The sequence below is a fragment of the Lolium perenne genome, chromosome 5 (assembly GCF_019359855.2).
Source record: "Lolium perenne isolate Kyuss_39 chromosome 5, Kyuss_2.0, whole genome shotgun sequence".
Taxonomy (NCBI): Eukaryota; Viridiplantae; Streptophyta; class Magnoliopsida; order Poales; family Poaceae; genus Lolium; species Lolium perenne.
In genome coordinates this window covers 182,574,478-182,646,257 of record NC_067248.2, presented here as the reverse complement: position 1 = coordinate 182,646,257, position 71,780 = coordinate 182,574,478, and the positions used below count along the sequence as shown (strand labels likewise).

The window sequence follows — 71,780 nt, the reverse complement described above, 5'->3', positions numbered from 1 at the left end:
TTTCCCATATCATGAAGTTGAGCTTTTTCGAAAGATAGTGTTTGCGTGGCAATTTTTCATGTGTTGGCTATAAATTGGTTCAACTCTTCCTATGTCATTGCGGCTCTGAAGTGATTTTTTACTCTGGACCATGTACAGGTCGAACATGCCGTTTGGGTGTGAGCGCTTCAGGTTTTATGCAGTGAGGAGTTGGACATTGAAATTTCAATTTTGATTCTGTGATGACCTGATGACCCTAGAGAGTCAAGTTTACTCCGATGACAAATACAAGGGTAAAGGTATCTTGAGGTAAATCAACTCAGAAGCTTTGATTCCTCTACATGTGTTCGAGCTACATGAACTAATACATGATATTTAAGATCTTCCAGTATTATATTACTAATTACTCTGTTCTTTTCATTCTAACGCTATTTCTTAATCCAAGTTCATTTTCTCTTTTAAAGCTTTGGCATTCGGCATCCAAATGATTTTTTAGTTTGATGACTGGTCCACTGGAAGAGATATGGTGCAAATTGATGCAGTAATTCGTGTGATGTTTTGCGGGTTTGTAGCTCTGTCTGTAGCATGAGTATGACTCAGGTTGTAGAAAATGAATTCTTCAGAAAAGTGGCAGGTGCATAGCCAATTATAGCTTTACATCGAACTCTATGGAAACCAAGATATATTAGCCCATATTTAGGTTTTGGTTTATCATATTTCAAATTTCCAATACATGCCTAGATAGTGGCTTAGAACTAGATGCAATAGATACAGTGTATATGTGAAAACTTTTACTTCTCTTCTGCTATTTGACATGGACTATGTTATGGTTGATCGATTGTGTAGGTTCACGCTTTATGGTCGCATAATTTATGTTGTACATAATTTCTAGGCTTCATTCTTTAGATTCAGGCTTCGCGCTTATACTTTATTTGTCAGGAACCTACGACACTAATTAACAGAACCAGAGTTGCAAAATTATCTTTGGTCACTGGCTGTTTGGATTCCTGGCTGTGAGAGCTTCATCCAACCTGTTTGTTTTTCCAAGTCCTATTTATCTATGCCTACAGGATATTCGGCATAAATCCAAGCAGGTTGTTCTCATATGTAGGTGACACTTCTAACTTCTCATTTGCAAAAATATCTTGCTCTTTATTTGGATGGATGGCCTTTTTATTATGTAATAAAAGTGTTTAGTCTATGGTTTCTTCACGCTAGAAATTTTATTATGTACAGAGTGCACATATCAATGTTATGAACTAATGGACAATTATTTTTAGAGTGATGCCATTTCAATTTCTTACCAATTAACTCGCATAATTAAGACACAGACCCTAAAAAAGACGCACACCCATAAAGAGGAGTGTTTATAATAAATCAGTAGAGGAAAACGTACCGACCTGAAGGAGGCCGTGGCCGCCATGCCACCGGTCAAGATGGCCACAACTGTCACCTCGATGGCCACCGCCGGCGGAGCGTGGGAGCCCGGTCGACGATGCTGCAGAAATGCCGCACCATCTGCTTAGCGGTTAAGAACTCTGCTGCTTGCAGGTCCGCCCTGGAGATGAACATGCGTGTTCTGCGGGCACCAACGCGGACCGTCTTCGGCATCCACCACGCGCATATGCTGCAGCGGAACAAGCAACACCGTCCAGCTTGATGGATCTTTTTTCCTCTATGTGTTGCTGATCCACATGAAGTAATACACTAATACTCTGCCGAGGCAGTGAGACAGGCATGCGTGCGTGCTTAGCGGGGCAGAGCGGCGAGGGGATCAGGTGGTCAACGGTGCCATGGACAGATGCTGGCGATGGCCACGACTCTCTTCCAACATGGCATGGAGATGGAGCTGCGGGAATAGTAGCACGGGAAATCTTGGAACATCGAGCTCACCCACACAGTATTCTCTCGGGAGAGAGAAAGGAGGGGAGAGGGGAGGTAGGCGACTAGAGAAAATGGAGAGAGAGGAATCTTGTGCATAAGCCACTCCGGCTTGAGCTGTCCAGAGAAACAGTTGTGAACAGTTCTTTATAGCTTCCACTGTCCTAGCTTATTGTCTAAGTTGTATGATGAAAAGTCTATAGTACGCTCGAAATGAATTTCTATGCTCACAAACTGTTTTAGAGTTCTTTTGTACTGTTTAATTTTGCATATATGGTCATAACGCAATTTTGTATAATGTATTTTCCTAGCGAAAGGCACAAATAATGTGGTCTCCTATTACAGTATAGGAGGAGATCGTTGTTAGCTGAATGAAAGCTAAAAGTGTCGAGTCAGTTGCGTCTCGTTCCCTGCAAGTCCCAGGATCAAGCCGTACATAATTTGCTACTGATCTCATCAATGCTTGCTAGGATAGAATCGGAGATAGGCAGCTTGCCTCGTCGCAGCAAGAGAGGCGGGAGATGCAGGTCAGTCGGATACAGGAGCGCTGGCGAACGGCTACAGCAGATCGAGCCCCGGCCGGCAAGCTCAGCTCAGCTCGAACCGGGAGGACGAGCTAGGGGCAGGCCGCGCCGCCACGGGCTACCCCTCCGCCGCCATGGAATAGAACCGGGGTCAGGCGGGGATACTTTTGGCGGCGTCGGGTGACAGATGGCTGCGGCGGAGGTGTACTAGCAGGAGCCAGGAGGACGAGGAACACTAGATCGGGATTAGAACCAGATAAATGAGCTGGACGCTTCGGTAAAAGTACTTGCACGCGGTGGCATTTACATGTAAATCGCGACGAAAAATGGGGCATAGACATATACCGTTTCGGACAGAGCTCAAGAAGCTGCCCAAAGCTGGGGTACCCCAGCTTCCTCCAATCGTGAAGAAATCAGATACCTGTTTGGGCAGCTGGAGCTGGATGGCTTGTCAAATGTAAAACTATTGTTTGGCAAACTATTCAGCTGGAGCTGGATGGCTGGTCAAATGTAAAATTGTTGTTTGGCGAACTGCATCCAGGACGGCTGGTAGACTGGTCAAATATAAAATAGAAAATAATAACAAAAATATTATTTTCCTTATTATTTAATAATAAAAAAATATTATCTTCCTTATTATTTTCTATTTAAAATATTTTACTATAAAATATGAATTAACTAAGAATCTGAATTTTTCTCAAGATGCAAAAATATATCATTTTGCGCTAAAGGAGCGGTGGGGGATAACGCAAACTTTTGAACTGCTATTTGTAAGTGAGAAGCCACGGGGAAGCTGTGGGAAGTACCCCGGGACGTGCTTATAGGCTTCAAGTGTAAATGTGAGAAGTGCTTGTAGAAGCCCATGCCTAGAAGTTAGGTGTTTGGCTGGGCTTGTGCTTTTAAAGACCCAAAAGCAGTAAAAGCTCAAGCTCCAGTCCAAACAATCGAGTTCATTTCAGTTTGAGCTTATTTTCACCCCTAAGGTGCTGAGAAGCTCCAAAAGAAGAATTGTGCCTTAAGATGCTATGTGTGGGGTTCTTGGGAAGGCTCCTTTCCCCTCGGGTCACCTCGCGCGGGCGGCTCCAGGGCGACCAAACCCTAGGCAAGAAACCACCCAAATCCCCCCTTCCCTAGCCGCTGCCGGAGCTTGCGGTGGCGGCCATGCCCGGCCGTCGAAGGCGGCAGGTGAGAGCAGCGCGCCCCGAAGGGTCCCCTACGCGCGAAGGCGGGACGTCACCCGGGCGGCGCGGGTGGTGGGTGTGTCCGGCGGCGCGTCCTGGCAGGGCCTTGCCGGCACACGGCAATGGGCGTGGAGGTACGAAGGAGGAGGATCTCAGCGAGGTCGGCAGCAGGCTGCCGCATGGAGCGACGATGCGAGCTGGTGGTGGCGGCGCGAGTCCAAGGTGGTCGTGGCGGTGGCAAGGAGGCTCGGTCAGGAAGAGTCCAGGCGAGCAGAGGCGGGCCGCCTGACGGTGCGAGCGTGCGTCGGTTTCCCACGGTGGCGACCGGCGGGGAGGGTGGAGGAGTGGGCGCGGGCCCGATCTGGACTTCTGCGGGTCCAATCTGGGCTATCGGGCCCAGATCTGGCTGGTGGTAGGAGTTGCTGCTACTGTGGGCCGTCTGCCTGGAGTTGGCGATAGCCTCGGCGGGCGGTTCTGCCCCGTGCCGGTGGAGAGGGAGGCTATCTTTTCCTTGCAGAGTCGGAGTTGGAGGTGAAAGATGGACCATGTCCTCGGCCGTGTGGTGTGTCGGAGTCCATAGATCTACGACAACAACGGGGAGGAGCTGCGGTGACGGCGGTGTGAGGCTTCTTGGACGGCGTGGTCCAACCCTCGAAGGTGCGGGATGCGCGATGGCATGGATGAAAATCTCGCCCGATCTTGGTCGGGCCGGCGGCGATGACACCCACGGGTGTCGTTTTTCCCTCGTTGGAGGCGTCGCCGAGGGGTTTCGACATCTTATGCGCTCTCTCGTGGTGTTGGTGTTGTCTCCGAGCGAAAGTCTAGATTCAGAGTTGGATCGGCGTGATAGCGGCGTCCTCGGCGTCGTTCCTCTGTTGGGAGTATCGCGTTTGGAGACACGGTTTGGAGGTCCTAGGTTACGCTCCTCCGGTGCTCGCCGCTGCCCAAGACTATTCTTCAGGGGCGCAATGGACACCATCATCGGCGAGTCCTTGATCAGGCTTCCTGGGGTTGTCCGAGTCCCGCCGTCTATCTCTTCAGATGGTGCGTCGACAAGGAGTGTCCTTTTTGGAGGGTTTGTTCTTCGGAAGCGTTCGATGTTGGTCGTGACGCGGCTTTGTAGTTTAGCTTAGGTCAGGCTCTTCTAGGTTTTTTTGTTGTCGTGTTTGTGGTGGCTGTCTTCGGACTAGCCGGTGTGGAGTAAAGTGAGTTCGTGCTACGCTCGTTGTTTGCAGCGATTTGTAGTCTTTTTGTATTCAAATTTCTGCCTTCTATAAAGATATGGTACTCCGAACTCGCAAAAAAAAATGCTATGTGTGTCCAAGAACAGCACTTTCATATCTCATAGTGGTGTAACACGGGTTGTATACGGCCATGATTCAGCTAAATTTAATTATCGTTTTCCTGGCATTTGAGACGCTTATGGGAAAAGTAGTGCTCTTTTAAAATATTGTCTTCTTATGAGTGTCAGGTTTATTTTAAGTTTTACTCATATCTTCTCTTACTTCCGTTCAGCACTAAAGTGTTGAACATATCATGCATGCCTCCATTTTATTCTATTCATGTTACAACTTTCATCTATATTTGTTTATTCCCTGAAAAACAGGTTAATAGTTACATTTTTTTACTATACAAAATAAGGCAGGTGTGCAAATGGCCTGAGTTATATAATTGTAAACATCCTATTATTCAAATCCAAGATTTCATATCAGTATGTGCTCCTGTTATTGAAAGGCAAGATTTTTCTATAGGTTTTTAATAAGGATCAATGCTGAAGCGACTATTTTCTTGCACTTATATACTTCTGCCTCGCCCCTGATTTCCATGGCCGGTTGGCGGCCCTCGTCCAGGAGCTCAGCCTCCTTTGGAGGCCCTCATCAACCCTGCGCTGGTGCTCGCCGTCACTTATTGTAATGTCCCAGGTTTAGAGACGATCGAGGGGTAGATTTTAGAAAGGGATGTGCATTGCATCGTAAATTCCGGGGAAATTTCGCGCTTTTAAAACAAAACTGCATCAAAGAGGGACATGTTTCTCTCTCGACATCTTACAGGGTTAGGGTTTCGAGAGTGCGACAAACTTGTTCCTACTCAATTACATTAGGGTTTTGAGAAGAGAGAAGAGATATTACATCACAATCTTAAGTTGCATGATTGAATTCAAAATTAAGTTGCATGATTGAATTCAAACCAAATTTGAATTTGAATCTCAAATTCAAACATCAAATTGATATTCCATAATTCAAACTTGAGATAATTCAATAAACAATTATAAGTAAATGAATATAAATAGTACAACACTTAGATAAAGCTCATTAAGGAAAATTTGAGCTTTATTGATAAACACATATAATACATTGTCATTTACAATATCCAGATTAGAAATATGAAATATTACAACACATTACACAAAGTGGAAAGAAATAGAAAAGAAAAATAAAAGAAAAGTACAAGGTAAGATTCTATCCTAAATACTACAAAGTAATCTTCATTTGAACTTGGATTGGATGATCTTCATGTCCATTTGGATCATCAGATTGATCCCTGCATAAATCAAAGCCAAATCAAGTTATGCCAAGTGGCATAGGTTAGAAAGAAATGGAAATGGTGGATAATACCAAGCTCTGCCGAGCTGATCCACTCTCACAGCCAAGTGCAAAGTATCAGGATACACATACACACAGCCTGCTCACAAGGCTGTGTGCATGGAGCACAGCACACACACACAGCTAGTGAGTCACCAACACATGCCAGGCCCTGTTGTCGACCAGAGAAGAAGAAGAAGATCATATAAAAGCTTTTCACAGCCCAAAACCCTAGCCATTAGCTTCATCCATCGACAGGCAACAGGGTAAGTCATAAGATACCAAGAACAGCTCAAGAACACCAAGAACAGGTGAACAGCTAGAGCTGTTTCACTTATTCCCCAATCACTAGAAAATAAACCAAGATATCAAGCTTGCAAGGAGGAGCAGGGCAAGCCAAGAACTCAATCAGCAGCTGAACCTCTACACCAACACCCATTTCTAGGAGCTGGAGTGAGGTATACACATAGAATCATGAGCACACATCTGTCTTGCTCATAAATAAGCATGTGCATCAATCACACACAAGCAAAAGGGTGTGAGTACCCAGTTTATATCATCATCTGGCTACTAAGCCTTTTGGTGCAAGCAAACTAGAGAACAGTCAGAAGGAAATTACCAAGGGAACATTGGTATGACAACATGGTGACATACCAGAGAAATCCAACCTGGATTAATCCCTAACTAGCCATTCAAAATCATCTAGCACCTAAAGCCAAGCAAGCCATCAGACAGAAAGACAGATTATGTCTATTCTTGTTGTCAACAGCAAAGGTAACTGGAAAACCAACAAGGATTCTTCCAGTGAGATATTCACTAAGCCACAACAAGCCAACAAAGTTGGTGGGAGCTTCCTGAACAGCAAATTCTTGCTGTTGAGGCCACCTCAACCACAGGACTAGCCAACACTTCCAGCCCTCACATCATCACCCAAGAGGGTTCAGTATGAGCTAGGGTACCCAACCAGTGGTTGGCATCCCTCTACCTACATCAAATCCATCCATATGATCATTACTGTTAAACAGTTCACATCATTTACCCATCTAATAAAACAAGGAAATACAGATAAATAAAAGAGACAAGTAATCAAAGCACCAACATCTTGCCAGTGACCCAATGGATCACTGCAAGCATCAGATGATGCTTGAGCAAGCATCAACACACACCAGCACAGGTATGTGTGTCACACAGACACCAGGATGAGCACCAGATAGGCACAGGCAGTAAGCAAGCATGCAACCAACAAGCAAGTGATGATCATTCGATCACCAGAGCCTGCTAGAGCATGCCAAAGCATGCTAGAATCAATCACTGGCATCACACAGGAATTATATAAATTAAACAGCCACAGTTAAGCAACAATTGAATCACAGGCAAGTACATAAACCATTTTTATGATTGTATCCAGAAGCATATCATCAAGGAATTGATGTGTATGGACAACAATTAAGCAAGACCAAGCCTACCATGAGCCAGAGTCCTATAAGCATCACACAAATAGCACTGGCACTTGCAAATATGCAAGGATTCATCCCAGAAATCAAGCCAGGGGCAACTAACTAGATACACAGCATAGGTACAGTACCAGTAGCATCTCAAGACCAACCTAGCATGACAGGAGCATCATAGAATGTTCATGAGCAAGTGTTCATGAATCACAACAATATAGAAGATGAGCACAGATGCTTAGCTCAGAGAGAGGAGTATACCAGCATAAGCACAAGAACAGAACCAAGTCATGGCAGTAGAGCAATAGCAGCAGCTAGCCAGAAGAGCAGTAGTAGCACACACGCATGCATAGCAAGCACCAGCAGTAGAGCATGGCAGAGAAGGAAGAAGCAGGGGAGAAGATGGAGGCTGATACGTCTCCAACGTATCCATAATTTCTGATGTTCCATGCTTGTTTTATGACAATACTTACATGTTTTGCTTGCACTTTATGATGATTTCATGCATTTTCCGGAACTAACCTATTAACAAGATGCCACAGTGCCAGTTCCTGTTTTCTGCTGTTTTTGGTTCCAGAAAGGATGTTCGGGCAATATTCTCGGAATTGGACGAAATCAACGCCAAACATCTTATTTTTCCCGGAACCTTCCAGAAAGTCAGAGGGGGACCAGAGGGGTGCCCTGGGGGCCCCACACGTGTGGCCGGCGCGGCCCAGGAGGGGGGCGCGCCGCCCTAGTGTGAGGAGGCCCCGTGGCCCCTCCGACTCCGACTCTTCGCCTATTTAAGCCCTTTCGACCTAAAAACGCAGTACCAATTGACGAAACTCCAGAAAGACTCCAGGGGCGCCGCCGCCATCGCGAAACTTCAATTCGGGGGACAGAAGTCTCTGTTCCGGCACCCTGCCGAGACGGGGAAGTGCCCCCGGAAGCCATCTCCATCAACGCCATCGCCTCCATCATGCTCCGTGAGTAGTTCCCCCATGGACTACGGGTTCTAGCAGTAGCTAGTTGGTACTCTCTATCCCATGTACTTCAATACAATGATCTCATGAGCTGCCTTACATGATTGAGATCTATCTGATGTAATCGGTGTTGTGTTTGTTGGGATCCGATGGATGATACATTATGATTAGTCTATCTATAAAGTTTGTGAAGTTATTGTTGCTGCAATCTTGTTATGCTTAATGCTTGTCACTAGGGCCCGAGTGGCATGATCTTAGATTTGAGGTCTATACTTATTGCTTAGATTGTATCTACAAGTTGTATGCACATGTCATTGTCCGGAACCAAAGGCCCCGAAGTGACAGAAATCGGGACAACCGGAGGGGATGGCGGTGATGTGAGGATCACATGTTTTCACGGAGTGTTAATGCTTTGCTCCGGTGCTCTATTAAAAGGAGTACCTTAATATCCAGTTGATTCCCTTGAGGCCCGGCTGCCACCGGCTGGTAGGACAAAAGATGTTGTACAAGTTTCTCATTGCAGCACGTATGACTATATATGGAAAACATGCCTACATGATTAATGAATTGATGTTCTTTCTTAATGCTTTATCAATCCTATCAATTGCCCAACTGTAATTTGTTCACCCAACACTTGTCACTTGTTATTGGAGAGTTACCACTAGTGTAGATCGCTGGGAACCCCGGTCCATCTCTCACTACAAAGGAAAATATATTTTTTGACAAATCACTTTCGTCATGTATAAGCCAAAATTCGTCAACGATTACATTGGGGTGACGAATTTTGATCGTCAAGGGGTTCGTCACAGAAGCTCCGTCATAAAATATCGGGGGTGACGGTATGCTCATTTTCGTCAACGTCAAACGTTTGATTGTGACGACTTAGAAATCCGTCAACTTTTAGTGTTAATCGTTGACAGACAGATTTGTCACTAAAAATTGGGAATTTCGTCAATATCAAAATGCTAGGAAGAATCTGATTGGTCCAAAAAATCTGACATGGCCTTACATGTGGGTCCCATCATGCTGATGTGGCTGCTGACAACGTGGGTCCGACATCACTTAAGTGGATGCTGGCATGTGGGTCCAAATGGTAGTGACGTGGCATTATGTCATGTTGGAGACCCACACGGTGCGAGATTGCATTTTATTCATGACGTTATTTTGGTATTTTTGGATTTGTTTTAAAACAACTAGATGTTTTGACGCAATGAAAATCTAGAAATATATGAAGTCAAATATGCAACATATAACCGACAGATATTCACAAAAACAATTTACAAACACATAGAGTTACAGCCTGAGACTACATCAGGTCCCCAAAACTTATGAACGCTTGACATCATACTAGTATTTCAAGCATCTAAGCATCTAACAACAAAATATCAGCTTGCTTGCATGCAGCCATGATCCTCTCAACAAATTCCTCTTGACAGCAACCTTACATTCAGCTAGTACCTGCACATGTATTCATTACCAGATTAGATAATGCACAAGAATAAACAAATTATATCTCTCTTCTTTTATTTCCAGAAAGAAAGAAAATAATGAGTCTTGCTGGCATTTGCTATGTTGACAAGAATAAACTGAACATATGTGGCGGAGATACTGCAATTTAGTACCTGGTGAGATTTTGAAACGAATACCCATAGTCTTCTCCAATGTGCAGCCAATCCGGCGAAATCTTATAAACTCACCCCAATCATGATGGGCTATTCTGCAACTAAAAAATTATCGTCATTAGACTGTCACACAATTGTATTAGACCAGAGGAAATAGAAGTGTACTGTAATTAAAGGGGCTACAAAACACAAGTGGGTCGGTGGCACTTACTTTTACTTCCATGACAGACCAAGCATAGACAAAGGAAAGGGAAGTGTGAGTGTTTCCAAGTCTGCCTTTCAAACTGTTGTCGAGCTATGACAATTGGATTCAGAAGGACCTGATCAACATATGCAGAGGATCAGTTCTTTTTGCTTTTTTCATAAAATCACACAACAGATGGATTGATACAAAAATGAAAAAACAAAAGAAATAGATGTATGTTGGTAACCTCACTTCCAAATAAGCACAACCATGTAGTTTTGGGGTTTCGCAATAGTAAACCTGAAAAAAAATACGTGTAACATGAGTTCCACATATATCTCATCTTAAGACTGTAACTCATCCAACATGAGTTGCACAAACCTGTACGTGCTACTGCATTTCAGCATGTCTGGATCAACTGAGTCATAACAACAGTACATGATTAAGGGTAACAGCTAATAGTACTTACATTTTGCAATCTTCGCTAACCAGCGGATGAGTTAACTACCAAGACGCGCTTGCGGATGGCCCAAGGACCTGAAAAAAGAGGTTAAGGACGTGAGGCTGCTGCTGCCACAACTGAGTATCTCCTGATGACATAACTAAGCCCACCGTCCATGGCAGCGACCGAATCAATGGGAAATTTGTGAACACAAACCGGAGAGGGAGGAAGACAGCACGTACCAGGTCGACGGTGGTCGGGGCAGAGGAAGCCGCCGTGCTTGTGGCTGGGAACAGCGAGTTTGGGCGGCCTGCAGGATTGAGGGGACGCGGAAGGAGGCCACCCTGTGCGGCTTCCGTCCGACATGGTCGCCGACGAGGCCGGCGCTGGCTGCCCCTCGAGCTCCACACGCCTAAAAAAGTAGATCAAACGGTGAGTGGTGAGGAGGCCGCCGTACCTTGCACATCCCGCGAGAGGGGGTCGGACGAATGCACCTCGGCCGCCGCAATCCGTCGGTGGCGGCGTGGGTGACGAAGGCCTTCCATGGCGTTCGTGCCCTGGTGGCCGGCGTGCAGCGCCCTCCCAGCAGCACGGCGCCGAGGGAGAAGGGATCCGTCGACGGAGCGGCGGCTTGATCTGGATCGTGGTGGCGTGGTCTGCATAGCGCAAGGAGAGAAAGGAGGAGGGAGGTGGGTGGAGCGTGGACGGCGGCGCAGAAGGATCGTGGGTGCGGTTGGCTTTAGGGTTTAGGTGCGGCGCTGCGTCTATGTGTACGGACGGATGGGACGCGATCTTAGGCGGACGTTCAGATGGCGTATTTGGGGGGCAATCCGTGGGAGGCAAATCATTGCGTTCTGATTGGCCCGACACAATGACGCTGGATCAAGGATTTAACAAATAATTTGAAAATTCAGTTTGGCAAAATTGTTTTCCATGCCAAGACACACATATGTGTCAAATATGAGCACTTTATTACAAACTATGACACGGGAATGACCATACGTTAATCATTTGGTTTGAAACCTATAGGTGATTATAGGTGATAGTCATTTTTGTGAATGATATTTTTGAAACATTTTCAAAATTTAAGTTTATCATTTATACTAGCAACTAGTACACATAAAAGGATCACATGCCAAGGGATTTCTTTTTTGAGTTAGTTTTCACTTTATTTGATTTTTTTAAACATGGTCAAAATGGTTACGATGGCTATTCATTGAAAAGGGACGATTTTTTCAAAACTATCAATGGTTCTGTGATATAATCAATACTTATGTACCTTAAAGTGATTTTTGGAAATTTTTTAAAGCAAACCATCACACACTTGTATTTCAAATTTGAATTACTTTCATAAAATCGACATAAAGTCATTTATATAGGCGAAATTAGATAGAAAGAGAGAAAAATCCTAGGAACGATCCTGAAAATATGGACTACTTTGCTTGAAAATTGTACTGGTGCCATTTTGCACCATTTTTTGTACTTGCTTCACAAAAGAGTCATTTTTGGCACTTAGAAAATGAAAAAAAAATGAAATTTCTATAAATAATATGAAAATTCACTTTGGCAACATTGTTTCTCATGTCAAGATACACCTATGTGCCAAATATGGGCACTTTATCACAAACTATGCCACAAGAATCGCCATACCTTGGTCATTTGATTAAAACCTATAGATGTTTATACATGATATTCCTTCTTGTGAATAATATTTTTGAAAGGTTTGTCAAAACTGATGTTTATCATTTATCCTAGCTTCTACTACACATAAAGGGACCCCATGCCAAAGGATTTATTTTTTTGAGTTTGTTTTCACATTTTTTTTTTGAAAGCATGGTCAAAATGGTTAGGATAACTATTCATTGAAAAGGGTCAATTTTTACAAAACTATCAATGGTTCTGTGATATAATCACTACTTGCGTATCTTAAAATTATTTTTTCAAAAAATTAAGAGAAACCATCACACGCTTGTAGTTCAAATTTGAATTAATTTTGAAAAATTGACATAAAGTCATTTAAATAAGCGAAATTAGGTAGAAAGAGAGAAAAATCCTAATAATTCGGGATGATCCTTCAAATATGGACTAATTTCCGTGAAAATTGTACTGGTGCCATTTTGCGCCATGTTTTTCGTACTTGCTTCACAAAAAAGTCATTTTTGGCACTTAGAAAATGCAAAAAATGATTTTTCTATAAATAATATAAAAATTCACTTTGGCAACATTGTTTCTCATGTCAAGATACACCTATGTGTCAAATATGGGAACTTTATCGTAAACTATGCCAAAAGAATGGGATTTATCTATTGTTTTTTATTTATTGCCATGCTGCATAGAAATATTTTTATTGAGCCTAATACGGAAATAAATCTTGGGTTCGAGTCCCCAATTCTCTAACTTTTATTCCATTTTCTAGTAATTGTCTCGCTCCATACAAACTAGAAAATTATTCCGTATCCAACTAAATCAAATTGTGTCAATTGGTGCACTGGTTTCTTAACACCCATACTTGGTGGAGGTCTTGTGTTCGATTGCTCCTTGCTGCACTTGATTTTTAATATGCAAAATGAATGCTATCTATATGGCAGGCTGGTCCTACATGTAATTGTGGGTTTCTAATATTTTTATCGAGCCTAGTTACGGAAATAAATAATCAGTTCAGAAACATCTCAGCGGTAACAGTCCACGTCATTCAATCCAAACACATGGGTTCGATTCTTTGTAACCACGATTTTTATTGAATTAATTCTGTTCATGTCAAGTGGGTCACGCATGATATTGAAAACTTATAAAATTTAATATTTTCTGGACTAGTGGGTCCCACAAGAAATAATTAAATAAAATTATAATAAATTATTTATAACCTGACATGTGGATCCGTATTATATTCAATGACGGTTTACATACACCACGATCTTCATTTCGTCACCTATTAACAGAGACGATGGCAGCCCTTCCGGGTTTGGTAATGGGTGACGATTTTTCATTGACGAAAAAGCAAACCGTCAAGCATTAACTTAAGTGCTTGACGCCAGATGAACTCGTCACCTATTAAGACATATCCATGACGGTATGCAACTTCGTCACCAGGCTTTTCGTCAACAAATATCACATCTCTTGTAGTGTCTCATCATTATATACTTATTCTACATGTCATTGGAAGTAGTATCAACTATTCTCTGGTGCCATTGCCACTGTGTTACTATTACTGCTGCTGTGTTACTGTTACTATTGCTCTCATATCACTGCTACTTTCACATCACCCCTGTTACTAGTGCTTTTCCAGGTGCAGCTGAATTGACAACTCAGTTGTTAAGGCTTATAAGTATTCTTTACATCCCCTTGTGCTGAATCAATAAATTTGGGTTTTACTTCCCTCGAAGACTGCTGCGATCCCCTATACTTGTGGGTTATCAAGACTGTTTTCTGGCGCCGTTGCCGGGGAGGCATAGCTCTACTCATAAGTTCACCTGGGGAGTACACTCTACCTCTCTCTCTGCTTTTATTTTGTTTTATTTTGTTTTGCTTAGTTTTCTTTTGTCTAGTTTATTTGTGCTTAGTTTATTTCTGTTTAGTATTATTTTGCTTAGTTTACTTTTGCTTAGTTTCTTTTTGTCTTGTTTTATTTTTCTCATATACCCAAAAATCCATAAAAATTTGAAAAACCTAAAAATTAAAAACTGCTATTATGGGAGAACCTACAACCTACTTGGAGCTTATAGAATATTATAATAATTATAGAGAATCAAGAACTGGTAAAGTAATGAGTGCTATGATAGAAAAATTGAATACAATTGCTAAAATCTTGCTTAAACGCCATGATATAAATTGTTGCTCTAAAGAGGATACTAAACATCTGAAATTTCAATGTGGCTTTAGTGAAGAAGCTTTAATTAAGAACTATAATTGGAATAACTATATTCATTTTGGGTTTGAAGAGGTAGAACAATTTGTCTTATTTATGGGAGCCTCTGAGATAGAATCCTTCATGGTTGAGAATTATGAAACTTGTGTTGTTTGTAAGGACCTTAAAGATTATGTCTCTTCTATCCTTAATTTTTCCAATGAAAGTTACATTGATAATCCTTATATCATTGATTATAAAGAGAGACTCATTAATGCACAAGAATGCACTCACAATTTGCAGGAACCTGTGGAAGAAGAAATTGATGAACCTGAAAGCTCATTGGATGAAAAAGAGGAGGAAATTGATGAACCTGAAAGCTCATTGGATGAAAAAGAAGAGGAGAGTGACGAACAAAAGGAGGAAGAATGGATTAGCTACCCATGTCAACCTTCTAATGAGAGTAACTCTTTATCTCTTACACTATTTGATTGTCCTCCATGCTTACCAAAAGAGGTTGAATGTTATGTTCCTGTGGATTCTCTTGAAATATTTCCTATAAGTAAAACTTGTGAGAATAATTATGCTACTATTATATATGATAATCCATGCTACTTTGATAAATCTTATGATAATGCTTTGTTTGTGCCTGATGTCGAAATGCATGGTACTAAAGAATTTTGCTTAGCAAATGTTTATGATAAAGCTCTAGATGATGGTCCTATGTTACTTGATAATATTAATTGTACTACTAATGAAAATGGGATTGGAGAGTTCTTGAGTTTATCTATGAGTCCCATATCTTTTGAGAATGATCAATCATCTTGTTATATTATTGATAAAAGTTGGTTTGAAAGTTTTAATCCCACTATGTTTGAGCTTGATAAAAATTATATGTTTGTGGATCATGAAAAGCATGCTGTATGTGATAGTTATGTTGTTGAGTTTGTTCATGAAGCTACTGAAAATTATTATGAGAGAGGAAAATATGGTTGTAGAAATTTGCATGGTACTAAAACACCTCTCTATGTGCTGAAATTTTTGAAGCTACACTTGTTCTATCTTCCTATGCTTGTTACTTTGCTCTTCATGAACTTGTTTATTTACAAGATTCCTTTTCATAGGAAGCATGTTAGGATTAAATGTATTTTGAATTTGCCTTTTGATGCCCTCTTTTGCCTCAACTCTTATTTCTTGCGAGTGCATCATTAAAATTGCTGAGCCCATCTTAATGGCTATAAAGAAAGAACTTCTTGGGAGATAACCCATGTGTTTATTTTGCTACTGTTTTGTTGTGTTTTGGAAGTTGTTACTACTGTAGCAACCTCTCCTTATCTTTATTTTATTGCATTGTTGTGCCAAGTGAAGCCTCTAATAGAAGGTTGATACTAGATTTGGATTTCTGAGCAGAAACAGATTTCTATCTGTCACGAATCTGGGCTGTTTTCTCTGTAGGTAACTCAGAAAAATATGTCAATTTACGTGCGTGTTCCTCAGATATGTACGCAACTTTCATTAGTTTTGAGTTTTCTGATTTGAGCAACGGAAGTACCTCTTTAAAATTCGTCTTTACTGGCTGTTCTGTTTTGGCAGATTCTGTCTCTGTTTTTTTTGCATTGTCTCTTGTGGACTTTAAGCGAGGTTTTCTAGACGTGGAGAGCTGTAGCTAATGTTTTATTGAGTTCTTGCAATGTGTTACTACAGGACCAAGGTGGATTCAAGTTTTTTTTGAGTACTAACCCCTCTAATGAAGTTTATGAGAAGTTTGGTGTGAAGGAAGTTTTCAAGGGTCAAGAGAGGAGGATGATATATGATCAAGAAGAGTGAAAAGTCTAAGCTTGGGGATGCCCCCTTGGTTCATCCCTGCATATTTCAAGAAGACTCAAGCGTCTAAGCTTGGGGATGCCCAAGGCATCCCCTTCTTCATCAACTTATCAGGTTTCTTCTATTGAAACTATATTTTTATTCGGTCACATCTTATGTGCTTTACTTGGAGCGTCTGTGTGCTTTTATTTTTGTTTTTGTTTGAATAAGATCGGATCCTAGCAATCCTTGTTTGGGAGAGAGACACGCTCCGCTTTTTCACATGAACGCTTGTTCTTCGTTTTACTTTTAATGTTCAATGATAAAAGTTGGAAGCTACAATAATTATTTTTATTTGGTTGAAAACAGAAAATGCCTCATAATGTCTTGGATAATTTGACACTTGGCAATTGTTTTGAGCTCTCAAGTAGATCATGATTAAGTTTTTTCATGTAGTTTAAACCTATTAGTGGAGAACTACCGTAGAGCTTGTTGAAATTGGTTTGCATGATTGGTCTCTCTTAAGGTCTAGATATTTTTTGGTAAAAGTGTTTGAGCAACAAGGAAGACAGTGTAGAGTATTATAATGCTTGCAATATGTTCTTATGTAAGTTTTGCTGTACTGGTTCATACTTGTGTTTGCTTCAAACAACCTTGCTAGCCAAAGCCTTGTATTGAGAGGGAATACTTCTCGTGCATCCAAAACCTTGAGCCAAAACCTATGCCATGTGTGTCCACCATACCTACCTACTATGTGGTATTTCCTGCCATTCCAAGTAAATACTTCATGTGCTACCTTTAAACAATTCAAAATTTACTATCTCTTATTTGTGTCAATGTTTTATAGCTCATGAGGAAGTATGTGGTGTTTTATCTTTCAATCTTGTTGGGCAGCTTTCACCAATGGACTAGTGGCTTCATCCGCTTATCCAATAATTTTGCAAAAAGAGCTGGCGCGGGGTTCCCAGCCCCCAATTAATTAACTTCATTAATAATTCTCTTCACATGTTTTGCTCTGATTCATCAGTAAGCAACTTAATTTTGCAAATAGACACTCCTCCATGGTATGAGATTGTTGGAAGGCACCCGAGGATTCGGTTAGCCATGGCTTGTGTAAGCAAAGGTTGGGAGGAGTGTCAACCATAAATAAAACTAAAGTACATGTGTAAACAAAAGAGAAGAGGGATGATCTACCTTGCTGGTAGAGATAACGTCCTTCATGGGAGCCGCTCTTTGAAAGTCTGTTTATCAAGGGGGTTAGAGTGCCCACTACCATTCGTTGACAACAAGAAACACCTCTCAAAACTTTACTTTTATGCTCTCTATATGATTTCAAAAACTTAAAAAGCTCTAGCACATGATTTAATCCCTGCTTCCCTCTGCGAAGGGCCTTTCTTTTACTTTATGTTGAGTCAGTTTACCTACTTCCTTCCATCTTAGAAGCAAACACTTGTGTCAACTGTGCATTGATTCTTACATACTTGCTTATTTGCATTCATCATATTACTTTATGTTGACAATTATCCATGAGATATGCATGTTGAAAGTTGAAAGCAACCGCTGAAACTTAAATCTTCCTTTGTGTTGCTTCAATGCCTTTACTTTGAATTTATTGCTTTATGAGTTAACTCTTGTGCAAGACTTTTGATGCTTGTCTTGAAAGTACTCTTCATGAAAAGTTTTGCTATATGTTATCTATTTGTTAGCAACTATAGATTATTGCCTTGAGTCACTTCATTCATTTCATATGCTTTGTAATAGTATGATCAAGGTTATGTAAGTAGCATGTCACTACAAAAATTATTCTTTTTATCGTTTACCTGCTCGGGATGAGCATGAACTAAGCTTGGGGATGCTGATACGTCTCCAACGTATCCATAATTTCTGATGTTCCATGCTTGTTTTATGACAATACTTACATGTTTTGCTTGCACTTTATGATGATTTCATGCATTTTCCGGAACTAACCTATTAACAAGATGCCACAGTGCCAGTTCCTGTTTTCTGCTGTTTTTGGTTCCAGAAAGGATGTTCGGGCAATATTCTCGGAATTGGACGAAATCAACGCCAAACATCTTATTTTTCCCGGAACCTTCCAGAAAGTCAGAGGGGGACCAGAGGGGTGCCCTGGGGGCCCCACACGTGTGGCCGGCGCGGCCCAGGAGGGGGGCGTGCTGCCCTAGTGTGAGGAGGCCCCGTGGCCCCTCCGACTCCGACTCTTCGCCTATTTAAGCCCTTTCGACCTAAAAACGCAGTACCAATTGACGAAACTCCAGAAAGACTCCAGGGGCGCCGCCGCCATCGTGAAACTTCAATTCGGGGGACAGAAGTCTCTGTTCCGGCACCCTGCCGGGACGGGGAAGTGCCCCCGGAAGCCATCTCCATCAACGCCATCGCCTCCATCATGCTCCGTGAGTAGTTCCCCCATGGACTACGGGTTCTAGCAGTAGCTAGTTGGTACTCTCTATCCCATGTACTTCAATACAATGATCTCATGAGCTGCCTTACATGATTGAGATCTATCTGATGTAATCGATGTTGTGTTTGTTGGGATCCGATGGATGATACATTATGATTAGTCTATCTATAAAGTTTGTGAAGTTATTGTTGCTGCAATCTTGTTATGCTTAATGCTTGTCACTAGGGCTCGAGTGTGGCATGATCTTAGATTTGAGCTCTATACTTATTGCTTAGATTGTATCTACAAGTTGTATGCACATGTCATTGTCCGGAACCAAAGGCCCCGAAGTGACAGAAATCGGGACAACCGGAGGGGATGGCGGTGATGTGAGGATCACATGTTTTCACGGAGTGTTAATGCTTTGCTCCGGTGCTCTATTAAAAGGAGTACCTTAATATCCAGTAGATTCCCTTGAGGCCCGGCTGCCACCGGCTGGTAGGACAAAAGATGTTGTACAAGTTTCTCATTGCGAGCACGTATGACTATATATGGAAAACATGCCTACATGATTAATGAATTGATGTTCTTTCTTAATGCTTTATCAATCCTATCAATTGCCCAACTGTAATTTGTTCACCCAACACTTGTCACTTCTTATTGGAGAGTTACCACTAGTGTAGATCGCTGGGAACCCCGGTCCATCTCTCATCATTATATACTTGTTCTACATGTCATTGGAAGTAGTATCAACTATTCTCTGGTGCCATTGCCACTGTGTTACTATTACTGCTGCTGTGTTACTGTTACTATTGCTCTCATATCACTGCTACTTTCACATCACCCCTGTTACTAGTGCTTTTCCAGGTGCAGCTGAATTGACAACTCAGTTGTTAAGGCTTATAAGTATTCTTTACCTCCCCTTGTGTCGAATCAATAAATTTGGGTTTTACTTCCCTCGAAGACTGCTGCGATCCCCTATACTTGTGGGTTATCAGAGGCGCGCGTACCTGGAGCGGAGCACCACGGCGTGCCATGGCGGCACGGCGGCACGGGCCAACCACGGCAGCGCCAAGCCGCGGCCAGGCCTGGCGTCGCCGAGCGCGAGTGCCCCATCACCACCACGGCAGCGCCCACGGCGGCGTCACGGCGCCAGAGTCGCCGGTGAGCGACGCATCACCGCGCAACCTCATAGCCGTGCGGGCGAACGCGACGGGGACGAACGAAGAAGGAGACGGAGAACAGATCGAGCCGGAGGATTTGGTGCGCCGTCGTGAGGCGGTCCAGATCCGCCGCATCTCATTGCCGGAGTTGGCCGGAGATGGCCGGAGTATCTCGGCGAAGGCGGCGGCGACCACGGCATCGCCAGAACGTCGAGGAGGGGATTAGGGTTTCTGCGCAAGGAAGAGAGGAGAGGACGAGTGGGCCGACCAAGCCGACCGAGCCGAACTGGTGGCTCGGGTGCGACCTAACCCACTGGGCCGCACTGACATGTGGGCCCAGGGGCATTATTGTCATTCCACAAAATCATTTAAATACAGAAACTTTGAAATTACACAAGAAATGTTTAAAAGCTCTAAAAAAATAATGAAAAATATGAAAATTGATCAGCATAAAATTCTCTATCTGAATAAAATGTCAAAGGGAATTTTTTAAGATAACTAAGAATAAGTCTTAATTTGATGATTTAAATAGTCATTTAAATCACACATATTATTTTCAATAATGAAAATAAGTCCATTAATGCCTTTGGACTATAAAAACACCTTGACAACATTTCAAGGTTTTATTTTACTCTAAATAGAGTATCCCAAAAATTATTCTTAGTATTAACCTCTCACATGAAATAATAATGACATCGGAAGGGGGGAAACAAACCCTAAAAGCTGAATCATGCATAATTGCTTCTTTAACCATTGCCCTTATCAGACAATGATGCTATTTTTCAGAAACAGAGGACAAGGGTCAGTCCACACCATCCAACTGCAAAACTTTGCAGTGTTCAGGCAAGTTCATCACTTGCTCATGTCATTTGAGTATTTTTACCAAATTACTTGCAAAGTACTATAATTATCACTCTTGCATAAAAAGCAAAACCACTATTTTCATAACTATGAATATGACTATGTGGTGGGCAATGGAACCATGGATTGTGTTGATATGGTGGAGGTTCCATTGCAAGGGTTTATATCCATCTAGGATTAAACAACAAATGTCGTCCAGTGATTCTTGTGCCGTAAAACTCGTGTTAACCATAAGATCTGGAATGGGACGGACTAGTCAATCGTATTTACACCTCTTGTACATCAACGGATGCGCTTACCGTAGCAGTTGTATCTTGCGGAGCAACTTGAGGGTGGGGATCCCACTCTAATTCCTCACGGATATGTTGTGCATACCGTAGCAGTTGCGGCTTGCGGAACAACTTGAGGGTGGGGATCCCACTCTAATTCCCCACGGTAATGTGGCCTATGATGGGTTGCAGCTACCGGCGAAGGAGTTTGGTTCGATCCCAGACTGTCGTCGTGGTCGGGGTCCATCCTTAATTGGAGTAAGAGGACCGGCGAGGACCCACGGTCGGGTTTTGCAACAATGGGTGGGTGTGCGAGGTAGCGGAGGAATATGATTGGCTATGACCTTATACCGGGCCTCACACCGAAGGAAGTGTGGACGGGAAAGCTGCCCGGTTGGCACCAAGGTTAAGATCTCTTATGGGTAAAGCAACACACCTCTGCAGAGTGTAATGAATCGTGACCTGTCACTCCTTGTTCTGGGATTTGGAACTGCGAACGCTGCCAGAAAGGAACTCCATGAAGTTCTAGTAAACCGGTGAAGGCTGACGGACATAGTTCTTTGGAATAAAAGCAATCTCTTGAAGAAATGTTTATCAAAACTTGCATTGATATTAGACTTTCTGGTCTAATATCGTAGCTAGTGCATTAAACACCTCTTTTCTATAATGAACTTGTTGAGTACGCTCGTACTCATACCTAATGAGGACATCCCTACTACACCACTACCTCCGTCATTGATAAATGAAGATGAACCTGCTGTGAAGCTCAAGTCCAATGAAGTTCGGATTGGACCAATTACAAGGGCTCGTGCGAAGCTACTTAAACAACAGGTGAACTTGTTTCTAAACGATACTTTGATCGATGAGAACTTTATACTGCCTAAGTCCTATTACTTATGTATCATCAGGTATCAAGAGGAGATGAGCATCGCACGAGGAGAGAAGGAGCTGGACATGAAGACGGATGTCAAGATGGACGTGAAGCTGGACATGGAGCTGGACATGAAGATATCTCATGGACGCGCGAGGGAGGAGCGGGAGGCATGCGCTAGAGGAGAAGTCGACGTCCAGGCCGGTCCAGCGCCCGGTTAGACCGGCCTCCAGACCGGCCAGCCCGGTCCCTGGCCCGGTTGACTGGGCGGCAACCGGAACGGATTTATCGTACTGGGGCCAAACCGGGTTTTTGCGAACTTCCCGGTTTCCGCCCGGTTGACCGGATCCCACGCCGGCCTGCCCGGTCCATGGCCCGGTTGACCGGATTCCAGACCGGATCTGTCCGAGTCTGTCTCGACCAGAACTTTTCTGGGTCGGTTTTACTTGTATTTTTCGACCAGAACTCGTCCCGGACGCCTATATAAGTGCCTTGGACGACCCCCTAGCTGCTTGAGAGACCAAGTTTAAGATAAACCCTAGTTCATAGTTGTTTGCTAAGCAAAACTATTGTTCCCCAACTCTCAAATTCGTTGCGATCTGGAGTTTTATGCTACTGAAAGTTTGTGTGATCTGCTATTCCATTGGGGATTAGAAGATTGCAATCTACCGCTTCGTGGTCGGCGGCTACGTGCGCAAGTGTGTGGAGTTGCGAATATCTTGCAGGGTTGAGAGCTGTTGCATTGGCATCAGGAATCAATCGAGAGACTTCGTAGGCGTCATACAAGTTATCCTCCTCATCATCATCGATTCCATCCGCTGCTACCTTCGTGTGTTCATCACCACCCGTCGCTTACTGAGAAGATCGGGACACCCCTTATCATCTTGGTATCAGATTTCCAGTTTTCCTCGGTAAGCCATCCACAATCCACCCCATAGTTGAGTTGTGAGTGTTTTCGTATCCAGAAAAAGCCAAAAATATTAGGGTTAGGGTTTGCCATAGCCTTAGATTGCACTAATTTTGAGTTTTAGTTGCTTTTTGTAGTTGTTTTTGCGTATCTTTGTCTTCCATCTAGTTTTAGGGTTTGAGTTTCCACCATCATCTAGTGTTTACAGTATCATATCGTATCAGTTTTTGTTACTCCGAGTCCACATAGCGTACAATGTGCTTGTTCCCAACCATAGACACAGCCATTCGATATACGTGACTAGGAACTTCCCCAGAAGAGACTAGTTTTACCGCTCGACAGGCTGCTCGTTAGGTTATCGGTGCTTTGCAATTTCTGTTGGCCGTGTTATCAAGGAGTTGAGTCATAAAATCAAAAAAAAAAAGAGAAAAGAGAAAAGAAGCAAAAAGAGCTACATAGCTGCGTGTGTTATACAAAAATAAAATACAAAAAGAAAAGTGAAGTGCTAGTAGAATCAAGTGAAGGCCTAAGTTTACTTTACTGCACCCGTAGTTGAGCAATCTTGTGCCTGTCTCGTTGAGCTTTGCTAGCGTCTCTCTAGTGCATTGCAACCTTTCCTACATATAGTTGCATTGCCCCATGATATCGCCTTGTGTGAGTATCATTGGTTGTCTACGGTCAACGCTAGAGCTTGTTATTGGTGCAAATAGGTAGCCCACCTACAGCCCCACATATATCCTGCTTTGTCGTGTGATTTGTTCTTATACCCTTGATATTCGCTTCGCTACATCCGTGCACTAGTCCGTCAATCCAAGTTGGTAAGCAATACTAATTCACTTTGGAGCGGTAAGATTTACCTTTCTTATCAGTTTTGAGTGAGTTGTGAGAGTACCACCAAAGATTTTTGTTTAGTGCACTAACCTACTAATCATGTCTTCTTCCGAGAATGTTGATGTGATGCAGAAAAAGGACGCCGCTACACCAGTTACTTGGCGTGAATTTGAGGCACTTCGTGATCATATGCAACGTGAAATACGAGATGCTAGTGATGTGTTGGACAAGGATATTCAGAGTGTACACTTGAAGGTCGATGAGGCTACTACAACGGTTAATACCGTTCAAATATCGGTGACGACTCTTCAAGCATCTATACAAGCTTTGACAACCGCCGTTGGTGAGATACGTACAATGGTGCAACAACAACCACCACCTGATGAAGATGGCAGTGTGCAAGGTGACAATGCCGAAGCTGCTAATGCTCAAGGGCGTGGTGTTGGTCGTGGTCTTGGACGTGGCGTTGGAGATGTGTTCCGTGGTCGTGGTTTTGTCCCCGTCGGAGCCCAACGTGTTCCTCAACAACAAGACGATGGTTTGGGTAAGCCCAAGTTCTCAATTCCCAGATTTGAAGGAGGTACTGATGTTGAAGAATATCTTACATGGGAGCTGAAGATTGAGAGATTATGGCGTTTACATCCTGACTATACTGAAGATAGGAAGATCAAGCTTGCTTCCTCTGAATTTGATGGCTATGCATTGCGTTGGTGGGATGGACTTGTACATGCTCGAGAAGAAGATGGTGAGCTGCCCATTATCACATGGCGTGCTATGAAGGCGGCAATGACAGCTCGTTTTGTGCCTACCAATTACTTGCGTTCAGTCTTTGACAAGTTGACCCAATTGAAACAAGGTGTGTTGATAGTTGATGCTTATTACATGGAGATGGAGATGCTTATGCAGCGTGCCCATGTCCGTGAGTCTCTTGAGATGACACTACAGAGATTTCTGAATGGTCTCAGATTTAACATCAAGGGCATTGTGCGTCATCACACTTATGCTACTATGAATGAGTTGCTACATCATGCAAGAGAAGCTGAGTCACAGTTGGCTGAAGAACTGCAAATGAAGGGCCGTGCTATAGGCGCTGGGCATTACACACCCCGCGCGCCGCCCTCCATGGCGCCATCCTCGCGCCCTGCGGATGCCCCTACTTCGTCTAGCAAGCCGGTCTCCAATGTGTCTACCACAAAGAAGCCCGTTCCTGCAGCAAGTGGAACTAGTTCTAACATGTCGACAGCGCGCAACCGTGATATGCTTTGTCATACATGTGGTGGCAAGGGTCACTTCAAGCGAGATTGTCCTAACCGCAAAGTTATGATCATTAATGAGGACAATGAGTATGAAACTGGAGATGATGTTGATCCAAATGCTCCAGATGAGGATGATTATGACAGTGATGGGTTTGATGCTTTCCCTTCTGAAGCTCAAACTATTGTTGTCTCGCAGCGTGTTCTTAATGTGCAGTCAAGTGCATCTACACAGCGCTGTAATTTGTTCCAAACAAAGGCACTAGTTGGTCCTGATAAAGCTTGCAAGGTCATTATTGATGGCGGGATCGCAATCTAGCAAGCAAAGAGTTATGTGCCAAGCTGAAACTGAAGTATCTACCGCACCCGCATCCATATTATATTCAGTGGTTGAGCAATAATGGTGAGATGAAGGTGAGCCACATGGTGCGTGTTGATTTTGAGATTGGACCGTATAAGGATTCCATTGATTTTGATGTGGTTCCTATGACGGTTTGCCATCTACTCTTGGGACGGCCATGGCTCTATGACCGTTCTGTGCAACACAATGGCCGCGCCAATACATATCACTTGGAGTTCAAGGGCAAGAAAATTAACTTACAGCCTACGTCACCACAGCAAATTGTCAATGAGTCTCGTCAGAAGATTGAAGTAAACTTGGAGGATGCATCCATAGATAGGCGAGAGAATTGTAATGCCGTGAGTGATATAACGAAAAGTGAGAGAGTGAATTCCTTAGTCTCATTAGCCACCAAACAAGACATGAGAGAATTTTGTGAGGATCCTACAGCCATGCCTATTGTGCTCATGTACAAGGGTACGGTTTTGGTTTCTAACGACATGACCCCTCTTCCTCTTGGTGTTTCTAATGTTTTGCAGGAATTCAGCGACGTGTTTCCGGAAGAGGTACCCGCAGGACTTCCACCTTTGCGAGGTATTGAGCATCAAATTGACTTGATCCCCGGAGCATCGCTGCCCAATAGGGCGCCATATAGGACGAATCCCAAAGAGACGAAGGAGATACAGCAACAAGTACAAGCACTACTCGACAAAGGTTATATCCGCATAAGCCTTAGTCCTTGTGCTGTTCCTGTTATTCTTGTTCCTAAGAAAGATGGTACATGGCGTATGTGCGTAGATTGTAGAGCGATAAACAACATTACTATTCGATATCGTCATCCTATTCCCCGTTTAGAGGATATGCTAGATGAATTGAGTGGTGCTGCTGTTTTCACTAAAATTGATTTGCGTAGTGGTTACCATCAAATTAGGATGAAAGAAGGGGATGAGTGGAAAACCGCCTTTAAAAGAAAATTTGGTTTATATGAGTGGTTAGTAATGCCTTTTGGTTTGACTAATGCACCTAGCACTTTCATGAGACTGATGAACCATGTTTTGCGTGATTTTATTGGCAAGTTTGTGGTTGTGTATTTTTATGACATATTAATCTACAGCCGCAATGAATCTGATCATATTATACATATTCGACATGTTTTGCAAGTGTTGCGTGATAGTAAACTCTATGGTAATCTTGAGAAGTGCACATTTTGCAAAGATAAGGTCATATTTCTGGGTTATGTTGTCTCTAAGCATGGAGTAGAAGTAGATGTGTCTAAAATTGAAGCTATTCAAAATTGTCCTACTCCCATGAATGTGAGTCAAGTTAGAAGTTTTCATGGTCTAGCTGGGTTTTATCGCCGTTTTGTGCCCAATTTTTCTACTATTGTTGCACCTTTGAATGAATTGACTAAAAAGGGTGTTGTCTTTGAGTGGGGCGTTGCCCAAGATCATGCTTTTGATGAACTGAAACGATTGTTAACTTCTGCACCGTTGCTTGCACTTCCTGATTTCAATAAGCAATTTGAGATTGAATGTGATGCTAGTGGTATTGGAATTGGTGGTGTGTTGATGCAAGAGGGTCGCCCAATTGCATATTTTTCTGAGAAACTTTCTGGTGCTAAGTTGAACTATCCAATATATGATAAAGAATTGTATGCTTTAATTAGAGTTCTTGAGGTTTGGCAACATTATTTGTGGCCAAAAGAATTTATCATACATTCTGATCATGAAGCTTTGAAATATCTGAAAGCCCAATCTACTTTGCATAGGCATCTTGCTAAGTGGGTTGAGTTCATTGAGTCTTTTCCGCACATTATTAAGCATAAGAAGGGAAAAGATAATATTGTTGCTGATGCTCTATCTAGGAAGACTATGCTATTAACCCATCTTGATGTTAAAATTCCTGGATTAGAGGTGTTATGTGATTTATATGCGACTGATCATGATTTTGCTGAACCATACCGCTTGTGTGTTATTGGTAAAGCATGGGAAAAGTATCACATACACGATGGGTTCTTGTTTAGAGCTAACAAACTATGTGTTCCAGAATCGTCTGTGCGTTTGCACTTATTGCAGGAATCACATGCTGGAGGTTTGATGGGTCACTTTGGGCGTGAGAAGACGCTACTCTTGCTAGCTGATCACTTTTATTGGCCAAAGATGAGGCGGGACGTGGACAGGTATGTGAAGAGGTGCATTACTTGCAACAAGTCCAAGTCCAAGCTGAAGCCTCACGGTTTGTATACTCCTTTACCGGCATCTACTACACCTTGGAAGGATATTAGTATGGATTTTGTGTTGGGTTTGCCGCGTACTAAAAGAGGCCATGATTCTATATTTGTGGTAGTGGACAGATTTTCTAAAATGTCACACTTTATTGCCTGCCACAAAAGCGACGATGCGTCGCATGTTGCTAACCTGTTTTTCAGGGAGATTGTTCGACTACATGGAGTCCCGAAGACTATTGTTTCTGATCGTGATGTGAAGTTCATGAGCTACTTCTGGAAGACACTTTGGGGGAAGCTGGGGACAAAGCTACTGTTCAGTACTACTTGTCATCCCCAAACTGATGGTCAAACTGAGGTGGTGAATCGAACCTTATCACAATTGTTGAGATCCATGATCAAGAAGAACCTGAAGGAGTGGGAAGAGTGTTTGCCGCATGTGGAGTTTGCTTACAACAGGGCGGTACACTCTACCACGGAGCTGTGTCCTTTTGAGGTGGTGTATGGTTTCAAACCCATTACTCCACTTGACTTGTTGCCTTTGCCCATACACGAGAGAGTTAATATGGAGGCATCCAAGAGGGCAGATTTTGTGCGAAAGATCCATGTGAAGACTAAAGAGTTGATAGAGAAGAAAGGCAAGAGCAATGCTGCAAGGATGAACAAGAAGCGCAAAGAGATGTTGTTCAAGCCTGGTGATATGGTCTGGGTACATTTTCGCAAGGATAGGTTCCCGAAGCTGCGGAAGTCTAAGTTGAAGCCTCGTGGTGCTGGTCCTTACAAAGTGCTTGCCAAGATCAATGACAATGCATACTCGATAGATCTTCCAGTTGATGAGTTTGGTGTCAGTAATTCTTTCAATGTTGCTGATTTGACACCATATGACGGAGAAGACCTTGGAGCGTCGAGGTCGACGCCTTTTGAAGGGGGGGAGATGATGAGGACATCCCTACTACACCACTACCTCCGTCATTGATAAATGAAGATGAACCTGCTGTGAAGCTCAAGTCCAATGAAGTTCGGATTGGACCAATTACAAGGGCTCGTGCGAAGCTACTTAAACAACAGGTGAACTTGTTTCTAAACGATACTTTGATCGATGAGAACTTTATACTGCCTAAGTCCTATTACTGATGTATCATCAGGTATCAAGAGGAGACGAGCATCGCACGAGGAGAGAAGCAGCTGGACATGAAGACAGACGTCAAGATGGACGTGAAGCTGGACATGGAGCTGGACATGAAGATATCTCATGGACGCGCGAGGGAGGAGCGGGAGGCATGCGCGAGAGGAGAAGTCGACGTCCAGGCCGGTCCAGCGCCCGGTTAGATCGACCTCCAGACTGGCCAGCCCGGTCCCTGGCCCGGTTGACCGGGCGGCAACCGGAACGGATTTATCGTACCGGGGCCAAACCGGGTTTTTGCGAACTTCCCGGTTTCCGCCCGGTTGACCGGATCCCACGCCGGCCTGCCCGGTCCCTGGCCCGGTTGACCGGATTCCAGACCGGATCTGTCCGAGTCTGTCTCGACCAGAACTTTTCTTGGTCGGTTTTACTTGTATTTTTCGACCAGAACTCGTCCCGGACGCCTATATAAGTGCCTTGGACGACCCCCTAGCTGCTTGAGAGACCAAGTTTAAGATAAACCCTAGTTCATAGTTGTTTGCTAAGCAAAACTATTGTTCCCCAACTCTCCAATTCGTTGCGATCTGGAGTTTTATGCTACTGAAAGTTTGTGTGATCTGCTGTTCCATTGGGGATTAGAAGATTGCAATCTACCGCTTCGTGGTCGGCGGCTACGTGCGCAAGTGTGTGGAGTTGCGAATATCTTGCAGGGTTGAGAGCTGTTGCATTGGCATCAGGAATCAATCGAGAGACTTCGTCGGCGTCATACAAGTTATCCTCCTCATCATCATCGATTCCATCCGCTGCTACCTTCGTGTGTTCATCACCACCCGTCGCTTACTGAGAAGATCGGGCCACCCCTTATCAATACCACTCTTAAATCCCATGCTTAGATTGTCTGAACCGTCTGGAGGAGGACAACGACAACCCTGAAGGAGCCGAGATCATCGGCTATGAAGAACCAGACCTCTCTGGAGGTGTTGAAGGCGTAGACTACCTTATAGTCTACGGAACCAGGGAGGCTTCCGGAGGAAATCAAGTCTAGAATCACCGAGTAGCAGTAGTATCCGAGCAGTGCGAACTCTTAGTACTTAACTGCTCGGGAGAATATGTCGTGGTATCGTCACGGCATATGCCATAGGGTGGCTAATCGAAGTGGTTCCTGAGGGATCTCACGGCGGTATCCGGAAGCGGGTATGGGCACGAGCGACACGGCGACGTACCCAGGTTCGAGGCCCTCCGGTGGAGGTAAAACCTCTACTCCTGCTGTGAGTGTATATGATGATCACACAGTACAATGGTGCTCCTAGAGCTGAGTCCGGCTGGCCCTGAGAGGCTAAGGGAGAAGATGGTCTCTCTCTCTCTCAGGGCAGCTCTGCAGGTAGGTGAAAGCAAATAAGTGATCGATCCCCCGCACGAGAGGGGGTAGTGCGGCTTATATAGGCACCGGCACTTTACATAAAAGACCCTATAGTTTACTGGCCGGCTTGGCCGGCTCCGGCTCCCGCTCCTTCCCGAGGCGGTGACGTCAGGAGTGGTTGAGGCATCGTGGCCTGTCCCATCCGGCTGCCACGGTCAGCGGTATGGAGGAGGTGTCCCTGTCGCCGTCAGCCGCTGTAGCCAGTACGGATCGTCGTAAGCCTGACGGCCTGTCCGGCGCGTGGCACTATTGCTCCACAGTGCCCCGCGCTTTACGGAAGATGGAGTCAGCGTGGACTTTTGGGAACCCGGATCACCAACCCGGTTCCTTCCAGTGCAAGACTCGCCAGCCTCGAGTCGGTCTGAGGTACAAACCCCAGTCGGATATGGCTTGTAGAAGCCGGCCCAGCCACAGCATTGGTGGCCGTAGCCAGGCCGACTAGGACCTAGAGCCTGCCGGCTTCCGGACCAGCCGGCCACGGCGCCAGCCGGCTGCTCCTCAGCCGGCCTTTGCCGCGAGCCGGCCAGTGGCCAGCCGGCAGCCCCGCGTCCATTGCCCTATCCGGGGTCTTCCCCCCGACATTAGCCCCCGAAGCTGGCAAGGTCCTGCGTTTAGAAGGACCTAGGCAGGTTTTCCTGGCTTCTCGAATATATTAGACGGCACTTGGAGGGGCCGACTGAGAATTTCCATTCAGCCGGCTGCGCCCTCATCCGGCTCGTTCCTGCCGGCTGCTTCCCAGCCGGCCGCTTTTTACACTTGTACAGTTTTTGCTTTCTCGCAAGATCTGATGGCGCCTCCGCCTTGCTGATGAATTTTGGCTCGAGTGGAACTTTTGGTCCGGCTCCGGCTTGCGGCGCGCCGGAGTCTCCGCCGCCTCGGGCCCTGCGCCCGACTTGACGGGTCTGACGCCTGGCCCGGCGGTCGGTTCGTCTGGTCACATCAATGTTCCCCCGGATCCGGTGCGGTAGTGGGCGGCGTGGTGTGGCCGTTTTCGGTAACCGTCGTGGACGTGGGAGGAGTTACGGCGCAGTTACGGCGCAGTAAATCCGGCGACGTGGGAGGAGTTACGGCCCACGACCGCCACTTGGAGGCCAACCGCCCGCGTCGGGTGGCTATAAATGCCGCGGGGGGGGGCGCCTCGAGGCGGCCACTTGCCATTTCTTCTTCCTCGCACTCTTGCTCCCATCGCTATCCTCTGCGCGCCCGAGCTCGCTGCTGCTCCGGCGGACATCTTCCGCTGGCGAACTCCGGCGGGCGAATCTCCACCGATCCGCCGCCGCCACTCCGCCAATCCGGCACCACGGGGCCGCGCGTCTCGACGGAGCGTCCTCAGCCGCCGCTGTCGCCGCCGCGATCGCAAGGTTCTTCCTCGCCGTTCAGCCTCTCCTGGTCATCTTCTTCCTCGACCTCGTCAATGGCGTCCCCCAGCGGATCGTGGAGGGGCTCCTACATGCAGGAAGACGACATCGAGCGCCTGGTACGCCTCCGGCGAGTCCCGCAGTCGGTCATCACGCGGGTGCCCGGCGAGGAGACGGAGCCCGAGCCGAGGAACGGCGAGCGCGTCGTCTTCGGCGCGCACCTCGACCGCGGGCTGGGTCTGCCGGCTTCGCCGTTCTTCCGGCAATTCCTCGACCACTTCGGCCTTCAGCCGCACCACCTGCCGGCCAACGCGTGCGTCCTCCTGAGCTGCTTCGTAGCGTTCATGGAGGCTTATGCCGGTTTGTGGCCCGACATCGACTTCTGGAGCCGGCTCTTCTTCTTGAAGGCGCAGACCAACGACGGCCGCCTGCGAGCCTGCGGCGCCGCCTCGATCTACACCCAGCCTGGTACGCCTTTCCCCAAGATCCCCACCGTCGACTCGGTGAAGAACTGGCAAATGTCATTCTTCTACGTGCGCAACGAGGGGGAGCTCGTTGACCGGATCAACCTGCCGGAGTTCAATCCGGCTCCTCCAGTCGGCCGGATCAACTGGAGCCACAACGCCCGCTCGACGGATCCGGACGCGGAGGTGAACCTGCTCTGGGATCTCCTGGCGACAGCCACCGCTGGCGGGCTGACTGCCGAAGATCTCCTCTGCACCATCGCCGAGCGCCGGGTGCTGCCGCTCCAGATGCGCACCCACAAGATCGGGCACATGTCCGGCCGGCTCGATCCGAACCGGACGTCCAAGGTGCCGCTCACCAAGGCCCAGGTGGCCAGCCGGGTGAACCACATCACCAAGGCGAACCTGGCGGAGGACTGGAGCTACGGGCTGGTGCCCTGCGACAGGAACCATCCACCGGCGCGGGTAAGCTTCGTGTCTTTGCCATTTTCCGGCTTGCGGCTGCGAGGCCGACTTCCTTTTTCTTCTGCCGACTTCCGGCTTGTCATATGCTCATGTTTTTCTGTCTTTCTAGGTTTTTGAGCGCCAGAACGTCGAGGACGGCGACCTGGCGACGAAGAGGTGGACGCCGGATCTCGTCGATCCGGCTGACCAAGCCGGCGACCATGCCGGCGACGACGACCTGCCGCAGGCGCCTGATCTAGGCGGCCAGGGGGAGCACAATCCGCCCCCTTCGCCAGAGCACCAGGAGGAGGAGGAGCCGGCGACGTCCGGCACGGGGCCAATCCCCGCCGTGCCTCTGCGCACGAGGCCGCCAAGCACCACGGCGACTTCGGCGCCCAAGGGCACGAAGAGAGCCGGCTCCACCGCCGCCGCGGAGTCGAGGGCGAAGAAACAGCGCCGGCATCAGCCGAAGAAGGTCCCGGAGCAAGCCGGGTGAGTTCTCTCTCGTTTTCTTGTTTGATTCCTTTTCTTTCCTTACTTTCATGCTTACCATCTTTCTGTTTATCCAGCTAGGGCCCCTATCAAGTTTGCCCAGGGCGGCGGCTCCCGGCAAGCTCCACGCGTGGTGTCGCCGCTTCCGCGCCAGAGGAGGGAGCAGACGCCACAGCCTTCCTCGCGCGCACCTACGCCGCCGCCGCCGCCTGCGACAGGGGCGTCTTCCTTCGCCGTGCCGCTAGCCTCCGCGCCAGATCGCGGCACGCGGGTCGAGCCCACGCGGCAGCCGACGCTGGACGACATGTTCCCGCGCCGGACACCTCTTACGGACCCAGCCGCTGGGGCCGGGCGGGGCATGCCGCCTTCAGCCGGGGCCGGAGCCGGCGGGGCTGCTCTAGGACCGGCGCCGGCAGGGCCGCGCCGCTGCGGCCGGAGCCGGCAGCAGGCCCACCGTGGTGGAGTTGGACGAGAGTCCGGAGGGGGCGCCCCAGGCGCCGGAGACAACTGGGCCGGCTGGGCCATCTGCTGCGCCCGGAACGACGCCGCCGCCGCAGCCGACACCAGAGGAGCCGGCCAGGCAGGAGCCGGCAAGGGACGAGCCGGCGCGCACTGGGGACGCCGACTCGCGCGCGCTGGTGAGGACGGAGGGCGCAGCGGGCCCGTCTGAGGGCCTTCATGTGGCCAAGGGTGCCCGGCTGGTGGCTGTGCCGTCCGCCTCCGACTCCAGCTTCGGCTCGGCAGGAACCATGGAGAGGGCATGGCATCAGGCGAACTCCTGCGAGGTACTCAGCCGGGAGGGGCAGCCTGGCACGGCGCCCATGAAGATGCTTTTCTCCGGCTATCGCGCCAGCCTCAAGACCAAGGCCGCCGAGACCCTTGCCCAGCTGGCGACGCTGGAGGATGCTGAGAAGGTGTGTTTTCTTTTCTTCTGCGATTTTCTTGTCCTGGTAGCCCTCCGAGACGTGGGCCGACTGCCTGAAGCCGGTCCAGGTTTCGTCTAAACAACTGATTCTTTCAGACGGTTGAGGAGCGGCGCACCCTCTTGTACAACCAGGTGGTGACCAGCTATCACCGGGCCAAGATCGAGCGGGCCGCCTTGGCTCGCGAGCTGGAAGTCGTCAAGGGTGAGCTCTACGCTTCTTCCGACTTGATGTCTTATTTTCTTTTTAATCTTGGTTGGCTGATATTTCTTTCCGGCCGCCCCGCAGCTGAAGCCGCCAAAGTCCCGCAGCTGGAGTCGGATCTCCGAGCCGCTCGTGCGCAGTGCGCCGAGAGCGAGGAGGCGGGCCGATCCGCCGCCGGCAAGCTCAAGCTGGCTGAGCAGGAGCTGACACGGCTGCGCCTGCTGGAGAAGAACCACATCACCGAGCTCAACTCCCTCAGGTCGGCGGAGAAGGAGAAGGTGGATGATCTGGGCCGGCGGCTGTCGGAGGTGGAGAAGCAGCGGCTTGCGCTGCAGGAGGAGGTCACTGCCAAGTCCACAGAGCTGACGGCTACCGCCAAGCGTTGGACCGACGATTTTAGCGCGCTTGATCGCGGCTTGGCGGGTGAGTGCATCTTTATGTTCCTTCCCTTTGCCGGCTTTCGGCTGTCGACTGCCGGCTTTTGTTGGCAGCCGGCAGCAGAAACTTCTGATTTCTTCGTTATCCTCGTCTTCGGGCTGGTGACAGTCGGCTCTTGCCGGCTGCCGCCAGGCTTTTCCTTTTGGCTTAGGACTTCGAAAATTTGCATTTTTCAGCTTATTTCGGCTTGGATGGTTTCTGACTTGCTTCTTCTTCTTGCAGCGGCCTTCCCGGAGACGCAAGACGCAGCTTTGGCAGCCGTTGGCGCCGCGCGTGACTCCAGGAGGCAGGAGACCGGCGAGGGCAGCTCGGAGTACTTCTCCATGGAGGACCACCTGGCGTCCATGGCTGCCCGCATCGAGCCCGTCACCAAGCTTGGCTGGGAGCTGCGGAAGGCGGCTGAAGAGCTGGTGCCCATGCTGTGGCCTGGGGAGGTGGCGCCGCAAGACATCTCCGGCCTCATCTCCTCGATGGAGCAGGCGCCGGACCGCTTCCTCGACTGGAAGGAGTCGGCCACGCGCGCCGGTGCCGATATGGCGCTGTCCTTCGTCCTCTCCTGGTACAACGAGGTGGACCTGAGGCAGCTTGAGTTCCGGCGAGCCGGCGTGGAGGACAAGCTCCCAGCCGACTTCAAGGCCGCCCGCCTTGCTCGAGCCAGCACCATCGCCGACTTCGTCGACAAGACGCTCTTCGTCGCGGACCCGAACCCTCCTCCATCCGATGGAGAATACATGGATGATGAGGAGGCGGAAGATGTGCCTGAGGACGACCCGGCCGCCGGCTCCACTGACGCCCCTCCGGCTTAGATTTCCTGCTTTTCAGTTGTTCTTTTGCAAGACAATTTATTAAATCCCCGGGATGCCGGGTGCAGATGTAAGACAATATTATCGCCTTTTAATTATGCCACACTTTAATGTGTTTGTTAACCAATTATGTGCCGAGTTGCTTTCTTTCGACTCGTTCGCTTTTTCCCATCCGCCCCACTCTTTGGCTGTGCCCTTGCCGGTCGTACGTCCGACTTGCGGTCCGTCGCCGGATCAAGAGCGGGCCGCTGGGTGAGGCCGACAGTATTTCAGTCGAACGAGCTGAATTCAGCAATCCGGCACTTTTGTGAAAAGTTGCAAGTCAACTCGCTTTTACTCTTTCTCTTAGTCGTTTTTCGCGTGCCGGCTCCCTAGGCCTTACTCCCGCCATAGGGTTCGTCCACGGAGCTGTAGAGACGGCTGACGCGGTTGATTCTTCGTCGGAATTGAGAACACACCGAGCTGCTTCTTCTCTGATCTCGGTGCTCTGCGTCTTGAGGTCACCGGCGTGCGGTGGAGAAGGAGCCCGAGCACTTGATTGCTTTCCCTATTTTATTGCTAGGGCCATTTTTGTAAATTTCGGTGCCTTTACTTCAATTTTAGGTTTTCCAGGGCGAGAGATGCTAAAGGGCATCGATGTAATTTATGTACCCACCGCTTTTAACCTATCTTCTAGGCCTTTCGAGGCCGACTTTGTAAAAAAAATCATAATTTCATCAAATTGACTTTATTTTGCAAAAACTGACAAGGTATTACAATTTACCTACCTGATTTCTTATCGTTACTATTGTAATTCTGTGAGGATTTCACGCGATCGTGTGTCAAGGCACACATCTAAATCTAGTTGCGTTAGGTCTCGGAGTTGCATCCCGGACAGAGACATGCAACCTAACTTTCAAGTTTGACTTGAGTAAGTTGAGGATTGAATATATGCATGTAGTACTATTTTCTAACATGCGTTCTGATTTATGACAGACTTCGTCCAGTATTCTCTTTTTTGTGAAAACTTAAACTATCTAAAACTCGACCGAATTTACACGAAAATATATTACTAGTACTTACGAAATAAAATAGCTATGTATGAATATATTTTATCATGAATCTACTGACACCAGTTTGGCGGTATAAATGTTTTTTTTGTTGAATAAACACGATCAAATGATCAAACTTTTAAAAGCTTAACGTCTCAAAAAAGTTGGAAGTACCCTCTTTCATGAATGTAGGAAGTAACAAGAGAGCGCTATTTTTTTTGCTCGTGATGAAAATGGTGAGCCTCAAGGCTCTTCGCCGAACTTATATGGTGTTAGGCCATCTCCGAACCACGAGGCTTATATGCGAGGCCTCATGGCCAACCATATATAGACTGCGCGGTTGTTTCTGTTCAGCCTAATAACCCCATTACGAGCCCATAAATGCGGTCGGTTTACGGTGGCTGTGGATGGCACACGCGTCCGCGCGTCCTCCTGAAATTACCATGGACCCACCGAGGGAGGCGAGGAGGCGCATGAGTGGGTCTCCTTAAATGGAGAACAATGTCCCTCTCACTCTCATGTCCCCACTCGCTACTGAATCTTCCAAACCCTAGCCACCCGAGCTCCCTAGCCATGGCCAAGAAGGGGGGCGGATGGTTCTGCCCAGGACAGAACATCAACGAGGCCTTGGTGTCTCGTGCCGATGGCTAGTACGGTGGCAATGGAGGCCGCCAGAACACCTGAGCGCTCGCTGGGATGCCACCGACATCGGAAAGGCCACCGCGCTCTCCTCACGTTCCGCGCTTCTAGACACGCGTCAATGTCAAAACGGAGACGTCGCGCCTCTAAGCCGACCTCGGTGTGCCGATGCCATGGCCAGACGCGCACCTGCCGCATGGCTGGCATCTCAGCCAGGCGCGGCAGCCGGTGCATGCGATTCCCCGTGCGCCTCCGCAAGATCCTTCGATGCAGCGCTCACCTGCCGCCAGATCTACGACGGGATCCGGCATACGCCATCGACTCCCTGTTGTGCGTGCGGTGGTTCTAGGCCGAGCACGATGCTCGGCGCGAGATGATCCATGCCTACCTGAAGGGCCTCGGCGATGATGACTTCGACTACGAGGAGGCCGAAGCGGCCTTCCAGTCCCAACCGCGACCACCACCACCACGACAGCCGCCTCCACCACCGCCAAGGCCGACGTAGGCGCCTACGCCACCGGCGCCCGTGAAGGGGGAGGAGGAGGAGGACACGCTCCCTCCATTGGGTTACACCTTACCCACACTGCGAGGGGGGCACACCGACTGTTTCGAGTACCAGGGGCATACACCCAGTACGCCGATCCCCTCCCGTGGGTGCGGGAGTTTCCGGGGCATGTCTACCAGTAGGCGACGGTCGAGGTCCCGCCTGAAGATGACGACGACCTTGACTACCAGGAGATGGAGGAGGAGGCCATCGCGCGCAGAGGCTATCGCCTTGGTGGAGGGGCGCACCAAATGGCACCTCGACTAGGTCATCCGGGCCTCCCTAGAGGCCGCGGTGGCACTGGCGCCACCACCATCCCAGGAGTACCAGCTGCCGCCTCCACCGGCGGCTAATGTCTAGCCACCGCCGCAGGTCTTCATTGACCTTGGCGACGAGGACTACGAGGCGGCCGGCAAGCATCCCCGCAGCGGGGATTATCCATTTTATTGTTTTTTTCTTTTTTATGGAAAACTGGGGGTTTGGGGGCTCCAAATATACTACGAGTAGTATGTTTTTTTTTTTTTTTTTTGCGGTTTTAGCTGGGTCGGGGCTGCCTCCGCCCGTATCTGGACCACAGTCTATTCCGTGTCCACACACGCCGCCGTATCCGGAATCAAACGGACCGAAACTGTCGGAGATGGCCTTACTCCGGTCCGGTCAATGTATGTCCGTTTCATGTCATAATACGTATAGTACGATCGAGCGTAGAAGATAGAAAATGTTGCACTAGAATCGCTATCGCGAATGGATCTTCTCTGTGCCACGAAAGGGAAATTTTGAGGGCAATGCATGCCGAAATTTTGACCTTATCCCTAATTTAGGCCTTGCTTAATTGTCTAGTGGCTACAAGCAAGTTTCAGTAGTACACTAGCAAAAATACCCGTGCGTTGCATCGGAAATAAATCAACTTAACAAAAATATTCGGCATGACTTTTCCCCAAAGACGATTGACCCACATAACCCTAACAATCAGCTCGCCCTTTCATTTAATTTTTAATTTATATTATGTTTTATTTTGATCTATTCTTTTACCATTAAATGCAATACTCTTGCTATTGTTTAGTGCTAGTATGCTAGGCATGAAAAGTATTATGCTGCACAATTCTTAAATATTTAGAATGTACCATAAAATATTTGTTTTTGAATGGTTCTTTTTAGTGGTAAGAACAGAAAGCAAAAAACTATTTATCTGGTAAACCTATTAGGAAGATACTGTAACTCAAAAGAGAAGATTGGTCTTATACAACAGAAAACGGGCATGAATTCTAATCATACTTGGCATCAGAGTAGAAAACAACAGCAAGGCCTTGAACTCGTAGTCATCCGCCACTCCTGCATGAGGTTGTTGACCTCTGTCTTGTATGGAGAGCGAGGTGTGGACCCGGACATGCCACACCCTCCATGAACTCGACCTTGATCAAGGTTAGTGATTGTACAAATCCTACTTTAATTATTCAATGCGTAGCAGCCCAGTCCGAACCGACCCAAGGCCCATGCCAGCCAGCCACGAAGGCACCCCCAACCCTATCCTCTCCCTCGCTCAGCACACACGCACGTTTTCCTGCCGCCACCGCTGCTAGCTTCTCTTCTAGCCCGTGCTCCGCCGGCCGTTGACGTCCCGACCGACTCTCACGCGCGCCGCGTCGGTCCGCCCCAGAAGCTCTCGATCTCCGCCGCTATGGAGCTATCCCCTCCTTAATTTCCTCCCTCTGTCGCCTCCCATCCCCACCACGCAGCAGGTGCTGGTCAACGCTTCCCTCGGGCATCCCGATCGCTCGCGCCAAGATCTCTCCACCCCTCTAGCCCTATTTTTCCCAAATTCATCTGATCCTTCATTCATCATGTCACCAGCCAGCGTGTAATTCCGTTCAACATATTCAACATATTGACCAACATGCAATTCTTCCTTTTGATTCACTCCATATTTTGGGCTGCTTTGTTGTTCCAAGTTGGCTCGTATTAATCCAAGATACTTGGGCATATAAATTGGTGGGAGTCGTATTACACGAGCGAGGTGGGACTATTTGAAACTAATAGGTACTGCTCTAAAAAAATAAAGAAAATCACCTTATGCTTGTGGCCTGGCTTAGTCTGGTGGCCCAGGACAGAAGGGCCGACGTTACCCAGCCAGCGAATATTCAACGTCGAGCGATCGATCGAGCACACGCAGGGAACAAATCAATGCGAAACGTTTTCTTGACTAACCGGTGGCAGTGCCTGTAATTTCTACCGAAAATTAGGGGTAATTGAAAAACGGACGAAAATTTAGGGGAGACACCTTCCTTCCTTTATTAATAGGTAAAGATAAAGATAAAGGGTATCGATTCAAGAAGGAACAGAAGTCACAAGCAGGACGTTGCAGACGGACAAGAGCAATGGAGAGCTTGCTCCCGCTTCTCATAGCCCTAGGGGTTCTTCTCCAACTGTGTTGCTGCAGCCCTCCGCCGTCCCCGGTGGTCTGCACGCACGGCAATTTGAATTGCACGGTCACCAACGCCTACGGCTCCTTCACGGACCGTAGCATCTGCCACGCCGCCAACATCATCTACCCGCGCACCGAGCAGGAGCTCGTGGCAGCCGTGGCGGCCGCGGCCTGTGCGAAACGCAAGCTGAAGGTGGCCACCAAGTGTTGGATATTTTGGTGATCTAGGCTGCTCTCCTAGGTCAGATCTTTTTGGGTTGCTACAGTAGGACGGTGCTACAGTAGGGCGGTGCTACAGTAGGGCGGTGCTACAGTAAATGGCCACCTATCCTTATGTGTTGTCTTGATCGGAGACATCGATTTTGATCCAACGGTGCTGGTTCCCCTAGTGCATAGTGCTAAACATATATAAAGGGGTCAAATGACCCTAGAAGAGTAGAGAATACACGGCTGCTCTCAGTTCTCTCTCTCACTCTCTCTCTCACACAAATTAAGCCACCGATCAGGCTAGCACTAAAGCACTGGGAAGAATCAAGCACAAGTTGCTCCATTTTGGTGTGAGCAATTAAACAAGAGGAGACATGGCATCATCTTCAGACCAAGGTATTTCTGATCTTATTCTTTTGTGGCTCAAACTAGAGCTAGTTGATCCTGGTGGATCCAACAGTGGTATCAGAGCATCTAGCTCTTAAGTTTGAGCCCTCTTATGTTAAGATTCATGCTTGATTTATCAAGCCAAAATCAAGATCAGGGGCATATGCACATACCCATGTGTTTATATGTTGTCACCAAGTCAAGACATATGCCCAAGTTGCTTCTGTGAAAGAATTTTATGCTTATGTTTAAAGGCTGTTCTTCCTGGTTATCAATTATGTTTTAAGTTTAAGCCCTGTTTTCTTAAGTAACAGCCCTAAAAGTTCTAAAGTGAATCTAGGGTTTTCTCGGTTTTAAGCATATATGAAGGGGATTAAGGCAGATTCTTGCAAATCTTCAAATTCCCCAATTCCTAGAAACCCTAGAGTTAAAATCCCTTATGATTCTCCTCTGAAATCAAGTTGTGGTTTCGGCTTAAGCATGATTCTTTAAAGGGGAATGAATAAATAATGATGAATTTAAGCACTCCTTCCCAATTCCGAAACCCTAGATTACGAAATTCCCCAAATTTGAAGGAACCCTAACCCTAATTCAAGATCAAGATCAAGGCGGACTTTACCTTATGGGCCTCGTCGTCGTCGCTGGCCACGGCGGCATCGGAGCCATCTTCTTATGTTGGAAGGTGTGCTCGGACTCGAACCCGAGCAGCCTTGCTGTCCGCTGAACTGGCCGGTGGCTGCTGCTCTCCCCGCGCGCTCGACGCCGTTGGAGACCAGCTGCTGTGCCGGTTCCTGGCGAAGGAAGCTGTCGCCGTCGCGGGGACGCCCACACGCGCACGCTTGCCTCGCACAGGGGCGCCGCCCAGAGCCGCTCGACGGAGCTGCGCGCTGGCCAAAGCTGCACGCAACTCCGGCGAGAGGGCCTGGTTGACGCCGAAGCCTTTTCCCCGTCGCGCGGTGCTCGCCGTCTTCGCTATTGCAGCGGCGTCGCCACTGCTGTCGGGAGAGGAGAGCAGGAAAGAAAGGTAAATGGGCTAGGGTTTCGTGGGGAGCCGGGCGGCGACGACGCGCTGGTTTTGATCCAGCCGGGGTCGTTCCTGGCCATCGGATTGCATCCGACGGCTCGGGTGGTCCTGGCGTTGCAAATGGGCTGTGGCCCAAGAGGGGATCAGGGGGAGCAAATACTGGGCTGGGCCAATTTTGGCCCAGTTCAGCAGGATTATTATGCTATTTAGGGCTGAAATAAATATCTTTTCAGGGCTATTTTTCTGGATAAATTGATTATGCTTATTATGTTTATTTTAGGCCACAATTTTAATTGCCATGCTTAGATAATTTGCATGTTGTTATTATATTTATTATTTAGTTTATTTATGATTAATGAATTATGGTGATATTTATCACTATAATTATTATGTGATAATGCTTTCGCTGCAAAATAAAGTTTATGGATCCTCAAATAAAGTGTGGTTTTATGCCTTGTCATTCTGACCAAAGTTGTTTGACGGGCATTTTAACTGCAAAATTCTTTTATTGGTCTGTTTCACTTCTGGCCAAAGCTGATGTGAACCGGGTCGGTAAAAGAAAATAATGAATGAGGATCATTAATGTGTGGCTTCTATTTATCAATTTGGCCAAAGCTAATTGATGAATATTTGTCCACAAAATTTTGTTGTTCATTTTCATCTCTGGCCAAAGCTGATTTGAATTTGATCAATAAAATTTAATGATGATTATGATGATGCTTACTAAAGCATTTTGAATTTTTCTTTTGCAGCAACTAATGTCTCTAATATTGCTGGAATGCTAAATGGCATCGAACAGCTAAATGGCAGCAATTATGTCACGTGGAAGGAGAAGCTTGAGATCACTATGGCCTTACTCAATATTGATTATGCTCTCCTTAATGATCCTCCTGAGGTGCCTAAAGAAAATAATGAAAATTATGAAGCCCTCAAGAAGGAATATGACATTATTAAGACTAAGTGGGATGACTCTAATCGCAAGTGCCTTATGATGATAAAGGGCTCCATTACACAGAGTATGAGGGGAGCCCTTCCTGATTGTGAGACAGCAAAAGGGTACTTTGCAAAAATTGAGCATCAATTTAAAGGGTCTTCTAAAGTTTATGCAACAAGTCTTATCAGAAGGCTAATTGATGAAAAATATGATCCCACTGGAAGTCTTCGAGAGCATATTATGAAAAAGTGCAACATGGCCGCCAAACTAAAGTCAATGGAGATGGAAATCTCTAATGGTTTCCTCGTCCATTTTATTATGTCATCTTTGCCTCCCCAATTTGATCCATTTATGATCAACTATAATGCGATGGATGTTAAATGGGAGATTGATGAGATGATGGCGCGATGTGTGCAAGAAGAAGAAAGGCTTAAGGCTGACAGAATTGATCATGTTAATCAGTTTGGTCATTCACAAAAGAAGAAGTATAGAAAATTTGTGAATGAATATGTGAAGCCCAAGCCTTATAAGTTCAAGGAAAAAGGCCAATCCTCAAAAGGTTCACAGCAAAAGAAGCCAGAAAAAGTGCCTAATCTTTGAAGGAAATAATTCCAATGCTTGCCACTTTTGTGGAAAAGGTGGGCATAGGCGAAAGGATTGTTTTGGCTTCAAGAGATGGATCAAAGAAAGAGGTACCGACACTATTACTGTTGTTGAAGAATCCCTTTATGTTAATTATGCCACCAATACTTGGTGGATTGATTCAGGTGCAACAATTCATGTTGTAAATTCGTTGCAGGGATTCAATATGAGGAAGACCCTAAAAAGAGGGGAAAGAACAATTAGAGTTGCTAATGGTGTTGAAGCTTATGCCGAGGCGATTGGAGACTTCACTCTTACACTTCATGGCGGTTTTAAGCTTCAGCTAAATAATGTTCTTTATGTACCCTCGATGAAACGGAATTTAGTTTCCGTCTCATGTTTAGATGATGATAGTTATGAGTGTCACTTTGGGAATAAGCAGTGTATAATTATGTATGACAATAATAATGTTGGCCTTGCCTGTCGACACGACAAACTTTATGTAATTTCCCTTTGTGATGATATAAATAATGTGGGTTCTACCTCAAATATAAATGTCGGTACCAAACGCAAACGTAATAATAATGAGACTTCTTCGAAATTATGGCACTATCGTTTAGGCCATATTTCGAGGGGGAGGATTGAGCGTCTCATTAAAGATCAAGTTCTTCCTTCTCTTGATTTTTCGGATGCGGATGTTGATCATTGTATCGACTGCATCAAAGGAAAATATGCCAAGAAAATTAAGAAAGGTGCAAACCGAAGCACGGGAGTTTTGGAATTAATTCATACGGATATATGTGGTCCGTTTAATGTGAGATCGGTGGACGGTTATAATTCATTCATAACGTTCACTGATGATTTCTCCCGTTATGGATATATTTATCAAATCAAAGAAAAATCAGAGGCATTAGACAAGTTCAAGATTTTCAAAGCTGAGGTTGAAAATCAATGTAATAAAAGAATTAAAGTTGTAAGATCTGATCGTGGTGGTGAATACTACGGCAGACATGCAACTTATGGTCAAATTCCTGGACCATTTGCAAAATTCTTACAGGAAAATGGCATTGCCGCCCAATACTCAGCACCGGGTGAACCTCAGCAAAACGGGGTGGCTGAAAGGAGAAACCGCACACTTATGGATATGGTGCGGAGTATGTTAAGCCACTCCACTTTACCGGTGAATTTATGGATGGAAGCCCTTAAAACAGCAGCACATATTCTTAACAGGGTTCCCAGTAAATCGGTGCCCAAAACACCGTATGAATTATGGACTGGGAAAAGCCAACCCTGAATTATTTTCATGTATGGGGCTGTCCTGCTGAAGCAAGGATTTTTAATCCGGTTATGGGAAAATTAGACCCCAAGACAGTCAGTTGCCATTTTATTGGTTATCCTGACAAATCTAAAGCATATCGATTTTATTGTCCAAATCAGACAACGAAATTTGTTGAAACAAGACACGCTGTGTTCTTGGAAAGTGATATGATGAGGGGGAGCATGACTCCCAGAGAAATAGTCTTGGAGGAAAAACAGGAATATGTCCCGATGCCTGTAATCCAAGAGCCAGTGTTTCCAGTACATACTGAAATTGCACCTCAAGTTTCAGCTCCTGTAGCTGATGGTGCTCACATAACTGGACAACAAAAGGACCAAGAACAGCAATTACGAGTGTATTCAAGAAGGCAACGTGCTGCTAATGCAACACCTGCTGATACACCGGCGACTGTTCCAGATGTCACATCTAATGATGCTCTTATTGAAAATAATCAGCAGTCTCAAACTGTTATTAATGTGCCGAATAATGAGCCTCTTAGAAGGTCACAGCGGGCTAGAAAGCCTGCTATTCCTGATGATTATCTCACCTACATGAGTGAGGATACAAATGAGCCAGTGTTGGATAATGATCCCACCTCATTTAAGGAGGCTATGGAAAGTGAATATTCGTCTAAATGGCTCGATGCTATGAAAGATGAAATGAAGTCCATGAGCACTAATGATGTATGGGACTTAGTAGAAATCCCTGAAGGAGCCAAAACAGTTGGATGCAAATGGGTCTATAAGACCAAACGTGACTCCAAGGGTGATATCGAAAGGTTTAAAGCAAGGCTTGTGGCAAAAGGATTCACTCAAAGAGAAGGGATTGATTATAATGAAACTTTTTCACCCGTCTCTTCGAAGGATTCATTCAGAATAATTATGGCACTCGTAGCTCATTATGATTTAGAGCTACATCAGATGGATGTCAAAACGGCATTTCTAAATGGTGACTTACGCGAAGATGTTTACATGGCACAACCGGAAGGTTTTGTTATGGAAGAAAATAAACATTTAGGATGTCATCTGAAGAAATCCATCTATGGTTTGAAACAAGCATCAAGAGAGTGGTATCTCAAATTTGATCAAGTCATAAAGAAATTTGGCTTTAAGGAAAATAAGAAGGACAATTGTGTTTATGTTAAGTTCAGGGGGAGTAATTTTATCTTCCTGATATTATATGTTGATGACATACTCTTGGCCAGCAGTGATAAAAATATGTTGATGGAGACCAAGAGATTCCTGTCTTCAAAGTTCGATATGAAAGATCTCGGTGAAGCAACTTATGTTTTAGGAATTGAAATTCACCGGGATAGATCCAGAGGGATCTTGGGGCTATCTCAGAGAGCATATATTGAAAAGGTACTGAAAAAGTACAATATGTATAAGTGCTCAGCCTACTTTGCTCCTATTGTTAAGGGCGATAAATTTGGGACTTTCCAATGCCCAAGAAATAATTTTGAATCTGCGCAGATGAAGTCAATTCCTTATGCCTCAATTGTTGGGAGTATTATGTATGCACAAGTGTGCACTCGCCCTGATTTAGCTTTTGTGACCGGGATGCTTGGCAGATATCAGTCCAATCCAGGTCTGGATCACTGGAAGGCTGCTAAAAAGGTCTTGCGTTATTTGCAAGGTACTAAAGGCCTCATGCTTACTTATGAGAAATCTGATAATCTCGAAATAGTGGGTTATTCAGATGCTGATTTTGCGGGGTGTGTTGATACTAAGAAATCCACATCAGGTTATATCTTCACCCTTGCAAAAGGAGCTATATCATGGAAAAGCTCGAAGCAAACTGTTACTGCATCGTCGACAATGCAGGCAGAATTTGTAGCATGTTATGAGGCAACCGGGCAGGCGGTATGGTTGAAGAATTTTATCCCGGCACTAAGAGTGATTGACAGCATTTCCAGGCCTCTCACTCTATACTGCGATAATCAACCCGCAGTGATCTATGCGAGTAACAACAAGTCAAGTGCAGCTGGCAAATTTATTGACCTTAAGTATCTTGTTGTGAAAGATAGAATCCAGGATCAAACAATAGATATCAAGTACATTAGTACTAAATTTATGTTAGCGGATCCGCTCACGAAAGGCTTACCACCCAGCGTATTTAGAGAGCATGTTGCCGGCATGGGTTTGGTTGAAAGCTTTTAATCCTGGAGAAGTTGGAACTATTATGGCACCATCTCCCCAAAAGGGACTCATTTTGAGATCGGATGGGAACCATAGTCACTTGGTTTAGCAGTACTTAATTGACTGTTGTAACCTATTGTCTTGGTGTACCATTTTATCAAAAGATGAGTCTGTAATGTTTATGATGTTTATGTAAAGAATTATGTAAATTAAGTTAATATATGATGTGAATAAAGTTTATGGAGCTCATAAATTAAAGAGGTTCATTTTGATATGAAGTAATGTGCTATAGTCACTAGATTAAATGGTACCTAACAGACCATTATAATCTTTTCGTCCTAGTGCATTATTTTGTTGAAAAAATGAGCTTATAATGATCAGCCTTACGATCAAGGGGGAGAATGTTGGATATTTTGGTGATCTAGGCTGCTCTCCTAGGTCAGATCTTTTTGGGTTGCTACAGTAGGACGGTGCTACAGTAGGGCGGTGCTACAGTAGGCCGGTGCTACAGTAGGACGGTGCTACAGTAAATGGCCACCTATCCTTATGTGTTGTCTTGATCGGAGACATCGATTTTGATCCAACGGTGCTGGTTCCCCTAGTGCATAGTGCTAAACATATATAAAGGGGTCAAATGACCCTAGAAGAGTAGAGAATACACGGCTGCTCTCAGTTCTCTCTCTCACTCTCTCTCTCACACAAATTAAGCCACCGATCAGGCTAGCACTAAAGCACCGGGAAGAATCAAGCACAAGTTGCTCCATTTTGGTGTGAGCAATTAAACAAGAGGAGACATGGCATCATCTTCAGACCAAGGTATTTCTGATCTTATTCTTTTGTGGCTCAAACTAGAGCTAGTTGATCCTGGTGGATCCAACACCAAGCACTCTCACAGCATCCCCAAGCTGTCCTGCCCCGGTGGCCGCCACGGCACGATCATAAGCACCGCACGGCTGAACCAGACGGTGCACATTGACGCCGCGAAGCGTCTCATGACGGTGGAGAGCGGCATGCTCCTTCGGGACCTCATCACGGCCGCCGCAGCTGCGGGGCTCGCTCTTCCGAACTCACCCTACTGGTACGGCCTCTCCATCGGCGGACTCCTGGCGACAGGCGCGCACGGTAGCTCGCTGTGGGGCAAGGGAGGCGCCGTGCACGAGTACGTGGTCGGGCTGAGGATCGTGACGCCGGCGCCTGCGATCAAGGGTTTCGCTGTGGTGAGGGAGCTGGGCGCCGATCACCCGGACCTGGACGCCGCGAAGGTCTCCCTTGGGGTCCTCGGCGTCATCTCCCAGGTAACCCTGGCCTTGGAGCCCTTGTTCAAGCGGTCGCTGACGTTCGTGAAGCGCGGCGACTCGGACTTGGCGGACCAGGTGCTTCCGTGGGGCCTCCTCCACGAGTTTGCCGACTTGGAATGGCACCCGCAGGACGGCACGGTCATGTACCGCCAGGACGACCGCGTCGACGTCTCCACGCCGGGCAATGGCCTCAACGACTTTCTCATCTTTCGCGCCAGCCCCACCGGCAGAACCATTGGCGCGAGAGTCGCCGAGGAGTCGATGCAAATGAATAACGTCACCGACGTGGCCCGGTGCGCGGCGGTGCAGCTTCAGGTGTCCGCGAAAGACCAGCAGGCCTTGGGCTTCACGAACGACGGCGTTTCCTTCACGGGGTACCCGGTGGTCGGCTACCAGCACCGCATGCAGGCGGCCGGCACGTGCATCGACGGTCCGGAGGACGGCCTCCTCACCTCCTGCATCTGGGACCCGCGCATCCGGGGCTCCTTCAACTACAACTCCGGCTTCAGCGTCGCGATCTCCAAGGCGCCGGCGTTCATCACCGACGTGCAGCGGATCAGGGACCTCAATCCGGACATGTTCTGCACCGGCGTCGATGGCAGGGTGGGCCTGGTACTTCGCTACGTCAAGGCCTCCTCCGCTTACCTCGGCAAGCCCGAGGACTCGATCGACCTGGACATCCTCTACTACCGGAGCCGCAGCTACGGCATCCCGCGTGTCTACGGCGACCTAGTGGACGAGATCGAGCAGATGGCGCTGAACAAGTACGGCGGCCTGCCGCACTGGGGCAAGAACCGCGACTTCGCATTCGACGGTGCCATCGCGAAATACCCCAAAGCCGATGAGTTTCTGCTGGTGAAGGATAGGTACGACCCCGACGGGCTCTTCTCCAGCGAGTGGAGCGACCAGGTGCTCGCCATCCGCGGGAGTCCCACTGTCGTCAAGAAGGGCTGCGCCATCGAAGGACTCTGCGTCTGCTCCGACGACTCGCATTGCGCGCCAGAGCAGGGCTACTTCTGCCGGCCAGGAAAGGTGTACCGCGAAGCTAGAGTTTGCTCCTTCATCAAGGAGAACGGAAAATAATGATTGGTTTCTTTCAAACACGGGCATCGTTTGTGAAAATATGCAATAGCACGTTGTCGCTGGCCTTCCTTGCTATTACTATCCTTCTATTCAATAAGATGATGTTTTTATGGCTTATATCGTCGATATTCAGTTCGAGCCTTGCTCCGGTGTCCCCCCCCCACCCCCAAGCCCACCACGGTAAGTTACTGAAAAAGTCTACATAACCCTTGGGAGTTTTAAAATTTGGACAGTAACCCCTCAACTTTGAACTGGTAGTCTGGTACGTATCTTTAATTCCGAAAATTATGTAAAACGAGGCAATTGAACCCTAGACTCGGGTAAGCTATTTTGGAGGCTGGTTTTGCCTGCTCCATCATTCGCCCAACATGGGATTGGGTTGTAAAAAATTAGTCAACATGACGTGCACGTCGGGGGAAGGGACGAGCCATGTTGCCCTGCTGCGTCACACCACAAACTTGGTCCCGATTACCACGTCGGGGCCATCGGAATCGGAGTGAGGTAATAGAGCATGTCCGCGAGCGGCACAAGTACGAGTAGCTGCAACAGCCGAAGAACGCCACCGGTATCACCATGTGGGCGAAGTACGGGATGGAGCTTCAGCCGTTGTCGTCACGTTCAGGTCTGCCACAACCGTGGCCGTTTCCATGAAAGTTCAACTTTGCATGAATTTTGCACTTCTCTATGGCCGTTTATGTACAAGATCCGATGATGGAAATCCCATGCTAGTTACGATGCTTTGCAGCTCGTCGGCGCCCAATTTCCTAAACTAGCGACGCTCTGACTGCACATCTAGCCACGGCCACGATACTCGATAGGCAGTGTGCCGCTCTCGTTTTGCCGGCGCCCCTGCCCCTTTGACAATGAGCGGCCTGATGCAGTACACCAGCATGGTCAGGCGGTTTCATGGACGCCTACATGGTGACGCCATTAGTAGCCTCGACGCTGACGGACTTCCTTAGCCGCTCCAAGTTGTACCTAATTTTGGTAGTGCCACGTCCCCAAAACCGGCCTCCCAAATAGCTTACCAAAGGTTAGAGGTTAGGGGGTAATTGTTTGATTTTAGAATTTTGGAGATTTAAGTATGTCAGTTTAGAGCTGAGGGGGTTTAGTGTCTAAACTCTAAAAGACATGGGGTTACCTAAACTTTTAATAAGTTAGGCCACGAAGAGGTATCAGGAGATCCTGACCATCCACAATAGGCAACGTTCAGAGAGGGGGAGGGGGGGGGGGACTGGAGCAAAAGCGATTCAGTTCGGCTCCCGGGTGTATATGCTCGCTCACCAAAAAACATATATATCTAATTGTCGAAAAATTGCAACAATTTTTTTTTGCATGTACATCTCAACAATCTATGTTTGTTCACACAGTTTCACGAAAAACAGATATTTTTTTGTGGTTGATGTAAAAGACAAAACATGTCTCACAAAAACCTTTTTTAGCAACAATTTTTGTCTTTTGCACAACCCAAACGACATGCTGATTTTTCATGGAGGATGTACACGTGAATTTTTTGTTTGGAATTTTTTTACATTTAAAAATGTATCAAAGATGCATTTCAATATATAGGGAGTATGTGCACTCGAGAGCCAAAACATCATTCTAGTATATTGCTCACAAGTGAAGTTCAAAATCTGTTAGGCTTATTTACATTATTGTCCCCTAGATTTTGGAAAATCAACCTATAGTCTTAAGCTTCTCCATTTAAAATGAAAGGCCTATTGCTTTGGCCCTGGCCTACTCGATACTCACAACAAATATGCAACCATGGTGATTTACCCCTAGACCAAAGAGTATTGCACCAAAAATCTCTCACCATGCATATAAAAAATGCTATTGCAACAAAATATTTTCATATATGGATTTATTCTAACTTTTATTCTCAATGGTTTAGTAAAGAATGCAATTGGTTGTCCTTCCTGCATTAAGACTGCCCCTAAGTCATTACCAGAACCATCTATCTGCAGGATGAAGGGAAGAGAAAATAGAGGTAATGCCAAAACAGGAGGTGTTGATACTAATTATTTAAATTTTTGGAAAGCAACTTCTTGTTCCATGTTCCACTTGAATCCAGTTTTTACATATGAGCTTCCATGGTTATTGGATGCACACGGCTCCAGATGGCGTACAGTGAATTTCACATATGATCTTCCACCTCCAACCAATACTACTAATATGTTTGGTAATTGGTTAAACGGAGTAGATAGACAATCTAAGGATTTTATCCGGATTGGGTTTTCTGCTTTATGTTGGTCTATATGGAGGGTCAGAAATGATATTATATTTAACAAAATACAATCTTTTCATTTTCTGCAGGTTATCCATTTGGTGTCACACTGGGTCCAGCTTTGGGCCCTCCTTTCGCCGGAGGGACAGCGGGATGGCATGGTTACTGGATGCACAAGGCTCCAGATGGTCGCTCAGGATATCTGGTCCCAGGTTGGCTGGCGTCATACTAGAAGATTACTTTGATGGGTATTTGGAGTAGTTTGTGTTTCTTTCGCTGGTTGATTTTTGTATCAATTCTGGGCAATGCTTGAGTTGTAAAACTTTACCAACCTTGAATTATTAATAAAAAGCCGTGTGCATCATCATGATGCAGAAGCCGGGGTGATACTCCCCATTTCGAAAAAAAAACTTGAATCCAGTTTTCATCAAAGCTCCATGCAAGGGCTTGAAAATTACCTCACATCCTTTCACAAATCTCATGTACTAACCACTTAGTCTCAAGAATCCTCTCAGTTGTGCCATTGTAGTTGGAGTTTTCCAGCTGGCAATATCTTGAGTTTTACTTGGATCAGTTTGATTTCCTGCAACGGATATAATATGACCTAGATATTCAACTTTCTCAGTAGAAAATGTACACCTAGACCATTTAGCTTTTAATTGGTGTGTTCTCAGTACTTGCGATGCTACCTTGAGATGTTTAGCATGTGCTTCCATATTGTTGCTATAGATTAGTATATTATCGAACAATACTAATATAAAATATCTCAAGCGGTGAGAAAAAATATCATTCATGAATTTTTGAAATGTGGCAGGTGCGTTTCTTAAGCCAAGTGGCATCACAAGGCAACATAATGGCCAAAGTGTGTTCCCAAAGCAGTCTTACTAATATCATCCTAATGTATCCTGATTTCATGGTACCCACACGTTGAATCCAATTCGGAGAATATTGTTGCTCCTTTCCGTTCATCCAACATATTTTCTTCTATCACCGGGATTTGGTACTTATTTTTATTGTAGTGCATATATTTGTCTAAAATCAGTGCACAATCTATATATCTTGTCCTTTTTTTTGTTACTGCTAGTGTTGATAAAGAGTAGAGGCTAGAGCTTTGTATGATTTCCTTGTTTTTGAGAAATTCATTGATCATATTTTCCACATTATTTTGAGTATGCAACATTCTATAAGGCCTAACGTTTGGAGGATTTTCTCCTTCTTTTGGTAGGATTCTTTCTATGCAGAGATAGGCTCCGAAGAAGAATACGAGCCGGCGTGGCGTTGGGAAATCCCTCGTGGGATCCCCTACCTCTCCAAAGTGATGCAATCACTGGTGGAAAAACAGGCTTCGGGTGAGCCCCATAAGTCGCGAAGCTGCAGGAACCGCGACTAATGGTACCTTTAGTCGCGGTTCGGGAGGCGAACCGCGACCAAAGGCCTGAGCCCAGGGCGCTCGGTGGCCAGCCGGTGCACGTGGGGGTCTTTAGTCGCGGTTGGCCAGGCCAACCGCGACTAAAGGTGCCCGAAGGCCTTTAGTCGCGGTTGGCCAGGCCAACCGGGACTAAAGCCCCTCCCCTATATATACCCACGCAGCAGCCAACACTTAGCCATTTGGTGCCATTCTCTTCACAAGCTTCACAAGTGGGTGTTAGGTTTGCTTTTGGTTCCTCTTATGCACATAAGGTGTTTGATGAAATGCCCCAAGAGCATGAAACAAACATGATATGAAGTGTTGGAGCCACACTTGAGCTTTCTCATTTATTTTTTCCTCCTCGATCGCGGTTAGCAACTTGAACCTTTGATGTGTCGTTGATAAAATGTGCATGTGTGTGTAGTTCATTGTTTAATTTATATTGTTTGTAGCTAGTTAGTTTAACAAATGCATGATGGTTAATTATATATTTTATATTATAATAATGCAGATGAATCGACAATGGATGTACGGTAACCGACTCTCCGGCGAGTTCAGTGCGGGTTTGAAAGATTTCCTCGTAGTGGCTAATGCGAACAAGCAGGGGGGTTTTGTTATCTGTCCATGTGTTAAATGTAAGAATCAGAATGGTTACTCTTCCTCAAGAGATGTTCACATGCACCTGCTTCGGCACGGTTTCATGCCAAGCTATAATTGTTGGACCAAGCATGGAGAAAGAGGGGTTATAATGGAAGAAGATGAAGAAGGGGATGATTTCATCGATGAAAGCTATCTTGCTCATTTCGGTGATACTTTCATGGAGGATGCTGAAGGTGAAGGGGAAGGTGAAGGGGAAGGTGAAGAAGAGGCACGTGATGATCCCGTTGATGATCTTGGTCGGACCATTGCTGATGCACGGAGACGCTGCGAAACTGAAAAAGAGAGGGAGAATTTGGATCGCATGTTAGAGGATCACAGGAAGGCGCTGTACCCCGGATGCGATGATGGTCTGAAAAAGCTGGGCTGCACACTGGATTTGCTGAGATGGAAGGCACAGGCAGGTGTAGCTGACTCGGCATTTGAAAACTTGCTGAAAATGTTGAAGAATATGTTTTAAAGAATAACGAGTTGCCCGCCACTACGTACGAAGCAAAGAAGGTTGTCTGCCCTCTAGGTTTAGAGGTTCTGAAGATACATGCATGCATCAACGACTGCATCCTCTACCGCGGTGAATACGAGAATTTGAATGAATGCCCGGTATGCACTGCATTGCGTTATAAGATCGTAGGCGATGACCCCTGGTGACGATGTTGAGGGCCAAACCCGGGAAGAGGGTTCCCGCCAAGGTGATGTGGTATGCTCCTATAATACCACGGTTGAAACGTCTGTTCAGGAACAAAGAGCATGCCAAGTTGTTGCGATGGCACAAAGAGGACCGTAAGTCGGACGGGGAGTTGAGACACCCCGCAGATGGAACGCAATGGAGAAAGATCGACAGAGAGTTCAAAGATTTTGCAGCTGACGCAAGGAACATAAGATTTGGTCTAAGTACGGATGGCATGAATCCTTTTGGCGAGCAGAGCTCCAGCCATAGTACCTGGCCCGTGACTCTATGCATCTACAACCTTCCTCCTTTGTTGTGCATGAAGCGGAAGTTCATTATGATGCCAGTGCTCATCCAAGGTCCGAAGCAACCCGGCAACGACATCGATGTGTACCTAAGGCCATTAGTTGATGAACTTTTACAGCTGTGGGGCAGACCTGGTGTCCGTGTGTGGGATGAGCACAAAGAAGAGGAATTTGACCTACGAGCGTTGCTTTTCGTAACCATCAACGATTGGCCTGCTCTTAGTAACCTTTCGGGACTGTCAAATAAGGGATACAATGCATGCACGCACTGCTTACATGAGACTGAAAGTGTACATTTGCCAAATTGTAAGAAGAACGTGTACCTTGGGCATCGTCGATTTCTTCCGAAAGGTCATCCAGTAAGAAAGAAAGGCAAGCATTACAACGGCAAGGCAGATCACCGACCGAAGCCTGCGGAACACACTGGTGCTGAGGTATTTGATATGGTCAAGGATTTGAAAGTCATCTTTGGAAAGGGTCCTGGCGGACAATCAGTTCCGAAGGGAGCTGACGGGCACGTAGCCATGTGGAAGAAGAAATCTATATTCTGGGAGCTAGAATATTGGAAAGTCCTAGAAGTCCGCTCTGCAATCGACGTGATGCACGTTACGAAGAATATTTGCGTGAACATCCTAAGCTTCTTGGGCGTGTATGGGAAGTCAAATGATACAAAGGAAGCACGACAGGACCAGCAAAGTTTGAAAGACCCTGATGACCGGCATCCGGAACGGTTTCAAGGTCGTGCCAGCTACGCTCTGACCAAAGAAGAGAAGGTCATCTTTTTTGAATGCCTGAGTAGTATGAAGGTCCCGTCAGATTCTCGTCCAATATAAAGGGAATAATAAACATGGCGGAGAAAAAGTTCCAAAACCTGAAGTCTCACGATCGCCACGTGATTATGACGCAATTGCTTCCGATTGCTTTGAGGGGGCTCCTGTCGGAAAATGTTCGAGTAGCCATTGTGAAGCTATGTGCATTCCTCAATGCAATCTCTCAGAAGGTAATCAATCCAGAAGTTCTACCACGGTTACAGAACGATGTGATCCAATGTCTTGTCAGTTTCGAGTTGGTGTTCCCACCATCCTTCTTCAATATTATGACGCACCTCCTGGTTCACCTAGTCGATGAGATTTCCATTCTCGGTCCTGTATTTCTACACAATATGTTCCCCTTCGAGAGGTTCATGGGAGTATTAAAGAAATATGTTCGTAACCGTGCTCGGCCCGCAGGAAGCATCGCCAAGGGCTATGGAAATGAGGAGGTAATTGAGTTTTGTGTTGACTTTGTTCCTGACCTTAAGCCGATTGGTCTTCCTCAATCGCGGCACGAGGGGAGACTAAGTGGAAAAGGCACGATCGGAAGGAAATCAATGATATGTATGGACGGCCATTCTCGATCGAAGCACACCACACGCTTCGACCAATTCCAGCTTGGTGGCTCCGTACTTTGAGAAACACAAGAATATTTTACGCTCGGACAACCCTGGGAAGCCTGAATCCTGGATTAGGAAGGCCCACATGGAGACTTTCGGCAGTTGGTTGAGAAAACATTTAATGAGTGACAATAAGGTTGTAGATCAGCTGTACATGTTGGCCAAGACACCATCTTCGACTATAACGACTTTCCAAGGGTACGAGATAAATGGGAATACATTTTACACGATCGCCCAAGATAAAAAGAGCACCAACCAAAACAGTGGTGTCCGCTTTGATGCAGCAACCGAGAATGGGCAAAAGGTCACATATTATGGTTACATAGAGGAGATATGGGAACTTGACTATGGACCCTCCTTTAGGGTCCCTTTGTTCCGGTGCAAATGGTTCAAGCTAACAGGAGGTGGGGTAAAGGTGGACCAGCAATACGGAATGACAATGGTGGATTTCAACAATCTTGGTTACCTTGACGAACCATTCGTCCTAGCGAAAGATGTCGCTCAGGTTTTCTATGTGAAGGACATGAGTAGAAAACCGAGGAAACGGAAAGATAAGAAAACGATCAGTACATCATGCGATGATCCAAAGCGCCACATTGTTCTTTCAGGGAAAAGAAACATCGTGGGAGTGGAGGACAAGACAGACATGTCAGAAGATTATAATATGTTTGCTGAAATTCCGCCCTTCAAAGTGAACACCGACCCAAGCATTAAGTTAAATGATGAGGATGCTCCATGGATACGGCACAATCGTAAGCAAGCAGGGACACAAGGGAAGACATGTTGTGTAATAATTTATTGTACCAAACTTTGTTGAATGAATCATGTGAATTATATTACCCGTGATGTGTTTGGTGTCCATTTTCGAATGATTCAATTGACTCGAGAGAGCACTGATGATACATGAAATTTGGAGTGACTAAGTCATACTCCTGCATGCATACATGAAATTTGGAGTGACTAAGTCATACTCCTTCATACAGGAAATTTGGAGTGACTAAGTCATACTCCTGCATACATGAAATTTGGAGTGATTTAGTCATACTCCTGCCTAGGCGTATAATATGCATACTCGTAGTCTTCATAGCCGCCGCCGTTGTGCAGGTAGTCGTCGCCTTCTAAGTTGCCGGCGTCATCGTCGCTGTCGTCGGCTGTCGTCGGGCGGCGCTCGTGGCTCGAACTGAGGGTAGCGCAGGCGGGGGATATCGCCGGCCGTGATGTAGTCCATGACGCTCTGCAGAGTCCGGCCGTACCACCATAGCCGACGGCCGGCCTCGTGGAAGTTTCCAGGAGGCAGACCGTCCTCCTCATACCTGGAGAGCGCCCTCTCACGCCGATTGATGAAGAAGGCGTCCTAAGTATGCTGGTTATCGGGATGCCAACGGGGATTCATCCGCTGCTCCGGCGTGAGGTCGAGGTAGTAGTGGTTCGTGATGGCCGCCCGGCGCGCAGTACCCTGAGGGACGGGAGGGACCGGCACGCCGCCAGCGCTTAGGCTCCGGCCGCGAGGACGCGGTAGCCCGGAGGGCAAGGGTAGTTCGAGGCGCAAAGCTCCTCCACCTGCTGGTAGGTTAGAGTGGGTGCGGTGGAAGCCATGAGAGAGTGATGAGAGATTGTAGAGATGTGATGCTGGCCAAGCCGGGCTACCTATATGTAGTGACAAATGGCGGGAAAAATGGGAGCGGGAAGACAGGAGGCGGGAAGAAAGAGGCGGGGAGAAAGTGGCGGGAAGAAATTGGCGGGAAAAAATTGGCGGGAAGAAAGAGGCCGGAAGAAATTGGCGGGAAACAATTGGCGGGAAGAAAGAGGCGGGAAGACAGGGAAGAAATGGCGGGAAGACGAGGAGGGAAGAGGGGGTCGGCGGAAAGAGGCGGGAAGAGGGGGCCAACGAACTTTTGAATTGAATTAGTTTTATTTTATGAATTTTTGATAATTTGTATTTTTAAAATTTTGAATTGAATTAGTTTTATTTTTCTGAATTTTTTGATATATTATTTGTATTTTTAAGATTTTGAATTGAATTAGTTTTATTTTTATGAATTTTTTGATATATTATTTGTATTTTTAAGATTTTGAATTGAATTAGTTTTATTTTTATGAATTTTTTGATATATTATTTGTATTTTTAAGATTTTGAATTGAATTAGTTTTATTTTTATGAATTTTTTGATATATTATTTGTATTTTTAAGATTTTGAATTGAATTAGTTTTATTTTTATGAATTTTTTGATATATTATATGTATTTTAAACATTTTGAATTGAATTAGTTTTATTTTTCTTAATTTTTTGATATATTATTTGTATTTTTAACATATTGAAATGAATTAGTTTTATTTGAATTAGTTTTATTTTTCTGAAATTTTTTGATATATTATTTGTATTTTTAAGATTTTGAATTGCATTAGTTTTTTTTCTGATTTTTTTGATATATTATTTGTATTTTTAAAATTTTGAATTGAATTAGTTTTATTTTTCTGAATTTTTTGGTATATTATATGTATTATATGATTTTCAAAAAAGAAAAGTATTTTCAAAAAAGAGCTTTAGTCGCGGTTGGCCTGGCCAACCGCGACTAAAGGTCCTTGCGCGCGGGAAATTAAAAACCGGGCGAAAATCCCTTTAGTCGCGGTTGGGGTCGCCAACCGCGACTAAAATAACCCTTTAGTCGCGGTTGGCGACCCCAACCGCGACTAAAGCCCCATCCCTATTTATACGCGCGGGCGCGAAGGCGCGCCCCATTCGTCTTCTCCGCCCGCACGAAGTTCTTCTCCGCCCGTCAGGCTGCCCCGTCGTCGCCGCCCCCGTCGTCGTCCGCCGCCGTCGCCCGCCGCCCTCGCCCGTACGTCGTCGCGCGCGCCGCCCTCTCTCTGCTCGCCCGCCGCGTGCGTCTCACTTTGGCCGCGCGCGCAGCTCGCGCCCGCCGCCTCTCTCGATCTGCTCGCGCCGCCTCTCTGCTCGCGCCGCCTCTCTGCTCGCCCGCCGCGCGCGTCTCACTTTGGCCGCGCGCGCCGGCTCGCGCGCGCGCCCGCCGCCCTAGCCCGGCGCCCGCGCGCGCCGCCTCGCCGCGCGCCGCGCTCGATCTCTGCTCGCCGGCACGCCGGCCTCCGGCCACGCGCGCGCGCGGCGCCGCACGGACATGCAGGCAGAGAGATGAGAGGAGGGAGAGAGAGAAACCGGCGCCCTTTTTTTAACTAAAATTAACTCACAATTTGTTAATTTGACTTAACATTTGTTAATATTAACTCACAATTTATTTTTAGTAATTAACTCACAATTTGTTAATTAACTCACAATTTGTTTTTAGTAATTAACTCAAAATTGTAAACTAAAATTTGACTTAAAAAAGAGTGTGAAAAAAAACTAAAATTTGACTCAGGAAAACTAAAATTTGACTTAGAAAAACTAAAAACTCAAGTTTGTGTAAAAAAAAAAACTAAAATTTGACCATCACACGCGTATATGGAGGGGGCAGCGAGCCCCTCGTCGCCCCCTCCGTAAACTTAACAAAATCTTGACTTAACAAAATTTTGACATAACAAAAATTTAACTTAACAAAAATTTTACTTAACACCGCCACCGCCACTGCCACCGTGGCGAGGGTTATGTGTCCTCGGCACCGCCACCGCCCTTTCGCCACCCCCCTTTCGCCAGCGCCCTTTCGCCACCAACCCCGCGTGTATATGGAGGGGGCGGCGAGGCCCTCGCCGCCCCCTCCGTATACGCGCGGGGTTTTTTTTTGTTTTTTTACGAGAGAGAGGATCGGCACCGCCACCTCCACTGCCACTGCCCTTTCGCCACCGCCACCGGTCTCTCGGTCACGCGGTCACTGCGAGGCGAGGTCGATCGTCCGCATATACACATCTAATACGCGTCACCGCCACCGCCCTTTCGCCACCGCCACCGGTCTCTCGGTCACGCGGTCACTGCGTCCCCCCTCTCGCCTCCCGCTCGTCGCCCTCTCTGTTTATATGTAGAAGAGATGTGATAATGCATATACACAATTAATTTGTTTTGACTACATGTTTTCAGGACTGACATATGGCGGACGATAGAGCTGACCCGATTCTGGACAACTATGATCCGGAAGCTGAAGACCATATGTTCGGCATCATAAAAGGCGATATTCTATATGTGCCGACCGGAGAAGAAGAAGATGATATCTCTTCTTATCTGAACCTTGAGGGTGAAGATGAAGGGCGCCGTCAGCAAGCAGATGATGCCGAAGAAACGTCGATAAACGACGATCTTCAATTGGAAGTAGCAACCACCTCCGGCGCCGAGGTATATATATATATACATATTGAGCGTCTGGTGATACAAACTAACTGATTTGAATAAATGTGTGTGTACTAACGCGCGCGACTCTCTTTCTTATTTTAGCCCTCGGCCGGATCGTCGAAAAAATCGAGTACGTCGTCAAAGCATGGCGCAACCAAGACGATGAAACCAAACGAAACATGCACCATCGATGTTGTCGATGAACAAACCGGCAGGCCGCTGGAGCCCAGCAAGAACGCCACCAAGTTTGTCAGCCAATGCGGAGCCGTTGTTAGAGACAACGTCTCGATCACCGTCCAGGAGTGGAATGAGCCAAAGAAGGCACGTCTTGGTTTCACTTTTGTCGATAAGAGAACAAAAAAAGATTGCTTCAAGAAGCTTATGGAACATTTCGTTCTACCTCCGGAATACCGCAGATACGATGAGGCGGGTAACAAGATTCAGGAAAACAAGGAGAGGTGCAAGCTAGTCAAACAGTTCGCTCTTTCTAGGATGGCCAACGCATTCCGGAAATACAAGCAAAATCTAGCCCATAACTTTGTCAAGCCGGGCAAGACTCCGGATTTCACAGGACAATATGAGAAACTACAACATGATTGGCCAGAATTTGTGAAGCAAAAGAAATCGGAGCAGTTCCTTGAAATATCGAAAAAAAATAAGGAGAATGCGGCCAAGAAGGAGTACAATCATATCATGGGGCCAGGAGGGTATCGCTTTTGGCAGCCTGAGTGGGAGAAGATGGAGAACGAGCTGAGGGCGCGAGGAATCCGTCCAGGTACGGAGGGATGGGACCCAAGGGCCAAAAGCTGGTGGTACGGGCATGGGGGATCGCTGAACCCGGAGACAGGGGAGTGTGTTTATCAGGGCAAAATAATTACACCCACCCAAAAGCTTATTGAGGCAATGAGGGAAGCTCAAGAGGGGAGGATCAAGTTCAACAGAGAGAACGACGCCCTGACAAAAGCCCTCGGGAATCCTGAACACGGAGGACGTATACGAGGCATGGGGCCCATTCCGTGGAAAGTAGGGTTCCCCCAGAACGATGACCCGTACGGTTACAGAAGCCGTAAGAGAAAGATGGATCGAGATGCAGATGTTGTGGCGAAGTTGGTAACGGAAATGGATGTGATGAAGAAAACCGTGAGTGTACTAGTCGCCGAAAGAGATGCAGCTCGGGCGCAGCATGAAGATCATCCAATGGATCTCGGAAGCCAGCAGCGGAGAAGAAGCAGCGTGGCTTCCACGGAGGCCTCACCGGCTGGTGCACCGAAGATCGAAATTACTGCACCGGAGCCTCTGGTGGTCGAAATTACTGCACCGGAGCCTCCTCGCTACCCCGTGGACGATATAAAGGAGATGAAAGCATGTCATCTGTATTATCCTATCGGGAACATGTCCATGAAGGTAGCCATCGGCAGTGCTTTACCACCTGGAGCACTCCACCACAACAACCCCATTCAAGATGGCTATGCTCGTGTGATACGTCTCCGACGTATCGATAATTTCTTATGTTCCATGCCACATTATTGATGTTATCTACATGTTTTATGCACACTTTATGTCATATTCGTGCATTTTCTGGAACTAACCTATTAACAAGATGCCGAAGTGCCAGTTGCTGTTTTCTGCTGTTTTTGGTTTCAAAAATCCTAGTAAGGAAATATTCTCGGAATTGGACGAAATCAAAGCCCAGGGGCCTATTTTCTCACGAAGCTTCCAGAAGTCCGAAGGAGAGACGAAGAGGGGCCACGGAGGGGCCACACTATAGGGCGGCGCGGCCCCCCCTTGGCCGCGCCGGCCTGTAGTGTGGGGCCCCCGTGCCGCCTCCTGACTTGCCCTTCCGCCTACTTAAAGCCTCCGTGACGAAACCCCCAGTACCGAGAACCACGATACGGAAAACCTTCCAGAGACGCCGCCGCCGCCGATCCCATCTCGGGGGATCCAGGAGATCGCCTCCGGCACCCTGCCGGAGAGGGGAATCATCTCCCGGAGGACTCTACGCCGCCATGGTCGCCTCCGGTGTGATGTGTGAGTAGTCTACCCCTGGACTATGGGTCCATAGCAGTAGCTAGATGGTTGTCTTCTCCCCATTGTGCTATCATTGTCGGATCTTGGGAGCTGCCTAACATGATCAAGATCATCTATCTGTAATTCTATATGTTGCGTTTGTTGGGATCCGATGAATAGAGAATACTTGTTATGTTGATTATCAAAGTTATATCTACGTGTTGTTTATGATCTTGCATGCTCTCCGTTATTAGTAGATGCTCTGGCCAAGTAGATGCTTGTAACTCCAAGAGGGAGTACTTATGCTCGATAGTGGGTTCATGCCTGCATTGACACACAGGACGATGTGACAAAGTTCTAAGGTTGTGTTGTGCTGTTGCCACTAGGGATAAAACATTAGTGCTATGTTCAAGGATGTAGTCACTAGTTACATTACGCGCCATACTTAATGCAATTGTCTGTTGTTAGCAACTTAATACTGGAGGGGGTTCGGATGATAACCTGAAGGTGGACTTTTTAGGCATAGATGCAGTTGGATGACGGTCTATGTACTTTGTCGTAATGCCCAATTAAATCTCACTGTACTCATCATGATATGTATGTGCATGGTCATGCTCTCTTTATTTGTCAATTGCCCAACTGTAATTTGTTCACCCAACATGCTGTTCGTCTTATTGGAGAGACACCTCTAGTGAACTGTGGACCCCGGTCCAATTCTCTTTACTGAAATACAATCTACTGCAATACTTGTTCTACTGTTTTCTGCAAACAATCATCTTCCACACAATACGGTTAACTCTTTGTTACAGCAAGCCGGTGAGATTGACAACCTCACTGTTTCGTTGGGGCAAAGTATCTTGGTTGTGTTGTGCAGGTTCCACGTTGGTGCCGGAATCACTGGTGTTGCGCCGCACTACATCTCGCCGCCATCAACCTTCAACGTGCTTCTTGACTCCTACTGGTCCGATTAAACCTTGGTTTCTTACTGAGGGAAACTTGCCGCTGTGCGCATCACACCTTCCTCTTGGGGTTCCCAACGGACGTGCCAACCACACGCATCAAGCAAATTTCTGGCGCCGTTGCCGGGGAGATCAAGACACGCTGCAAGGGGAGTCTCCACTTCTCAATCTCTTTACTTTGTTTTTGTCTTGCTTAGTTTTATTTACTACTTTGTTTGCTGCACTAAATCAAAATACAAAAAAATTAGTTGCTAGTTTTACTTTATTTGTTATCTTGTTTACTATATCAAAAACACAAAAAAAAATTAGTTTACTTGCATTTACTTTACTTATTTCATCATGTTTCCTTTTAATTTTACCACAAAAGACATACCGGTAGGACGTGGGTCTATAGTTGGGAGAAATAATATAGAAGAATTTTTCAATCATGTTAGTACTATTGAAAATTTTGAAGATAGACACTTGGTAGACCTTGCGCCTACCTATGAAATTGCTGCTGCGCATTTAGTTCGCTTGTTGGAAACTAAATTTGTTAATCTTAATCCTATAATCCAACACATGTTCTTCACACTTGGCGATATGGAAGAAGGGGAAAAGAAAGATTTTGTGTTAGAAACCCTTCTTAGAGAATTTGGTGGTCTAGCAAGAGAAGCTAGAAAGGTGTTTGCTAAATTCAATATGCTTGGTTCTCCTACTAATTTTGTTAGTCTCCTTGAAAAGATGGATATGGATAGAATAAGATTCACTAATAATATTGATGATGGAGGGGAGATCAAAGCACCAATACCATGTAAGCTCCTAGCTATGAATGATGCACTAGAAAATAACTATGCTTGGCTTGTTCCTGAAAATTTGTTTGATGAGAGTAGCACGCCTAAGGCTAATGAAAAGGGAGATGCTGAAACTTATGTATCTAATATACCATGCCTGGTTGAGAAAAGCCCACACCCCGCTGTAGAAGTACCACCCTTCGATAATACTTGATACACACTTTCTGCGCCTAGCTGAAAGGCGTTAAAGAAAAGCGCTTATGGGAGACAACCCATGTTTTTACCTACAGTACTTTGTTTTTATTTTGTGTCTTGGAAGTTGTTTACTACTGTAGCAACCTCTCCTTATCTTAGTTTTGTGTTTTGTTGTGCCAAGTTAAGCCGTTGATAGAAAAGTAAGTACTAGATTTGGATTACTGCACAGTTCCAGATTTCTTTGCTGTCACGAATCTGGGTCCACCTCCCTGTAGGTAACTCAGAAAATTAAGCCAATTTACGTGCATGATCCTCAGATATGTACGCAACTTTCATTCAATTTGAGCATTTTCATTTGAGCAAGTCTGGTGCCATTTTAAAATTCGTCAATACGAACTGTTCTGTTTTGACAGATTCTGCCTTTTATTTCGCATTGCCTCTTTCGCTATGTTGGATGAATTTCTTTGATCCACTAATATCCAGTAGCATTATGCAATGTCCAGAAGTGTTAATAATGATTGTGTCACCTCTGAATATGTCAATTTATAATGTGCACTAACCCTCTAATGAGTTGTTTCGAGTTTGGTGTGGAGGAAGTTTTCAAGGATCAAGAGAGGAGTATGATGCAACATGATCAAGGAGAGTGAAAGCTCTAAGCTTGGGGATGCACCCGGTGGTTCACCCCTGCATATATCAAGAAGACTCAAGCGTCTAAGCTTGGGGATGCCCAAGGCATCCCCTTCTTCATCGACAACATTATCAGGTTCCTCCCTGAAACTATATTTTTATTCCATCACATCTTATGTGCTTTTTCTTGGAGCGTCGGTTTGTTTTTGTTTTTGTTTTGTTTGAATAAAATGGATCCTAGCACTCACTTTATGGGAGAGAGACACGCTCCGCTGTAGCATATGGACAAGTATGTCCTTGGTTTCTACTCATAGTATTCATGGCGAAGTTTCTCCTTCGTTAAATTGTTATATGGTTGGAATTTGAAAATGATACATGTAGTAATTGCTATAAATGTCTTGGGTAATGTGATACTTGGCAATTGTTGTGCTCATGTTTAAGCTCTTGCATCATATGCTTTGCACCCATTAATGAAGAAATACATAGAGCATGCTAAATTTTGGTTTGCATATTTGGTTTCTCTAAGGTCTAGATAATTTCTAGTATTGAGTTTGAACAACAAGGAAGACGGTGTAGAGTCTTATAATGTTTTCAATATGTCTTTTATGTGAGTTTTGCTGCACCGGTTCATCCTTGTGTTTGTTTCAAATAAGCCTTGCTAGCCTAAACCTTGTATCGAGAGGGAATACTTCTCATGCATCCAAAATACTTGAGCCAACCACTATGCCATTTGTGTCCACCATACCTACCTATACTACATGGTATTTTCCGCCATTCCAAAGTAAATTGCTTGAGTGCTACCTTTAAAATTCCATCATTCACCTTTGCAATATATAGCTCATGGGACAAATAGCTTAAAAACTATTGTGGTATTGAATATGTAATTATGCACTTTATCTCTTATTAAGTTGCTTGTTGTGCGATAACCATGTTTACTGGGGACGCCATCAACTATTCATTGGTTGAATTTCATGTGAGTTGCTATGCATGTTCGTCTTGTCTGAAGTAAGGGCGATCTACACTGAGTTGAATGGTTTGAGCATGCATATTGTGAGAGAAGAACATTGGGCCGCTAACTAAAGCCATGATCCATGGTGGAAGTTTCAGTTTTGGACAACAATCCTCAAATCTCAAATGAGAAAATTATTAATTGTTGTTGAATGCTTAAAGCATTAAAAGAGGAGTCCATTATCTGTTGTCTATGTTGTCCCGGTATGGATGTCTAAGTTGAGAATAATCAAAAGCGAGAAATCCAAATGCGAGCTTTCTCCTTAGACCTTTGTACAGGCGGCATAGAGGTACCCCTTTGTGATACTTGGTTAAAGCATATGTATTGCGGTGATAATCCAGGTAGTCCAAGCTAATTAGGACAAGGTGCGGGCACTATTGGTACACTATGCATGAGGCTTGCAACTTATAAGATATAATTTACATGATGCATATGCTTTATTACTACCGTTGACAAAATTGTTTCATGTTTTCAAAATCAAAGCTCTAGCACAAATATAGCAATCGATGCTTTTCCTCTATGAGGACAATTCTTTTACTTTCAATGTTGAGTCAGTTCACCTATTTCTCTCCACCTCAAGAAGCAAACACTTGTGTGAACTATGGATTGATTCCTACATACTTGCTTATTGCACTTATTATATTACTCTATGTTGACAATATCCATGAGATATACATGTTACAAGTTGAAAGCAACCGCTGAAACTTAATCTTCTTTTGTGTTGCTTCAATGCTTTTACTTTGAATTATTGCTTTATGAGTTAACTCTTATGCAAGACTTATTGATGCTTGTCTTGAAGTGCTATTCATGAAAAGTCTTTGCTTTATGATTCACTTGTTTACTCATGTCATATACATTGTTTTGATCGCTGCATTCACTACATATGCTTTACAAATAGTATGATCAAGATTATGATGGCATGTCACTCCAGAAATTATCTGTGTTATCGTTTTACCTGCTCGGGACGAGCAGAACTAAGCTTGGGGATGCTGATACGTCTCCGACGTATCGATAATTTCTTATGTTCCATGCCACATTATTGATGTTATCTACATGTTTTATGCACACTTTATGTCATATTCGTGCATTTTCTGGAACTAACCTATTAACAAGATGCCGAAGTGCCGATTCTTTGTTTCTGCTGTTTTTGGTTTCAGAAATCCTAGTAAGGAAATATTCTCGGAATTGGACGAAATCAAAGCCCAGGGGCCTATTTTCTCACGGAGCTTCCAGAAGTCCGAAGGAGAGACGAAGAGGGGCCACGGAGGGGCCACACTATAGGGCGGCGCGGCCCCCCCCTTGGCCGCGCCGGCCTGTAGTGTGGGGCCCCCGTGCCGCCTCCTGACTTGCCCTTCCGCCTACTTAAAGCCTCCGTGACGAAACCCCCAGTACCGAGAACCACGATACGGAAAACCTTCCAGAGACGCCGCCGCCGCCGATCCCATCTCGGGGGATCCAGGAGATCGCCTCCGGCACCCTGACGGAGAGGGGAATCATCTCCCGGAGGACTCTACGCCGCCATGGTCGCCTCCGGTGTGATGTGTGAGTAGTCTACCCCTGGACTATGGGTCCATAGCAGTAGCTAGATGGTTGTCTTCTCCCCATTGTGCTATCATTGTCGGATCTTGTGAGCTGCCTAACATGATCAAGATCATCTATCTGTAATTCTATATGTTGCGTTTGTTGGGATCCGATGAATAGAGAATACTTGTTATGTTGATTATCAAAGTTATATCTACGTGTTGTTTATGATCTTGCATGCTCTCCGTTATTAGTAGATGCTCTGGCCAAGTAGATGCTTGTAACTCCAAGAGGGAGTACTTATGCTCGATAGTGGGTTCATGCCTGCATTGACACAGGACAGTGACAGAAAGTTCTAAGGTTGTGTTGTCTTTGTTGCCACTAGGGATAAAACATTAGTGCTATGTTCAAGGATGTAGTCACTAGTTACATTACGCGCCATACTTAATGCAATTGTCTGTTGTTAGCAACTTAATACTGGAGGGGGTTCGGATGATAACCTGAAGGTGGACTTTTTAGGCATAGATGCAGTTGGATGACGGTCTATGTACTTTGTCGTAATGCCCAATTAAATCTCACTGTACTCATCATGATATGTATGTGCATGGTCATGCTCTCTTTATTTGTCAATTGCCCAACTGTAATTTGTTCACCCAACATGATGTTCGTCTTATGGGAGAGACACCTCTAGTGAACTGTGGACCCCGGTCCAATTCTCTTTACTGAAATACAATCTCTTTGCAATCTTTGTTCTACTGTTTTCTGCAAACAATCATCTTCCACACAATACGGTTAACTCTTTGTTACAGCAAGCCGGTGAGATTGACAACCTCACTGTTTCGTTGGGGCAAAGTATCTTGGTTGTGTTGTGCAGGTTCCACGTTGGCGCCGGAATCACTGGTGTTGCGCCGCACTACATCTCGCCGCCATCAACCTTCAACGTGCTTCTTGACTCCTACTGGTCCGATTAAACCTTGGTTTCTTACTGAGGGAAACTTGCCGCTGTGCGCATCACACCTTCCTCTTGGGGTTCCCAACGGACGTGCCAACCACACGCATCATCGTGTCACGGTGGAGGAGATAGTCCAAGGGTTTGAGGACCTGGACATTGACATTGCTACACCTGAAGGGGTGAAAAGACTTGGAGATGTCAAGCGCCAGTTCATTCTATGGCAGAAGAAATTTATCAAGTTTCCAGGCGAGGCGCCAACAAGTCCACCCCCGTACGGTGGTGGTGGTGGCGGTGGCGGTGACGGTGGCGGTGGCGGTGACGGTGGCGGTGGCGGTGGTGGTGGTGCTTCACCTAATACACCTCATTCACGTCAGCCGACGCCGCCCCCCAATTCACCTCCGGCGGGTAAGCAGACGCCGCCCCCCAGTCCTCGTCCGGCGGGTGATCAGACACCGGTACCGCCCCCCAATCCACCTCCGGCGAAGAAGCAGAAGCAGTCCTGGGTTATTAACCCGGACCCTTATGTACCTAGAACCACAAAGATACCAGAGCCATCACTGAAGCCTCTCATCCCGAGGCCTTGGGAACTTAGTGTCGAGGAAAATGCAGCGGCCGTGGCTGCTCAGCATGAGAAATGGAAGGAGGAGTGCAAGAAGAAAAGAGAGGGCGAGCCCAAGCCAGTATATTCTGACAAGCAAAAGCAGTGGGCTAAGTCATTTTTGAACACACCGTCCCAAGCCGCGAAGAATCTGCCTGACGACTATTTACGTGAACTTCGTAGGCAAGCACTCGCGTTCAAGAGGAACCAAGAGTTGGCGGAGAAGAAAGCCTTGGAGGAGGCCGAGAAAAACTTAGAAAGGGGGAAAGAAGTTGCCCAGCTCGGGGAACAAAGTAAACAATCGATCGCGCCGCTCATAGTGCAAGCCGCCGATCCGGATGCCCCCGATATCATAGCAGCTGCCGCAGCACATGGATTGACTGTAACGAGTGCCAGAGAACAAGCGGCCAACTTAGGTATCACTCTTCGTGCACTGCTAGGCCTTGATGAGGCGCCAATGAAGGACGTAGTATTTACATATGTGAAGAATGGCCCTCTCGTCGAGCCTGCGCAGGAAGAGGATCTACCTCGACAAATGAAAGGTCTGCTAAATTGGTACAAGGGTTACATAAAACATAAAAACGCCAAAGACTATATCTATGCGGAAGTTAGATATGAGCATCACTTCAAACATTACTGGGTACAAATTCATCTGAGTGAATTGTTCCAGCTGTTCAATTTGCGCGACCTCGACAAATCTATCATCAGTTGCTACGTTCTGTAAGTGATTTATTAATTTCTACCCCATCTCGTTCATTGCCTGCACTATATATATATATTGTCCTAACTATCTTGTTGTGTACGCTATTATGCAGAATGAAGAAGCGGGAAATGCGAATAAGGAACATCCATGATGTTGGGTTCATTGACCCACACATCGTTAATTCACATGTGTTAGAACACCACCCCGCCGATGTGGAGGATGACCTGTGGCGGTTTATTAGAAAACAGCAACAGAAAAGTGATATTCTATTTCCTTACCATTTTGGGTGAGTGTTTCTATCTTGAGCACATTCTCTTTTGTTTACTCCATGCATGGTATGTGGCTAATCGATGAGTTATGCATGACTGTGCATGTATCGTGTCCGCAGGTTCCACTGGATTCTTATGGTAATTCAAGTTCAGACCTCCTCAGTTCTCGTCCACGACTCTCTGAATATGGATCCGGCGCTTTGGGCCGACATGAGAAAAATGATGCAAAAGTAATTATTTTCATTCATTTGCGCTCTATATCGATCGGCCTATTTCGTTCATCATTTCCTAATATCAAGTAACTAATTAATAACTCTCTTGTTTATTTAATTTTCTTTGCCTCGTAGGGTTTGGAGACGGTTCGTAGATACCAAGGTCGGTGAATTCAAAAAAGAGCTACATTTTAAAATGGCAGTGCGGACGACTGGGGATATTCAGCCACCGGGGACCAATCTATGTGGATACTATGTTTGTGAGAGGATCCGGAGATACTGCAATGAGCGGGACCAGAAGTGTGAGAACAACATCCTGAGGAATAACCTCCGGAAGACGCTTAGTCCAGAAGCTCGCTTCCGACCACTTCAAGAGGAACTAGCTGGATGGTTGGCGAGGGAAGTCATCGATCCTAGAGGAGAACACCATTACGATGACGTAGAACTTTATATGCACCAGAATTTGTAACTAACTTGTTCAAAATTGTATATGGTCATCCGATATTGAATATATATTGTATATGGTCATCCGATATTGAATATATATTGTATATTCCTCTTGAATTCTTTTTGGTTCTAATTTCAAATTTGTTTGAAATTGTACATTCATATGCATGTATGTAGTACCGTAGAATATGTGAAACTCCTTCAAAATTAAAACCCAAAAGAAATAAAATAATACAAATTAAAAAGAAACCAGATTTAGGGGGAGGGGGGGCTAAACCCTAAACCCTGCGGAGGCCTTTAGTCGCGGTTGGCCAGAAGAACCGCGACTAAAGGTCCTCCGCCCTGGCGCTCGCCTGCGGCCCACGTGGACGGGCCTTTAGTCGCGGTTCGTAAGGAACCGCGACTAAAGGGGGGGGCCTTTAGTCGCGCTACTTTGGTCGCGGTTGCGCAACCGCGACTAATGGCAGTTGCGAACCGCGACCAAAGCCCCTTTTTCCACCAGTGAATCCTTTCTCTTAAGGAAGGGAACACGGAAATACATCTTTATCTCTACGTGCTTCGAGTATTGGTGTATGCAATTGCAAAGTGGAATTAGCTACACTACCGGAAAAAGGCTTACCAGTGATGGGCGTGTTTTTCGCGCTGCCGACGGCAGAGGCCAACGTTGCCATTATGCAACATGTGGCAATGTGCACAACTGATGGACGCCAGATATGTCGCGGGTAGGATGCAACGTTTATGAAAAAATTGTTTTTCGACCATCTCTGGTAGTTACTCATGTGACAACCGAAGCATAGCGGCGGTATTCTAGTGGCGACCAAAAAAATGTTATTTACGTCAGCAATTTTCTAGTGGTTACGTCAGCAAAAAAGCATAGTGACACGGCCGAGCGAGATCCAGGCCGTCGCCAGCCAGCACGGCCGAGCCAGCGGCTGGACGGGTGGTCGGACCGCCGCGGATGGACGCTGGCTCAAGGATCCATTTTTATTTCTTTTTTCTTCCCCTTTTTATTTGTTAGGATCTTTTTTTTCTTGATTTGGATTTAGTCTGTAATTTGGGGGATCCCTTTTGAAATCGTACCTAAATCATGCACGGATTTCCTGGATATCTGCAACGAAAAGTTAAGATCTTCGACTACTGTGAATGGATCCTTTTATTTCCTGTATGAATCCTGCATGGATTTCTTGGATATTTACCAGGAAACGTTAAGATTTCGCGACTACTGTGAATGGATCCCTTTTGTTCGTGTATGTATCGTGCACTGATTTCTTGGATATTTACAACTTGAAGATCTTTTTTTGACTATGTAGATACTCATTTTCAAATCCTGAAGAACTTTAGAATGACAATAATGTATCCATATAAAAACTTGTGCAGAACTTCGTAAAAACAACAACAAATCTGAAAAACTTTAGAGTGACTGATGTGGCATTATCCTTCGGATATCCGACATTAGTCCACCTCCCTTGGTCCAACTAGGGGCCCATGAAGACTATCCAAGATCAAGGTGGACTCAGTATGTCGGTTGCAACGGAGAAAATCTACCAGAAGATGGACTCTTAAAGAACAAGAGACAAGAAGGCGTCAATACATGAAAGATCAGATTAGGCCCCAATGTAACCTAGTCGAGTTCAAACAGGACTCTCGGGACCTGGACTCCTATATAAATACCAAGAGAGGACCTGTCGAA

General features: G+C 46.1%; 3 protein-coding genes and 2 long non-coding RNA genes across 5 annotated transcripts; 3 read left to right on the top strand and 2 right to left on the bottom strand.

Moving 5' to 3' along the window:
• Positions 1 to 9,801: 9,801 nt before the first annotated feature.
• LOC127298091 (uncharacterized) lies at positions 9,802 to 10,534 on the bottom strand. Its single transcript, XR_007849601.1, has 3 exons — positions 10,391 to 10,534; positions 10,180 to 10,280; positions 9,802 to 10,015 (listed from the first exon to the last, which is right to left on the bottom strand). It is a non-coding gene; the product is annotated as an uncharacterized lncRNA (long non-coding RNA).
• A 41-nt stretch (positions 10,535 to 10,575) lies between these two features.
• LOC127298090 (uncharacterized) lies at positions 10,576 to 11,212 on the bottom strand. Its single transcript, XR_007849600.1, has 3 exons — positions 11,048 to 11,212; positions 10,833 to 10,900; positions 10,576 to 10,663 (listed from the first exon to the last, which is right to left on the bottom strand). It is a non-coding gene; the product is annotated as an uncharacterized lncRNA (long non-coding RNA).
• Positions 11,213 to 32,197: 20,985 nt separating this feature from the next.
• LOC139831681 (uncharacterized) lies at positions 32,198 to 40,097 on the top strand. The gene is made up of 3 exons (XM_071820999.1): positions 32,198 to 32,399; positions 32,509 to 32,702; positions 39,890 to 40,097. The coding sequence occupies exons 1-3, from the start codon at positions 32,223 to 32,225 to the stop codon at positions 40,095 to 40,097; spliced, it is 579 nt and encodes a 192-aa protein (XP_071677100.1). The 5' UTR covers positions 32,198 to 32,222.
• Positions 40,086 to 43,026, top strand: LOC139831680 (uncharacterized). Its single transcript, XM_071820998.1, has 2 exons — positions 40,086 to 40,477; positions 42,245 to 43,026. The coding sequence occupies exons 1-2, from the start codon at positions 40,456 to 40,458 to the stop codon at positions 43,024 to 43,026; spliced, it is 804 nt and encodes a 267-aa protein (XP_071677099.1). The 5' UTR covers positions 40,086 to 40,455.
• Positions 43,027 to 47,258: 4,232 nt separating this feature from the next.
• On the top strand, positions 47,259 to 48,962 carry LOC127301158 (L-gulonolactone oxidase 2-like). The gene has a single exon (XM_051331380.2). The coding sequence runs from the start codon at positions 47,259 to 47,261 to the stop codon at positions 48,843 to 48,845; it is 1,587 nt and encodes a 528-aa protein (XP_051187340.2). The 3' UTR covers positions 48,846 to 48,962.
• Positions 48,963 to 71,780: the final 22,818 nt, after the last annotated feature.

Bases quoted from the DNA above. Each gene is read 5' to 3' on its own strand.
- LOC139831681 (XM_071820999.1), top strand. From the start codon at position 32,223: ATGCGCACCCACAAGATCGGGCACATGTCCGGCCGGCTCGATCCGAAC. The intron at 32,400-32,508 runs GTAAGCTTCGTG...CTGTCTTTCTAG, and splicing joins GGAACCATCCACCGGCGCGG to GTTTTTGAGCGCCAGAACGT. The intron at 32,703-39,889 runs GTCCGGCACGGG...GTGTTGCTGCAG, and splicing joins GAGGAGGAGGAGCCGGCGAC to CCCTCCGCCGTCCCCGGTGG.
- LOC139831680 (XM_071820998.1), top strand. From the start codon at position 40,456: ATGGCATCATCTTCAGACCAAG. The intron at 40,478-42,244 runs GTATTTCTGATC...TTTCTTTTGCAG, and splicing joins GGCATCATCTTCAGACCAAG to CAACTAATGTCTCTAATATT.
- LOC127301158 (XM_051331380.2), top strand. From the start codon at position 47,259: ATGGCATCATCTTCAGACCAAGGTATTTCTGATCTTATTCTTTTGTGG.